Genomic DNA, 72089 nt, shown 5'->3' on the forward strand with positions numbered 1-72089 from the left:
TGGGAACCGTTGAACTAAGCCTCAACTTCAGTATGTTATTTGGAAAGTACATTAACCTAAAAAAAGGAAGGCTATTTTAAGCTTTCGTAGACCTAACCTCAGCCTTCGTCTGTGTGATACATGAGAGGCTGTGGGGGTCCTTTATGAACTGGGGGTGAACGATACCATCATACACTTTCTGAAACATACCTACCAGAATGCCAAGGACAGTGTATGTTAGGGTAAAAATGGAGAATGTACAGGTTCCTTTCCAATAAAAAAGGGGGTCAACCTTTATACAAATGGCTTAGAAAAAGCACTGATCAAAACAGGGCAAGATTTTCCACAAATTAATGGCCGTGCTATTCTGTCACTAATGTACGCAGATGATGCTGTTTTAATGTGTCGTACACTGTAGTACTAGAAAAATATACCATAGAGCTATACTTACCAATAGCCCATATATCTCATTTACCATACATAAATCAGTCGGCAATGGAAAAGGTTCAATCGTTTATTTTGCAAAGTGCCCTGTACAGGGGAGCCTCCCTCTGGTCACAGCTCGCAAAGGTGTGCATAGGTGACTGCTGGATCATAGTCAAAACAGTGCATATATACTTTCGACTACCTCATAGAAACCCCGTACATGGAAAGTACCAGTTCGAGAGAGGCCAACAGGAATACCCATATAAGGCACAAAAGATAGGCTTGAAACTCTGCTGAAGCTATTCCGGGGGTAGGTCAGTTAAGGTGCCGCACTTTCATTCTGGTGTATGGGAGTACAGGCATGGCATCTGCAAGAATGTGCTCATCCTACAAGAAATAGCAGATGTGACCTTGGATGTACGAAGTTAGAAGCAATGCTCTGTTCATAGCCTGGGCCGACCTTTCAGACTCTCCTCTCAGCAGCATGTCACAAGATGGCGTTTGCTCGATTCGGGCCTGATTGTTGATAGGTACATGAGTCGAGGATATTTACAAGAGGCTTCAGAAAATTGCAGATATACATTGGATATGTTATGACAACATTATATAGTATCGATTTTATATTCCTTCAGACCGCCCTTTTGGCATAACATAGCCAATATATATATAGGCTATCCTCCTAATCCAAAAATACACCCTCATCTCCAATTTGAGCAGTGCCATGGGCCATCACTACTACTGCATACACTAGGGCGTTAGGCAATAGCCATCTCTGTCTGTCCGTCAAATCAATCCAACAATCATTCTTGTCCAACCGCCCTATTTCCTGTTCCCATCTTAACAGTTCATCAGTCGTGGCCTCTTTCTGCAATTCCTTAACACTTTCAATAGTGTTATCAAATACTGTAGTCTCCGCCACCCATCGAGTTGCTACACTGGGGAACATTGTGGACGTTTTAGTTTGTGCTGTTTCTTTCGCTACTTGATCAGCAAAAGCATTTCCTTCTCCTGTAGCATCAATGATTTCCTTATGGGCACTACACTTGATGATCGCTACCTTTTCTGGTAAAGTTAATGCATATAACAGTCTTTCAATCAACTGGCCATGTTGTATTCTTTGACCATGGGAGGTAAGGAATCCCCGTTCCCTCCACACCCGCCCAAAACGATGGGCCACGCCAAAGGCGTATTGGCTGTCAGTAAAAATATTTACTCTTAACCCTTCACTCAGCTCACAGGCCCTCAATAATGCTATTAATTCAGCTGCTTGCGCTGAGTGCTGGGAAACCCGAGCGGTCTCTACTACTGTTCTAAGAGTAGTTATGGCATAAGCAGCTGTGGTCGTGCCATCTGAAAACTTGAAACATGAGTCATCCACATACAATTGTGGCCTTGGGGGTCAGATAAAGGGGAATCAGTGAAGTCTACACGTCCCTTCGTTTCTTCTTCCGTCTGAAATATACAATCATGGACATCGTTCTTTTGATCACTCGAAGGGAGGGGTAGTAACGTGGCTGGGTTCAGAGTGGCACATCTTTTAATTTTAATGTGGGGCGCAAATAAAGTTAACTCATAAGCAGTCAATCGCGCACTTGTGAGGTGCAGGGTTTTTGTTCTTTTTAATAGTATATCCACAGTGTGCGGTACCATCACTGTGAGGTCAGTATTCAAAACAATCCCTTCCGACTGTCGAATGGCCACCGCCACAGCAGCAGTAGCCCTTAGACAGCTTGGAAGGGCTCGGGAAACATTATCCAATACTGCAGAGAAATATGCACAGGGTCTTTGTTTTCCCCCAAAATCCTGGGTTAACACTGGAAGAGAACAACCGTCCACCTCATGCACGTAGAGTACAAAAGGTTTTCGGTAGTCAGGAGTACCCAGAATGGGTGCAGAGCAAAGGGCAGATTTTGAAGAATTAAAAGTATCTTGGCATTCATCCGTCCAGGGTAAGGGTTCATGCACATCTTTCGTAACCAAGTGCAACAGAGGTTTAATCAGAAGAGAAAAATTAGGAATCCATTGGCGACAGTAAAAGGTTATGCCTAGAAAAGCACGAACCTCACGTTCAGTACGTGGCACAGACATGTTAGTAATAACAGATATTTGTTAAGGAGTTAATCGTCTCCCCGCTTTCGACAGTAAGTGACCAAGGTAGGTCACTTCCTGTTGACAATACTGTAACTTGGACAGGGATACTTTATTACCATGAGTAGCCAGATGGTGCAACAATTTAACAGTGGCCTCCTTACAACCCTCCGCCGTATCAGATGCCACCAAAATATCATCCACATATTGAATGAGAACATTACCGGAAGGGAGGACTAATTCGTCCAAAACGGTTTTCAGAGCCTGGCTATAAATGCTAGGACTTTCAGTATAGCCTTGAGGTGCGCAAGAAAATCTAAAACTTCGGCCAGATAATGAGAATCCGAAGATATGACGGCTGTCGGGATGTATGGGGATACTGAAAAAAGCGTTCTTCAGATCGATCACCGAAAAATACTGTGCGGTAGGGGGAATCATAGTTAAGATGGCAGTGATATCAGGACCACAGGATATTTCAGAATCACTATTTTATTAACCTCTCTAAGGTCAATTACAAAATGATAAGTATCTTTATAATCAGGATCACCATCCAAAGGGGCCTTCTTCAAAATCGGTAAAATGGGACTATTACAAATATTTGATGCTGTTTCTTCTATGACTCCTTTTTTTATTCAAATCACGAATAACATGCAATAAAGCCTGTTCGCCTTCAGGCGAAATTCGATATTGAGGAATACGGGGTAAATGCACATTTGGTTTTAGGGTTATGGATACAGGTGGTATTTTCAACAATCCGACATCCGTGTCCCCCTTTGCCCATAGAGTGGGTGGTACATCCGAGAACTCAGGAGGGAGGAGTGCATTTTTCACTAAACATTGAGATGCACATTCAGTAGGAGGCCGCAATCTTAGGTACACACCATCAGGAGTACAATAAATACGAGCATGCAATCTTTTCAATATATCCAAACCTAGCAAATTCTCGCCGCAACTAGAGGTAAGCAGAAACTGTGATTCCACAGTAACGGGTCCAATGGTAAAGGGAAGTGGTTTTGAAACGGGGCTGACCATAGGGCCAAGGGCGTGTCTGTCTGTGCCCGTCAGTGACCGGAGGAGGCTGGGCTGGGCCACCCCTCTTGGTCCTGTTGTTCTTTCCCTTGGTCGTGAATTGGTTGTTCCGGTGAGTACCTGAAGTAGAATTTATGCACTTAACCCGAAAGTTCTATCGTGGCAGCTCTATGAGCACTTGACTCGCCCAATCCATAGTAACTCTTCTGGCAACTTTGTTACGTTTACACTGGTGAACTGTCGAAAGTACTGTTACACTACCTACTGCATTATACATCAAAATGGCGAAAAGAAAGGCAGAATCCGGCAAAGCACAACGGAAGCAGCCGGATCCAAAAACGGACTCGCAAAATCATTCCTCATTGCTGAGTTACCTGATAGGCACAGTGGGGGCAACAGAGAAGCAGATAAGCACTGTATAAAAGAGACTTTGAATGCAGAAGCTAGGGGTGAAATACCAATAGTAAGCACCCAAGGCATACATATACACAATATACACACAGCAAAATCAACCCCTAGAAACGGCTGTATACAGTTAATAACAGATCAAATGTGGGTTAGTGGAGATGATAATGAAGGATACCAACCTCCATCAAAACGTGTGAGAAACCCTGAGGGTGGAAATAGGTCCAAAAACGGAGATAACACACTAAGCTCAAGGCAATAGAAAAAGGTGCTAAAGCGAAAAAATCTAATAAATCAGCCCCAACTAGGACAAATAGGAAGAAAACCATCACAAAAGGAGTCAAATCCTAATAAGAGCGAGGCAAAAAAAATCCTACCCTGATAAAGGACCTAGAAACGAGGATAAAGGAAGTACTGTGTAAGATGGATGATAGGTTAAAAAACATTGAATCAATTCTAGGGAAGCTCCAAGAGAAAATTATGGTATGCAGTGAGCGGGAAACTAGCTAAAATGAGGCTTTGAGAAGATCAAGATCGCTTAAATTAATAACTAAGAGTTCGGTAGCAATACCAAGCACTTTAGAACATAAGAACACTGCAGATATGAGAGAAAGGGGTGACCAAGGATATGAAAGGCAGTATAATTCAACAGGTATTAAGGCCTCAGGAATTCCTTAAGGTCTAGACCTCTTACCACAACATAGTAAGAAACAAGGGGTAGTAAGGAATAATCCGCAGAGTTCCCAAATGAGCCAAAGCACTATATATTATCCCCATGTAAGCCAACCTTACCCACGTCCAATACAGATTAGAAAGGACCAAAATAGATCTCCCTCTGCAAGCAACCCTGTATATTATAATTTTAACAAACATGCCGCCGTTAACGGGACAAGAAAGTGAATCTTGGGAGACCCTGAGAAATAAATCCCTACATTTGCTAAATATTAGGATAGGCCTGGACAGAGCGCTGTTCTCCAAGTTTAAAATGGCTAGAAGATTGTGTAGTTTTAACCTTTGCCCCCACATACTTAGTACAAATAATATTGGAACGTCTTGGGAGCTCTTTGATGAACCCCCAATGTATAAATGTCGTCCCATTAGGGTATTTTTATAAACCACCAAATGAACGAGAAAATAGGAACTGGGCTTACCCGACAAAAATAAAATCGAATTACAACGTACAAACTGCAAATAGGTTTGAAAGTCTGTATAGCCTGGAAGAGCAGGATTGACTTGTAGAGAATATACCTTCAGAAATACAATTTACACAGGTTCCTTTCCCGATAACAATGGCAGAGGATTGTCCAGTGACTGATCTTACGACCATTCCTATCAACCCTGTGATAGAGGAAAGCACTCCAGAAGGAACATACAATGATGATAATAATCTGCTAATAAGCTGCTAAATGTGACTTTTTGGAATGTAGCAGGCCTACAAACTAAGAAATATAACCCAGAGTGGTGTACATTTGTAGAAGGGTACCAAATCATATGTTTGCAAGAAACCTGGCTAAAGTAGCCCGTACATTTGAGTGAATATCGTACATATCACATGCCCGCAGTTGGAGGAAACCATTGGAGGGCAAAGGGGTGGTTTAGCTATATGTGTTTCTAATAAGTTAAACATTGGGAAAATCACATTGAAATATGAGGATGTAAGTTACCAACTGATGGAGATGAGTTTGGGAAGTAAGCAAAGAGTGATATTGATAAATATTTATAATAACGCATCCCCGGATAAGATAGTTGGAATTCTTGTAAACCTATCACATGTTCTCGAAAGACTGTCAAGAGAAGATAGAGGGGATATGTATGTCATTTGGAGGGGGATATTTTAACCTTGCACTGTGCCCAAAAAACGGAACAAATGTTTGTGATATCATAAATGATGATAGCAAATGTGAAACGCATTTTACACATACGCAATATGATAATGTTCTAAATGAAATGGTATGTGAGCTTGATTTAGGCTATGCAAATGAAATAAGTAATCATCTAATGTCCTTTAAGAGTACTTTTAACGGGAGAGGGTGTTCTTCAAATATAGATTATATTTTAGTTTCCTTGAATCTAGCATCAAAGATGAACCATCTTGTAACACATGATATCACACTGAGAGATCATTTTCCGCTGAGTATATCATTGAATCTGTTGAACACCAATACTAACCATAATCATAAAACTGCCTATCCCCCCAAACTGTTGAAAATGAACAGAAAAAATGGCTATACCCTAAAATGGCAGATGGTAGACCCTCTAGACGTAAAAAAAAAAAGTAGTGGTAAAAAGTATGTTATCAATAGAAGCTATTTTAAAGGAAAACACAACACATGAAGAGATTACAAGAGTAATAAATGAAACACTATGGAAAAACAACAATAATCCGGTAAGAAAAGACCAAGGATGGTTTGATTCTAAATGCACCAAAGCATATTCCGCACTTAAAAAAGAGATCCATAATATTCCCACGAACCCTATTTCACTAAGGGAGTCAAGGAAGGCTTATACGAATGCAATAACAGAACGTAAGAGGGAGCTAAAAGAGGAACTATGGCAAACCCTACAAGAAGTGGCTAAGTCCAACGATGGGGTGGCTTTCTGGAGGGCTGTACGGGCACCCTTTTTAGACTCAGGGGATATCCCCAACACAGAAATAGCTATAACGGCTGATCAATGGGTAGAACATTTTACCACCATTTTTAGCAATGAAGAACCTACAAATCTGACAGAAATTTTAGACAAGGGAGATGAAAAAATTAACTCTTCACCACGAACACATGTAAATAACCTCCAAATTACCATAGAAGAGGGTAACAGGGCAATACTGGCAAGTAAGGGGGGTAAGGCCGACAGGATTCCCATAGATCTATATAAGGCAACTGTAGGCCTATGGGGCCCAATATTGACTGAAACAATAAAGGCTAGCTGCTCTTCCAAGTACTTGGACTGAATCCACTTTAGTCCCAATTTTTAAAAAGGGAAATAGACAAGACCCGAAATGTTAGCGACCGATATCTTTACTGGATTCTTCATCGGAAATTGTAGGGCACATTATACTAGAGAGATTAGAGGACTGGGGTGAGGAAAAACAAATTCTGTCAGATATCCAATACGGTTTCCGTAAAGATTTGGGAACCGTTGAACTAAGCCTCAACTTGAGTATGTTATTTGGAAAGTACATTAACCTAAAAAAAGGAAGGCTATTTTTAGCTTTCGTAGACCTAACCTCAGCCTTCGTCTGTGTGATACAGGAGAGGCTGTGGGGGTCCTTTATGAACTGGGGGTGAATGATACCATCATACACATTCTGAAACATACCTACCAGAATGCCAAGGACAGTGTATGTTATGGTAAAAATGGAGAATGTACAGGTTCCTTTCCAATAAAAAAGGGGGTCAACCTTTATACAAATGGCTTAGAAAAAGCACTGATCAAAACAGGGCAAGATTTTCCACAAATTAATGGCCGTGCTATTCTGTCACTAATGTACGCAGATGATGCTGTTTTAATGTGTCGTACACTGTAGTACTAGAAAAATATACCATAGAGCTATACTTACCAATAGCCCATATATCTCATTTACCATGCATAAATCAGTCGGCATTGGAAAAGGTTCAATCGTTTATTTTACAAAGCGCCCTGTACAGGGGAGCCTCCCTCTGGTCACAGCTCGCAAAGGTGTGCATAGGTGACTGCTGGATCATAGTTAAAACAGTGCATATATACTTTCGACATACCTCATAGAAACCCCGTACATGGAAAGTACCAGTTCGAGAGAGGCCAACAGGAACACCCATATAAGGCACAAAAGATAGGCTTGAAACTCTGCTAAAGCTATTCCGGGGGTAGGTCAGTTAAGGTGCCTCCCTTTCGTTCTGATGTATGGGAGTACAGGATGGCGTCTGCAAGAATGTGCTCATCCTACAAGAAAGAGCAGATGTGGCTTTGGATGTACGAAGTTAGAAGCAATGCTCTGTTCATAGCCTGGGCCGACCTTTCAGACTCTCCTCTCAGCAGCATGTCACGTGCTTTCCCTACTAACGAGAGAGAGATCGGAAAATGAAACCAAGATGGCGTTTGCTCGATTCGGGCCTGATTGTTGATAGGTACATGAGTCAAGCATATTTACAAGAGGCTTCAGAAAATTGCAGATATACATTGGCTATGTTATGACAACATTATATAGTATCGATTTTATATTCCTTCAGACCGCCCTTTTGGCATAACATAGCCAATATATATAAAGGCTATCCTCCTAATCCAAGAATACACCCTCATCTCCAATTTGAGCAGTGTATGGGCCATCACCACAACTGCATACACTAGGGCGTTAGGCAATAGCCATCTCTGTCTGTCTGTCAAATCAATCCAACAATCATTCTTGTCCTACCGCCCTATTTCCTGTTCCTATCTTAACAGTTCATCAGTCGTGGCCTCTTTCTGCAATTCCTTAACACTTTCAATAGTGTTATCAAATACTGTAGTCTCCGCCACCCATCGAGTTGCTACACTGGGGAACATTGTGGAAGTTTTAGTTTGTGCTGTTTCTTTCGCTACTTGATCAGCAAAAGCATTTCCTTCTCCTGTAGCATCAATGATTTTCTTATGGGCACTACACTTGATGATCGCTACCTTTTCCGGTAAGGTTAATGCATATAACAGTCTTTCAATCAACTGGCCATGTTGTATTCTTTGACCATGGGAGGTAAGGAATCCCCGTTCCCTCCACAGCCGCCCAAAATGATGGGCCATGCCAAAGGCGTATTGGCTGTCAGTAAAAATATTTACTCTTAACCCTTCACTCAGCTCACAGGCCCTCAATAATGCTATTAGTTCAGCTGCTTGCGCTGAGTGCTGGGAAACCCGAGCAGTCTCTACTACTGTTCTAAGAGTAGTTATGGCATAAGCAGCTGTGGTCGTGCCATCTGATAACTTGAAACATGAGCCATCTACATACAATTGTGGCCTTGTGGGTCAGATAAAGGGGAATCAGTGAGGTCTACACGTCCCTTCGTTTCTTCTTCCGTCCGAAATATACAATCATGCACATCGTTCTTTTGATCACTCGAAGGGAGGGGTAGTAACGTGGCTGGGTTCAGAGTGGCACATCTTTTAATTTTAATGTGGGGCGCAAATAAAGTTAACTCATAACCAGTCAATCGCGCACTTGTGAGGTGCTGGGTTTTTGTTCTGTTTAATAGTATATCCACAGTGTGCGGTACCATCACTGTGAGGTCAGTATTCAAAACAATCCCTTCCAACTGTCGAATGGCCACCGCCACAGCAGCAGTAGCCCTTAGACAGCTTGGAAGGGCTCGGGCAACATTATCCAATACTGCAGAGAAATATGCACAGGGTCTTTGTTTTCCCCCAAAATCCTGGGTTAACACTGGAAGAGAACAACCGTCCACCTCATGCACGTAGAGTACAAAAGATTTTTGGTAGTCAGGAGTACCCAGAACGGGTGCAGAGCAAAGGGCAGATTTTAAAGAATTAAAAGCATCTTGGCATTCATCCGTCCAGTGTAAGGGTTCATGCACATCTTTCGTAACCAAGTGCAACAGAGGTTTAATCAGAAGAGAAAAATTAGGAATCCATTGGCGACAGTAAAAGGTTATGCCTAGAAAAGCATGAACATCACGTTGAGTACGAGGCACAGACATGTTAGTAATAACAGATATTCGTTCAGGAGTTAATGGTCTCCCCGCTTTCGAAAGTAAGTGACCAAGGTAGGTCACTTCCAGTTGACAATACTGAAACTTGGACAGGGATACTTTATTACCATGAGTAGCCAGATGGTGCAACAATTTAACAGTGGCCTCCTTACAACCCTGCGCCGTATCAGATGCCACCAAAATATCATCCACATATTAATTGAGAACATTACCGGAAGGGAGGACTAATTCGTCCAATACGGTTTTCAGAGCCTGGCTATAAATGCTAGGACTTTCAGTATAGCCTTGAGGTGCGCGACGTAGGGGGAATCATAGTTAAGATGGCAGTGATATCAGGACCACAGGATATTGCAGAATCACTATTTTATTAACCTCTCTAAGGTCAATTACAAAACGATAAGTATCTTTATAATCAGGATCACCATCCAAAGGGGCCATCTTCAAAATCGGTAAAATGGGACTATTACAAATATTTGATGGTGTTTCTTCTACGACTCCTTTTTTAATCAAATCACGAATAACATGCAATAAAGCCTGTTTGCCTTCAAGCGAAATTCGATATTGAGGAATACGGGGTAAATGCACATTTGGTTTTAGGGTTATGGATACAGGTGGTATTTTCAACAATCCGACATCCGTGTCCCCCTTTGTCCATAGAGTGGGTGGTACATCCGAGAACTCAGGAGGGAGGGGTGCATTTTTCACTAAACATTGAGATGCACATTCAGTAGGATGCCGCAATGTTAGGTATACACGATCAGGAGTACAATAAATACGAGCATGCAATCTTTTCAATATATACAAACCTAGCAAATTCTCGCCGCAACTAGAGGTAAGCAGAAACGGTGATTCCACAGTAACGGGTCCAATGGTAAAGGGAAGTGGTTTTGAAACGGGGCTGACCACAGGGATTCCTGAATATCCCACTGATACCTTATTTTGCCCAGACAGAGCAGCCCCTGGGACCAATGTATGAGCTACAGAACTATTCATAGCTCCAGTATCCACTAAAAATTTCTCAGCTGTCCCCATCAAATTCCCCTGGACCTAAGGCCCCTGCTGGGCAACTGGTACTGATATATGGTCCTTGCTTTGTCCGTGGCTGTCTTATGCATAATTGTTTCCACAATAGGTGTCTTCCAGATAGTCTTCATTATAGTACTGCCTCCCTTGGAAATCATCAAAATAGTTTTTCCCCGACTCACCGCCTGACCGGTCACCACGTTTCATGCTGCTTCGGTCAGTACCTCCTCTTCCTTGTCCCCGGCTGAAACCACCCCACTCATACAGTAATGGACACTGGGCTCGCCAGAGTCCCTCCTGTCTGCAATTGGAACACTGATCGTATCTTAAAGGGGGTCCCTGACCTCTGCCTCCTCTCATCATTGCATCCCTAGGAAAAGGGCCCCTACTCGCTCTTCTTCCATTTTGCCCTCTGCTAACTTGCTGCAGCAGGACACGAGTTTTCAAGTCCTTAACCTTTTTTATCCGACTTATCCTTACTCTCATTTTCCCGATGTTCATAATACTGAGCCATACTCAGGATACCTAAAGGGGGTGACGTAGTCCAAGTGCTTTCAGCAACTTGCAAGCGTGTCTTTATTTCTGGCAACAAATTAGTAACAAATCTATTGACAAACAGTCTCATACCACCCTCAGTGGACAAATCCTGTCCACTGAAGTCAATAAATACTTTCTCAAATCGGGTAAAGAAATCTGACACATTCTCATCCTTCTTTTGGATGCAGGCTGTCAACTTATCCCAATCTACCTTCCTCGGGGGAATAAGGGTTTGCATAAATGTTTATTGCCAGGCTTTCGAACTTTGTCCCATGCCTTAATCTGATCCCAGGTCCCTCCAAGTTCAGCAGCATGATCTGATTCATACACTTGTCTCCATATATCCACAGGGACTAGAAGACCGAAAAATAACTCGATATCAGCTAGTGTCATGACGGCCGAATTAGCGGCTTCAGTTAATTCTTTATAATAAGCCGTAGGATTCTTCCGAGGGTCAGGGAGTTGAGCTTTCAAAGTGAGAACTTCACTCCGCTTCCAAGGGGTATAAACCCATTGGTCTTGGAAATGTGCCTCTACCCGTGCTCTAGTGACATTACCTCCTCCATCCAATACTTCAGGAACTTCGGGGTGGAAGATGGGGTCCACTTCTCTCTTAGGGTACTGTGTCCCCGCATCTGGGCATCTCTTAACCATTCGGTCCTGATAGTTTATTAAAGTTTCAACAATTTTGAATACCTCGTTAACCTGTAATTCAAATGTAAACTCTCGATCTCTGATGTCACACAATATTTGGGTGGCCAGGCTTCATGAAAACATTGTTCCCATAAAGAAATCAGTCTTATTGCTATGTGTTCTAATGCTAGTTGCTGAGTGACTGGTTCATAGTCTTTCATTGTACTCCAAATGTCTTGTAGAGTATAAATGGGATTCTGCATCTATTGGGACGCCTGAATCACTACAGTCCGTCTTCCTCACCTAAAGATGATCGAGTAAAAACCCGACGATCTTCCGTTCCCCCTATAGGGCATCGCGGGGTATCATCTGAAAAGGCAGCGGTCATTCCACTAGGGGTGACCGTCATTCCCCTAGTTGGGGGTGTTAAAAATACTGGGGAGAAGGCGTGGCCAAGATGGCGGGCTGAGAGGTTGCACTTGCCGAGAGCTCCCGTGCCCCTGAAGCCCTGCACCGCTCGTAACCGCTGATTCCCCCCCGGATCAAGCGGTGACTGCGCCTGGTGACCCCGGTGGTGGTGTGGAGTGGCCGTTGAGCCTTGACTTTCCCGCCGGAGGTGCGATTTTGTCTGAGATAGCCCGGGGCGGAGCCCGCTGGGCGGCTGGTGTGCGATCCGGAGGCCGCAAGGCTTCCAGGCTTGGGGTCTCGGCGGTGTGCTCTGCTGCCTGTGGTGTCCCGTTGGAGTGTCTGAGCTGCAGTGGCCGAGTGGGTGCCGGCGGAGGCTTCGCCGGCGGAGCGGAGCCGAACGGAGGAAATTGGAGAGAGCGGAGCCGAGCGGAGGAGATCGACGGTGGCGGAGCCGGCCCCCGGCCGCTACGCAAGACCGGGGCTTGGAGAGTCCTCGCCTCGTACGGCTGTTCCGGCCAAGCCCTGGTTGTGGAGAAGTGGTGTTGCGCCCCCGGAGCTGTTCTTCGACTAGGAGTGCCGACCCCGACTGCCTACGCCCCGAGAGCCTGCCCTCCGGCGGGGGTTTTTCGCTACTGGCCTCGCGACAGGGGTAGGCCTCACTCCCTGGGCGTTGGCCCATTGACTGTAACGGGCGGCCATTTTGTGAACCCCGGCCGGCTGCCCGGCCTTGCTTGGGACCTCTGGGTGACGGTGCTTTCTGGCCGGAGTATAGCTGCCTTGGCACTGGTCACCTCTTCGACGAGCGACGGCCATCGTTGCCTCCCGTACCGCCAGGATGTCGAACGCCAGGGGCCAAAGGAGGGGTGATCGGACTTTGCCGGACATGTTGGGACGCGGAGCCCTACGCAGCGGAGGGAGCCAAACCGCCACGACCTCCCCGGCCCCTTCCAGGGGCGCTGAGGGCGGTGAACCCCCGGTGACGCGGTCGTTCCTCGAGTCGCTGTTTAGCTCCTTGCGGGAGGATTTTCAGACTTTGAAGCAGGAGGTGGCCGGGGAGGTCCGCGAGATCCGGCGAGAGGTGAACTCCCTGGGAGAACGAGTCAACACCGTAGAGGAAGCTGGTCACTCCAGAGACGAGGAGATCACCCACCTGCAGCAAGAGGTCCTGCGGCTGCGAGAGCAACAGATCGAGCTGCAGGCCCACGCCGAGGATCTCGAAAATCGGTCCAGGCGGAACAACATCAGGGTCCGGGGCGTTCCGTCTGGCAAGGAGGGAGAGGACGTGACCGCATACCTGGAGGCCCTCTTCCGTTCAATTCTAGGGGAGTCAGAAGATTTTCAGGTTCGCATTGACAGGGCGCACAGAGTGGGCCGCCCCCGCAGGGCCACGGCGCCCCCCCCGGACATCTTGGCCTTCCTGCCGGACTTCCCCCTGAAGGAACGGATCCTTCGCGAAGCGCGGCGGCAGCAGCCTTTCCGATTCCGAGACCACCCGGTGGCCCTCTATCAGGATTTATCTACGGTCACACTGCAGAAAAGAAAATCCTTTAAAATCGCCACAGACTTCCTCCGGGAACAGGGGACACAGTACTCTTGGGGACACCCTTTCCGCCTGATTTTTCAGTGGAACGGAATATTGCACCAGCTCCGGTCCCTTCAGGATGTCTTCACAGTATTGGGCATAACAGCATCGGATACAGACACACCGGCGCCGCGCCGCAGACGCAGCACTCGGGACGGTTGGCAGCAGGCTGGTGAGAGGCGCTTCCCGCCACCGGAGCGACCGGACTCGCCCACGATTCGGGCGGACATGTCGGCCGCCATCCAGAAGGCCTCCAGAGCGACGGCGACCGGTGAAGTGGCCCTGACGGCCTGAACTTACTCCGGGGGGAGTCTGCATTAGCCTTTTCTTATTGCAGGTGCGGGGGTTCTGGGGGTGGGTGGTGCGGGATGGCGAGTGCAGGTGCTGGTGGCTGGACGTCCACTAAACTGACTTTCCACAGCCTTGTCCGTAAAGGATCGGACTGGGACAATGACTTCTTTCTTTGGTTTGAGAAGCGGGGAACGGGAATGGGAATTGCAGGGGGGTGTTCTGAGTTTGGGGGTCGGCGAGGGGGCTGGGAGTTGGGAGTGGTGTGGGGTTGGGTTTGTGATGTTCCAAGGGAAGGGGGGTTCCTTCAGTTGTGGGGTTGTGGGGTTCGGGGACTGTACTGTGCCGTAGGGATATCTATGTTTGCTGAGCGCTGGGGTTTCGTGAAGTGGCTTCTACGCTTGCTTGCTGGGCCTCGCCCACCTAGGTGCGTTTCAATGATTCCCCTCCTTGATGGCTCTTAAAGTTGTCACTCTAAATGTGAAAGGGCTGAACAATCCGGTTAAAAGGCGAGCGGTTCTGTCTCTGCTAGAGAACTCCCGGGCTGATGTCTGCCTGTTACAGGAGACCCATCTGCTGGCCAAAGACTGTCCCAGACTGCGTACCCCTAAGTTCCCCACGCAGCTTTTCTCCTCCAGCGCTTCCAAAACGGCAGGGGTGGCACTTCTGTTCTCCAGGGGGTTCCTGGGGGAGATCTTACAAAAAGTGGCGGAGCAGAAAGGGAGACTCTTGGCGTACAGGATTAGGGTGGGAGGTTTGGTGCTGACTGTAGGCTCCATCTACGGCCCCAATGACCGCCAGGAACAATTCTTGCAAAGGGCACTGGAAGACGTGGCGTCCACCTCTGATAGGCACATAGTATTGGGGGGGGATCTGAATCTGGTTTTTGATGCGGCTCTGGACAGGTCTGTGCAACGGCGCCACCAGTTGGGAGAGCTTTTGGGCTTGGTTTGCACCCGACTTGAGGAGCTGGACTTGCATGACATGTGGCGCCACCTCCACCCCACCACCCGCGCGTACTCTTACTTCTCACACGCACACAAGTCCTATGCACGACTGGACCATTTACTTGTGTCGGGACCGATGCTTGTTTTAGCCTCGAATGCTGACATGGGGGTCCTCTCTCTTTCCGATCATGCGCCGGTAGAGGGCACCTTCAATCTGCCCCCGGTAGCCCGGCCGAGAGGGGTCTGGCGACTCCGGGACACATTATTGCACAGGCGGTCGACGGTGGAACAGATTCGTGCGGCCATTGCGGAATTTCAGCGCGTAAATGATAATGACGACACTTCCCGTGCGACGCAATGGGCAGCCCTGAAGGCTGTGCTTCGGGGCGAGTTTATCGCTCTCTCCTCGGCGGAGAACAAGGACCGACAGCTCAAAAGGGACGAGCTTACCCGGCAGGTGCGGGAGCTGGAGCAGGTTCATCACAGAACCGGAGCCCCCAGGGTCTGGAGGCAGCTGAAAGCCGCCAGAAAACTCTTGTCTGCCCTGGACACGGACCGGGCGGAATACGCGATGCTTCGGCTGAAGCACAAGTATTATACAGGTGGCGACCGCTGCGGACGGCTCCTAGCCAGCAAGCTCAGGGTGCAACACCAACAGCACCGAGTGAAGGAGTTGGTTACCCCGGCCGGACGCTCGGTCACGGAGGACGAGCAAATAGCGGATGTTTTCCGTAATTTTTACGCAGATCTCTACACGGGTGAGGCCCCTTCTGCCCAGATGGAGACGGACTATCTGGAGTCGGTGCAGCTCCCTTCGTTGACGCCGGATCAGGCCCAGTACCTGGAACGGGAGATCCGTATCGAGGAGGTGGTCACGGCGATCTCCCGGCTCAAGCCGGGCAAGGCCCCGGGCCCGGATGGCTTCATCCCTCTGTTTTATAAAACTTTTTGTCAGGAGCTGGCGCCTCTGTTGACTCGCCTTTTCAACACGTTCGCGGAGCCGGGCGCCATTCCCCCCGAGTTTCTGCAAGCCACGGTCTCCGTGATCCCAAAACCGGGCAAGGACAGGACTGCCTATGGGTCCTATCGTCCTATCTCGTTGCTGAATACGGACCTGAAAGTATACACCAGCATATTGGCAGCACGCCTGGCACTTCTTCTCCCGGGCATGGTCGACCCGGATCAGGCGGGCTTTGTACCTGGTAGACAGACAGTAGACAACACAAAGAGGGTGACTCATATTCTTGAGAAGGCCTCCAGGATCCCCGGGGAAAGAATGCTCCTTTCCATAGATGCGGAGAAGGCGTTTGACAGGGTGCACTGGCCCTACGTGGAGAAGGTCTTGGGCAAGTTTGGGATAGGCGAGAAGTTTTGGCACTTGATCTTCAACTGCTACCGGTTCCCGTCCGCGGTGGTCCGAGTGAACGGGGGCAGTTCCCGGCCCTTCCCCATAGAGCGGGGCACGAGACAGGGATGCCCTCTGTCCCCTTTGCTCTTTGCTCTTTATATGGAGCCGTTTGCTCAAAGGGTTCGGCAGAACCCCGACATTGCCGGGGTCAAGATGGGCGAATTTCCCCACGCGATCAGTCTATATGCAGATGACGTCATTTTGACGTTCGATGACCCGCGGAGGTCGCTGCCGGCTTGCATTGCTGAATTGGACCTCTTCGCCGCGGTGGCGGGCTTTAAGGTGAACCTTGGGAAATCAGCGGCCCTTGACATCTCGCTCACCAGCGCCACCAGAGCGGAACTGCAGAGACTTTATCCTCTGAGCTGGTCCGGGGACCAGATTCCGTATTTAGGGATCCTGTTGGCGCCCTCCCTCCCGGCGATGGTCACGGCCAATTATGCGGCTTTGAGCTAAAAAATCAGAGAGGAATTGGGCCGGTGGGATAAGGGCACGTTGTCGCTGCTCGGTAGGGTGGCCGCAGTAAAGATGACCCTCCTGCCTCAGGTGCTATACCTGTTTAGGGCGTTGCCGCTCCAGCCCCCCACAGGGTGGCTTGCAGAGACTCAATCGGCCATTGCGCGGTTTGTGTGGCAGGGCCGTAGACCGCGGATTAAGAGGACCATTGCTACGCTGGCGCCCGAATCTGGGGGGCTAGGGATACCAGATTTATGGAAATACTTCCAGGCCGCCCAACTTCGCTACCTCGTGGAATGGAGCCGGTGGGAGTCGGACAAACACTGGCTGTTACAGGACCAGGCGGTAGCGGGCAGAACGCTACAGGAGGTGCCGTTCTTGAGGCGGTCACACCGGCCCCCTAACCTCTACGCATCTTTTGTGACACGTGTCCCACTCCGGGTGTGGGACTCGGTGGCCACTAAGCATGATTTTACTACCTTCCCCTCTCCCTTCACGTCGCTAATTGGCAATCCTGACTTCGGTCCGGGACTGGAGCCTGGTGCTTACGATCGCTGGCGGGCGGCCCGCTGTTGCACTTTGTATCACCTATATGGCCCCGAGGGTGTCATCCCCTTTCAGGACTTACGGCGGGACTACGGCTTCCCTGAGACGGAGCGCATGAGGTATATGCAGGCGCGCCACTGGGCACTGCAACCCCAAGTGCGCGAATCGGCGGATCAGGAGATCACGGTGTACGAGCGCTGGTTAATCACTCGCACGTCGGATGCTAAATTTATCTCCGATTTATACAAGATGCTGCAGCCCCCTCCCTTTTACATTCACAACCCCGGTAGGGAGCGCTGGGAACGGGAGCTCGGACGGGTGTTGAGCCACACAGAATGGGACCACATCTCCTACCGCTCACGCCACTCGGCCTATCACACGGGGCTCACGGAGACCTTCACTAAAATTTCGACATACTGATACCGCACTCCTGAGAAATTACATGAGATGGATAGATCACTGCCGGGGACGTGCTGGCGTAACTGTGGCCACACTGGCACGCTTACACACATACTGTGGGATTGTCCCCTCTTGGCATCTTATTGGGAGGAGGTTCTTGGTGAGGTGGACAAATGTTTTGAGATAGAGCTGCCACGGTTCCCTGCCTATGTCCTACTGGGGTTGCCGAATGGGTTGATATACCCCCTCAGGTCTAGAAGGGGCAGACAGATTGCGGTAGCCTTAGGGTCAGCGGTGCAAAACATTCTCATACACTGGCGCTCCACCACGCTTCCCACTGTTGTCGGCTGGCTGCATAGATTGTGGCATGTCCTTGGCATGGAAAAGATGTCCTTGGTGGCACTGGGGGATACAGATGCTTTTGAGGAGCTGTGGGCGCCTTTCCAAAGCTTGTTGTGTTCTGAGTTCAGGGAGATCACCTGCCCCAGGTATCTTAGGTTGCTACGACTGACACCGCCGCCGGATCCGCCTGTCTGACTGGTCGGAGTTGGCGTTGAGTAGCGGAGTCAACCGGAGGGTCGCTATGAGGGGAGAGCCGGAGGTCATTGGCACAGTACAGGGGGTGGGTTGGGGTGTGGTAGTTGGGGGTTTTGTAGGTTGGGTAGGTTGTGGAGCAGGGTTGTTTCCCCACCCTTTCCCCCCCCTCTTTTCCCCCTCCATTCCCCCCCTTCCCTCCTCTTCTTCCCCCCTCATACCCTCCCCCCCCTCCCCCCTTCCTTTTTCGTCCTTAACCACAGGCGCACAAGATGTGTATCCATGCCGGAAGGAGCCTATTGCCGGGACTGAACTGCTTTGATGTATCTCATGTGCTGTATGCATTTATTGTGGGGCACCTGTGGATTTTCTTTTCTTGCCCTGTTGTTTCCTTCTTTACCCTGCTTCAATAAAATACTTTAAACCTAAAAATACTGGGGAGGTAGGGGAAGTGACCGCCGTCCCGTGTAGCAAGGTGATTAATTCTGAGGTAGTGGAACGGAGGGTAGGAGGGACAGACGACGGAGCATGAGGGTGTACAGCTACTGGAGCAGTCGCAACCACTGCTCCCACCCCTCCCTTGCGTTCTACTGGAACTGCCGGGTACAAACCCTGAGGCGCATATGGGAGTGGAGGACGAGTCTCCAACAGTTCCTCTATTTCATCTTCCGCTTTGGTTCGGGTCACATAACTTTTATCGGTCTGCAATCTAAACTGTCTATTTAATTGTTCTATATTCTTCTCTACTTTTTCCTTTTCGTACGCTACTGCATTTTGGGTTACAGTTTGTCCTGCTTTCATTTTCTCTAATTTTTCTCCTCGTATTCGCCGTCGCTTCGCTTCCTTCACTCATGAGGTCAAAGAGTCAAACATACTTTGACGGCTCCTTCTTAAAAATAATTTGTTTTGTAAGTAATTTATATTCCTTTCATCAAATGACCCTGTTAAGGGCCACTGTAATTCTATATTGTCTTTAGTATATTTGTTCCACAATGTATTAAACAAAATAGGGTTGAGACCATGTTTCACATACATATCAAAACTAGGACTGCCTTCCGGAGGAGCAGGCTGTCTTTCTTCCAGCCGCCCACCTTTCCGTCGACAGCCCCCAAAACATAGTTTACTCAAACAAGACATTTTTGATAGTACTCAACAAATCATATAATTCCAACTGCAGTCACACTTATAGATGCGTCTATTCAGCATACACTCTCTCACGTTTTGTACTTACAACAAGTCCATATACATAACATACTTAAAGTGCATACATTTTGATCGAGAAAGAAAATACTCTGGTCATGACTTTACAATTCCTTATGACATGTCTCATACGCGAACAGAGCCCGTCGACTCCTGTTCGGGGAATCAATCACCCTGGATTCCAGACCACAAAAAGATTTCACAAAAGAGACAGTCCAGAGACTGCCCTGGGATCATCAGACAGGCGAACCACGGACCCTCTTACAGACTATCCCCCAGTTCTGTGCTGGTTGGGCCAGGCGTTATGGGCACCACCCCAGACCCTGCTTTTACCCAGTTGCTCCTGGGGACCTTTCCAAAGAGGATCCGGCCGAGTGAGCACCCACCGTGCAACACAAAGGCGTCCGACGTTCTCCCAATTATTCACCAAATAAGTCTGTGGAGCATCTGCCCGTGCAGTCACACCTCTGCCACGTCAGACCCCCAGATTCCCTTGTGGTTCACCAACCACCATACCATACGCAGTTAACTGTTCTTCTGAGCCACTTCTCAAAAGTGCTAATTTCATACCATACAATTCACTCACCTGGTGTACGCAGGTCTGATTGAACGTTCTCCACAGCCAACTTCCTTTATAGACAACACGGTCAGCTGTTCCCGGGTTAAGCCCGAAGGACTCCGGCGAAGGGTTATTAGCAGCAGGGAAGGTCTCTGGGTCGAAAAGTGGAATTTTCCTCTTCTACCACAAACTGGTTTTCTCAATTAGGATCCTTTTTTGATCCACCCCCTCGACCAGAACCCCTCCCCGTCTCTCGTCTCCCGTTTACGGGAGGGGACAACAACCCTATCGCGGAGTCCCAGCGGAGTCGCCAACTGTAGTACTAGAAAAATATACCATAGAGCTATACTTACCAATAGCCCATATATCTCATTTACCATACATAAATCAGCCAGCAATGGAAAAGGTTCAATCGTTTATTTTGCAAAGCGCCCTGTACAGGGGAGCCTCCCTCTGGTCACAGCTCGCAAAGGTGTGCAGAGGAGACTGCTGGATCATAGTCAAAACAGTACATATATACTTTTGACATACCTCATAGAAACCCTGTACATGGACAGTTCGAGAGAGGCCAACAGGAACACCCATATAAGGCACAATAGATAGGCTTGAAAATCTGCTAAAGCTATTCCGGGGGTAGGTCAGTAAAGGTGCCTCCCTTTCGTTCTGGTGTATGGGAGTAAAGAAAGACCAGATGTGACCTTGGATGTACGAAGTTAGAAGCAATGGTCTGTTCATAGCCTGGGCTGACCTTTCAGACTCTCCTCTCAGCAGCATGTCACGTGCTTTCCCTACTAACTAGAGAGAGATCGGAAAACGAAACCAAGATGGCGTTTGCTCGATTCGGGCCTGATTGTTGATAGGTACATGAGTCGAGCATATTTACAAGAGGCTTCAGAAAATTGCAGATATACATTGGATATGTTATGACAACATTATATGGTATCGATTTTATATTCCTTCAACTCAAGTGGGACTACAAAGATTATTGGATGGCTATATGGCATTCATGCGTGATCTGGGCTTAATGGTAAACATCACAAAAACTTATATCATGAGATGTGGCTTAGGGAGCAACAAATGAAGAGAAATCTTTATAGACAACCACAGAATAAACGTTGTTGATACTTTTAGTTATTTAGGCATACTATTCGACCACAAATCCACTTGGGTCCAGGCGGTGCAAATGAGAATACTTGCACATATAAGAACAACAGCGGCCCTATTTAATTTCTTCCAAAAATTGGGTACTAGGCCCCTGCAAATATTATTACAAATCTATAGGGCCAAATGTATTTCCACAGCAATGTACGGTTCAGGATTATGGGGACATTGTAATGTTCAACCACTCCAGTTGATAGAAAATCAATTTTTTTTTAAGTTCAAGAAAATCTTTATTTGATATCAAAAAGAGATAAGCAAGGTGTCAATACAAAGTACATTGGAAATGTAAAACATTTGAGAATTATAACAAATAAAGCAAGCATACAATTGTAAATAGTATCAGAGGGAAAAACCGGGCATTAAGATGAAAAAAAAAGGAAAAGCTTTTGAACAATAATCATAGGAGGTAGAAAATACCTAAAAGAAACAGAAAATAAAATTAGAAATAATGCAATGAGGAAAAGAGAAATGGAATGCAATGGGCATTTAAGGGGGTTTAAGGACTTCTTGTTGTGAGGGCAGTTGATGAAACGAACGTTTAGCACATGTGTCCAGGTAAAGCGTGATAGGGAGCCATAAGTCTAAACGCTTTGCAGCCATGAGAGCCGGAAAAACAAAAGCAGTATCAAGTCTGTGATTATGGCAGATATTAAACCACCACGCCTTAAAGGAGATGTTGGTGAAGTCCTTCCAATTTACCGTTATCTGCTGAAATGCAGCTGCCAGTAGCAAGTCAATAATCTGAGGCTTTAAAGCAACATTGTCCCAACAGGGGGATAGACTACCTAAGAAAATGTTAGTATGAGAAAAGGGGATGCTGGTGTGGAAGATCAAGTTAATTTGAGCCCAAACCTGCAGCCAAAAAGCATGTACAGATGTACACAAAAACAGCATATGAAACAAAGTAGCTTGTGGAGAGGAACAAGACCAGCATGTGTGAGAGGTGTTGGGGAAACGCTTATGGAGGTCAAATGGTGTGTAGAGAAGTCTATTATAAATAAAAAATAGGGACTGGGTTAGGGTGGCCGCTCTCGAAGATTTGCGTATTTTGACCCAAATTTTATCCCATAGTGAGATTGGCCAGGACGTGGGAAGGTCACGTTCCCAACCTTCTTCTACTTTGGATTTGGGCCTAGGAGAGTCAATGGTAAGAAGGTATTTGTATATGGAAGAGGCTTTTGGAACCTTACGCAAAAATGAGTGAAGTGAGGAAGTAGGATTAGGAAAGGCAGGGGTCGACTGTAATTGAGAGAGTTGATTGTAAGTCGTTAGTGCAGCCTCTCTAAGTAAGTGATAGTTACGAATGAAAGATGTGGGTAAGTCATAGAGAGAACGAAGAGCAGCGAAAGACAGAAAAGAGGATGAAGAAAAGAGTTGAGAAACCCACGTCAGCCCCCTTTGATGCCATGTTTTCCAGAAGAAGGATTTATTACGAATAAGTAGGGCGGTGTTATGCCAGATGGTAGAGGAAAGGAAGTCAGCAATGGTCTTGGGAGGTGAAAGGGATGAGGATAGGAGCAATTTAGTAGTAAATTTGTGGATGGGGGTGGAGATGGAAGGAGGTTTACGAGAAAAGGAAAGATATTCAGCATAGGAGAACGGAGAAAGAAGGAGACGCTCAAATTTAGCCCATAGAGGACAAGGGGTACAGGGATCTTGCAGCCAAAAAGAAGCTTGTCGCAGTAAGAACGCTTTATGGTAGGTAGGGAAGTTGGGAAAGTTAACTCCACCCTCCGTCTAAGGACGAGTAAGTCGGGCAAGGGACATTCTGGGTTTTTTCTTATTCCAAAGAAAGGACATGAGAATGGAGTTGATTTTTTTAAAAAATTTAGAAGGAATGGATACAGGGATATTGGAGATAGTGTAAAGGACTATGGGAGACAACATCATTTTAATAGTGTCAAGGCGACCCCACCAGGACAGGGAAAGAGGATGCCATTTGGACGTCAAGTCCACTAATTTCTGGGTGCATTTGGATAGACAGAGGGAAACAGTATCTGAAATGTTAGGAGTAATATGCAAACCAAGGTATTTGATATGGGAAGACTTCCACGTGAAGTTGGAGGCAGTAAAGTCAGGCTTAAATGTAAATTTCGTTAAAGGTAGGATCTCACATTTATCGTGATTGAGTTTATAGCCAGACATTCGGGAATATTCATGCACTTCAGCAAGGAAGGCGGGAATGGATTCAGTGGGGTTAGAAATAAAAAGAAGGATATCATCCGCATATGCGGCAAGCTTAATTTGAGAGTCTGATAAATGAAATCCTTGGATGGTAGGGTTTTGACGAAGTCTAGACAAAAAGGGTTCTAAGGCTAAATTAAAAAGAAAAGGAGATAAGGGACACCCTTGACGTACCCCTCTTCCCAAATCAAAAAAGGAGGAGACTAGTCCATTGGCACAGACAGCTGCACGCGGATTGGAGTAAAGTAATGAGATCAAAGAAATTAATTTGGGACCAAAACCGAAACAATGGAGGGTGTGAAAATGATAGGTCCACTCAACTCTGTCAAATGCCTTTTCAGCATCAAGGGCAATGGCTGCAAGGGAATGGGACAGGTGACTGGATTTAGATAAGACATTAAAAAGCAATCTAGTATTATCAGTGATATAGCGACCCTTGACAAAGCCTGACTGTTCTTCCCCCAAAAGATCCGGGAGAAGAAGGTCGAGACGTGCTGCGAGAGATTTCGCAAATATTTTATAATCAATGTTAACCAAGGAGATTGGCCTATAATTTTTGCAGTACTGGGCATCCTTTCCTTCCTTGGGTATGAGGCAGATATGTGCGTCTGAGAAAGAGCCAGAAGAAGAGCCTAAAGTGAGGAAAGCGTCAATGAGGGAGTGGAGTTTAGGGATGAGAAGTTTGGAGAAATGAAGAAAGAATTCAACAGTAAAGCCATCTGGCCCAGGAGCTTTATCTTTTCGGAGGTTTTGAAGTGCTGTGAGTAACTCTTGTTGAGAAATATCAGACTCTAAATGAGAGAGGTCAGGTGTGAAGTGAGCTGGTTTTTGGATGCTAGAAAAGAAGCAGTCTAAAGAATGAGAGGAGGGTTGGGTTTCGGAAGAGTATAGGGTATTGTAAAAGGCAGAAAATTCATCAAGAATATCTGTGTCTTTATGTTTAAGATTAGAATGTGCATCATAAATTGATTCAATATTTAATTTATTATGCTTTACCTTCAAATAGTTAGCAAGAATCTTTCCAGCCTTATTTTTACCCCCATAAAACTTTGCGCTTGATTTTAATAAATATAAAGATGCATCATCTGTGGATTGTTTGTTAAATTTCACTTTGGCATTAATCAGGGCTGTCAAGCTATCCTGCGAACGAGAGGTAAAGTAAGAATGCTCCAATTTCTTAATGTCCAGAAGAAGGGTAGCCGTAAAGTTACGAGCAGCCCTCCGTTTCTTTGCTACAAAGCTAATAATGAAATCCCTTGCTGCAGCTTTAAAGGCATCCCAGATGGTGTGCTTGGGAATGGAGGGAGTATCATTAAGTAGAAAAAATTCATCAGAGAATTCAATGAAAGATGCGGTGAATTTAGGATCCAGGAGAAGGGAATTATTAAAGCGCCATCGCTTGGGTCCAACTGATTTAGGGAGAATGTCAAGTTGAACTAAAGTGAGGGCATGATCTGACAGTAGTATAGGACCAATTTCTGCATGTGTAAGGGTTTGGGCAATGTTATGGGTAACAAAAATATAATCAATTCAGGACTGGGAATGGTGACAGGGAGAGTAAAAAGTGAATTCCCGTAAGTCAGGATTACATAATCGCCAGGCATCGGTAAGTTTATGTTGAGAGATAACTTGAGAGAAAAGTTTATGCGACTTATTGGGAATAAAATGAGCTTTGGAATTCCTATCCAAAAAAGGGTCAAGGGGCTGGTTACAGTCTCCTGCTAAGATAAAGTTATCATCAATAAATCTGGTAACGTGATGCGAGAAAGTATACCAGAAAGTGGGATCACCAGCAGTGGGGGCATAGACATTTAGGAGGGAAATTGGAACATTCTTAATGGAAAGTTTAACATATGTCCAGCGACCAGCATCATCTGATTCTTGATTAAGCAAAGTGTGAGAGAGATTTTTGTGGCATAAGATGGCTACTCCATTGCGCTTGCCATCCCCTGGAAAAAAATAGACATCACCCACCCAACTCCTCTTCAACTTGACGGACTCTTCAGCAGATAAATGGGTTTCTTGCAGAAAAGCAACATCAACATTTAAACGTGCAAGATGTGACAAAATTCTCTGTCGCTTGATAGGGGAATTGACGCCCTTAACATTCCATGTGACAATTTTTAGCGACATATCATGTAAATGAAAGATATATTATCTATAAAAAAAGAAGAGTAAGAAGTGCCCAGAGTAAGAAGATGAATAAACAGGAGAAAAAATCCAGAAAGAGATGCGGTAACGTGATGTTGGAAAATAGTAGAGAAGAAACACAGGTAAGTAAGCAGAAGAAATGCTAGGAAAACGAAGAAAAAGAAAAAAGACAAGGAAAGAGAGGGCAAAAAAAGGAGAAGAAAAGACGAAAGGAGAGAAGTAAGTAGAGGAAGGAGCAAAGTCAGGAGCAGATGAGGAACCATAAGAAAAGAATGAAAAAATAGGAGAAAAATGAAGAAAGAGAGAGAAAAATGGAAAGGGGGAGCAGATGTGGAGAATAAGAAAATAGTGGTGAAAATCAAATGAGCAAATAAAAAAGGTAGAAGACCCCAAATGCAGAGATGAGAAACATGAAAAAGGGAAGGACAAAGAAGTAAGTGAGAAATAGAAAGAGGAGACACCTTTGAACGGAGAAGAACTAGAAGAAAAAAAAGGATCAGAGACAACAAGGGTATGACGGCAAACAAGGGAAAAGGGGAAAACATACTTACGAGGGGTGAAATCGAGGTAGGGCGATCAAGGAGAAGGGAGGACTAGAAGAAGAACTGAACTGAGGGGGGAGCGCCCACTGGGGGAGGCGGCCCAACCAATGCAAGCGAACCGTCAGACCGAGGGAAATACATACTGTAATAAACAAAACCTGTGGAAGAAAACAAAAGACAAAATAATTGAGGAGAGGAAAACATCAGAAGGGGTATAGATATAAGCAAAATACCAAAGTAAATGGAAAAAAGAAAAAAAAAAGGCGAACATATTATGGAGCTAGAAAGGAACAAATATAAAGGAAGAGAGTTCAGAAAGAGAAGGGGTAGAGACAACACGGTAAGAACAAATATAAATATAGTCAACAGGAACTATGAAAACTAGCGGAAGAACCACAATAGTGAGTCATGAAAGTCATGGAGGGAAGGCCGACGAAGATCCGGAGAGGTCCATTTCAGATGCTTGGCAGGAATTAAGGAAGCTTCGAAGGCGAACAGGATCCTCGTAGGTCGTCGTTTTGTTGTTGTGAGTGACTCTAAAAAGGCAAGGGTGGAAAAGGCCATATCTGGCGCCAATGGATCGTAGCTCCGGTCGCATATCCAAGAAGGCTTTACGACGACTGGCTGTGGCTTTAGCGTAATCCTGCGCAAAGAAGAGGGTAGAACCTGACCATGTAAGACGAGGAGAGGCTCGGGCCGCTGACAAAACTTTAAGGAGATCGGTATATTCCAAAAAGTACATGATGACACCTCGTGGCCTAGGAGAGGCAGAGGAGGATGAAGAAATGCGACCAAGCCTATGCGCTCGTTGGATGTTGAGCGTGGTTCCCTCAGGCAAGTGGAGGAGCTTAGGCAGGAAAGATTTGAAAAAAGCGACGGGGTCACTCCCCTCGCAATACTCCGCCAGGCCGTAAATGCGATGGTTGTTGCATCGATTTCAATTTTCAAGTTCCTCGACCTGCTTCTGGAGAGAGGAAATCTGCGACTGCATGTACGTCACCTTAGTGGATGATTCCTGTAGAGAAGATATGGAGCGTTCCACGGTTGTCACCCTCGCATCCATCTGTGACCAATTGTCGGTTAAGACCTGCAGCTTAGAGTTGGTTTCTTCCATGAAAGGTCGGAGAGCGCGTAACTCCTCCAGCAGTAGTTCCATAGAGACAGCTGAAGTGGGTCCTGACGGTGATGGAGGGTCTTTTTTGAGACGCTTCGATGTAACTTTTCCTGGGGCGTGGACAGGGCGTTCTATGTTAGACTGCGACATTTGAGCAACAAGTTCTTGAGATGCTTCCAGATGCGCCAGTGCTGAAAAGACTTTGGAGTTTTTGATAAAAACACGTCGTGGAGTTTTGGAAATACGACCCCTTGCGCCTTTCTCCATAAGATATAAGCCGCTAACAGGAAGAAAGCAATGAGGAGGCAACAACTGAAGTAATGTTTGTCTGTTAGAGTCAATGGCGAAATGAAGGAGGACCAAGCAGCAGAAAACGTTGAAATGCAAGGAGACTCAGAAGCATCCCCTCACAACCATGCTGGAGTTCTAAAAATACAGATGAAGAGACAAAGCAGTGGTCAATTAAATGGGTGATGAAACTGTCCTGCTAGAAATGAGTGCGCAAAAAGTCCCAAAAACTGAAAAGTGAGGTATTGGCAGCAGAAGAGGGAATCCAACATGAGAATTGCAGCGGCGCAACAAATGAGGACAGTTTGGACAGTTTGCTCAGTCAAAGGGAGGCACTGGCAGTATATATAAGAAGAATGACAAGCATTTTGGTGAAAGCAGGCGAAAAAAGCAGAATGACCACTGAAATCACGATATGCATGGATGCTGCTTAATAAGATAAAGCAGGTAAAATAGTGGCAGCAGCACTGCAAAATTTGAAAGAATAAGCTCACCATGAGCCTTTGCAGGGGTCCGGAGCAACATGAGGCAGAGGCATTGTCCGTTTGTAGTAGCGCGTCAGGCACGCGAGAAAGAGATAAGATGGCGGTCGCGGCTGACAGGAAGCCGCGGCCGCTCGCAAATGTCAGAAGAAAGCTTACGGGAGGCTGTTGAAAGCTGCCGCCGGGTTTGTAAAGCTCGTCCTACATTCCGACGAGGAAAGCTTCTGTTTTTATGCGGCTGTCACAGGTAGGAAGGGGTGAATCCCTCGGCGAGAACGGAGCGCTCACACTCGAGCCGCCATCCGCATCGGGCGCTTAGCCACGCCCCCCAGAAAATCAATTTTTAAGATACATCTTGGCCCTTCCTAGATGTACATCAGCATATATCTGCCATGAAGAACTGGCCGTCCATTTTTTAACAGATTTAATAAAAACAGAACCAATCATACTCTGGCCTAGGCTGTGGACAAATGAGGAAACGCATGTAAACCAGGAGGTATGTAAGGATGTCATGGGAATGGCAAATATGATGAATCTGAAGTGGCTAAGATATGTTCGGGATTTTTTGAATGACATAGGCTACCCTAATTATTATAATGAACCGAGTACAAAGAGAATGATATCTAGGAAAGAGCTGAAAGGAAAATGTATGGCACTACTAGAATCAAGTCGTTTATCTAAAGAACTAGCTAAGCCCACTGTAGTGCACCATCAAATGATAATGACAACCGGTAGCATTCAACTTTACCTCATACTTGTACCCAGACAATATGAAAGACTGCTGTTAGCAAGATTTAGACTCAATATTTTCCATCACATTACCAGTTTTCTAAAAATGAGTAACTGGATGCGAGTGATGCAATTATGCCCCTGTGACAATATTTCAGAGCAGACTACAAGCCATACTGTATTTTTTTGTACATTTTATAGTTTGCAAATGAAAAAATGGCTCATACCGATTTTAAAGAAATTTGATTTTAAAAGATGCCGACCAGCGTTTTTAGCATTGCAACTTTAAATAATTAATTTGTTATATGGTGTCTGATACATTTTCTGAAAAATGTGGTAAACTGCAGGAAATCAATAATAATATAAGTGGGCATGATTTGATATTGCTGTGAAAAAATTGAATCTTCTAATTTTTTTAAAACAAATTGTGTATATTAATGTATTATTTCGTAGGTGCTTTTATGATTCTCATTTGTAGAAATAGAATAAAGCTTTTCTACCTACCTACCACTATATAATTTGTCATGATAATACATGCTCTTATCCATTTATTCTAAATCTGTAGTAGTAGTTCTCTTAGTAACCACATTCATTCTTTCACTAGTATTTGTGTTATTTTGATTATTAGTCATCATTAATACAGGTATCACAACTGTTAGCAATAACCACATCAACATTAGTATTATAATACTACATACACATCATTTAACATATCTCCGTTTTAAGCTAGATGTCTGATGTTCAGTCACTTTTACTTCTGCCATTTTAGTATCTAAAATTTATTTCTAAAAGGTATTTTCTCTTTAATATTTTTTTTGGTAAAAAAGTAAAATCTTTGTGTGATCCTACACTTCAAAGGCTTTCAGCTTTTCATCAGTTCCTACTCCTTTTTGATCTTTTCTTCTTTTTGCTTGTTAATTTCTCAATAAATCTTCCCTTTGTACAAAATTCTTTTCTTTAATTTGGTCTCAATTCTCTTTCATATATATAATCATCATGAGAGAGAGGGATGCAGGGTCATTCTTGGATACCCTATCAATAAACTGAATCAAACAACAGAAGAGTGAGGCCAAAATACAAAGAAAAAAACATAGCGAGATCAATCAATCAATCAGTGACATTTATAGAGCGCACTACTTACCCGTTGGGTCTCAAGTCGCTTAGGGGGGGGGGGTGCCGTTACTGCTCGAACAGCCAGGTCTTGAGCTTCTTCCTGAAGGAGAGGTGGTCTTGGGTCAGGCGCAGGTCGGCCGGGAGGGAGTTCCAGGTCTTGGCGGCCAGGTAGGAGAAGGACCTTCCTCCTGTTGTCGCTCTACGGATGCGTGGGACGGTGGCGAGAGCGCGGCTGGCTGAGCGGAGGTGGCGATTGGGAGCGTAGAAGTTGATCCGTTTGTTGAGGTAGCTCGGGCCTTGATCGTGTAGGGCTTTGTGTGCGTGGGTGAGGAGACGGAAGGTGATTCTTTTGTTGACGGGGAGCCAATGCAGGTCTCTCAGGTGTCCGGAGATGTGGCTGTTTCGTGGGATGTCGAGGATGAGTCTGGCTGAGGCGTTCTGGATCCGCTGGAGTCTCTTCTGGAGCTTGGCGGTGGTTCCGGCGTAGAGGGCGTTGCCGTAGTCCAGTCGGCTGGTGACGAGTGCCTGGGTGACGGTCTTCCTGGTCTCCATGGGGATCCACCAGAAGATCTTCCGTAGCATGCGCAGGATGTTGAAGCACGCTGAGGAGACGGCGTTGACTTGCCTGGTCACGGAGAGGGAGGAGTCCAGGATGAAGCCCAGGTTGCGTGCGTGGTTTGTCGGTTTGGGTGCGGTGCCCAGGGCGGGGGGCCACCAGGAGTCATCCCAGGCGGTGGGTGTGGAGCCCAGGATGAGGACCTCCGTCTTGTCTGAGTTCAGTTTCAGGCGGCTGGTCGTCATCCACTCGGCTACCTCCTTCATCCCTTCGTGCAGGTTGGCTCTGGCGGCGGCGGGGTCGTTGGTCAGGGAGAGGATCAGCTGGGTGTCGTCGGCGTAGGAGATTATGTTGAGGTTGTGTTGGCGTGCGATGGCCGCGAGGGGGCTCATGTAGACGTTGAAGAGGGTAGGGCTCAGCGAGGACCCTTGAGGGACGCCGCAGATGACTTCGGTGGCCTCTGACTTGTACGGTGGCAGGCGGACTCTCTGTGTTCTTCCGTCGAGGAAGGAGACGATCCACTCCAGTGCCTTTTCCTGGACTCCGACGTTGCTGAGGCGCTGCACTAGGGTGCGGTGGCAGACGGTGTCGAAGGCCGCGGAGAGGTCTAGGAGGATGAGGGCCACTGTTTCTCCGTTGTCCATCAGGGCTCGGATGTCGTCGGTGGCGGCGATGAGGGCAGTCTCGGTGCTGTGGTTGGCTCGGAAGCCGGACTGCGAGGGGTCGAGGGATCCGTTCGTCTCGAGGAAGGCGGCCAGCTGTTTGTTGACGGTCTTCTCGATGACTTTGGCTGGAAACGGGAGTAGCGAGATGGGGCGGTAGTTCTTGAGTTCGGTGGGGTCTGCTGTAGGTTTCTTGAGTAGAGCACTGAGTTCGGCGTGCTTCCAGCTCTCGGGGAAAGTGGCGGTGTCGAAGGAGGAGTTGATAATGTCCCGCAGGTTGGGTGCGATGACAGCGTCGGCCTTGTTGAAGACGTGGTGAGGGCAGGGGTCAGTCGGAGATCCGGAGTGGACGGAGTTCATCATGCGGACGGTGTCATCGGTGCTGATCGGAGTCCAGGCTCGGATGGTGGTGGTGGGCGGCGTTGCTGTGGTTGTGGCGTGCGTCGGATGGGTGCTGAAGCTGTTGTGTATGTCCGCGATCTTGTTGTGGAAGTAGGAGGCGAGGGAGTTGCAGAGGTCTTGCGAAGGGGTGATGTCGTTGTTTCCGGCGTTGGGGTTGGAGAGCTCTTTCACGATGTTGAAGAGTTCCTTGCAGTTGTGTGCGTTGTTGTCCAGCCGGTCCTTGAATGCAGTTTTCTTGGCGGTGCGGATCAGTTGGTGGTGCTTCCGGGTGGCGAGTTTGAGGGCGGTCATGTTGTCCGGTGTAGGTTCCTTTCTCCAGACTTTCTCGAGGGCTCGGCAGTTCTTCTTGGAGCTCTTGAGTTCGTCGGTGAACCATGGGGCTTTCTTGCTGCCGGGTCTGCTGGGCGGGGTCCTCAGAGGGGCGAGTTCGTCCGCGCAGTTGCTGATCCACTTCGTGAGGTTGTCGGCGGCCTGGCTGGGGTTCGCTGAGCTGGCAGGAGGGTGCTGGCTCAGGGAAGCGGCGAGCTGGTCGGCTGTGATCTTGTTCCAGTTTCTTCGGGCAACCTGTTGCTGGTGGTGGTGGATCGTCGTTCTTCTGAAGGTGAAGTGGACGCAGCTGTGGTCTGTCCAGTGGAGTTCCGTGGCGTGGCTGAAGGCGATGTCTTTGCTGGATGAGAAGACGGCGTCGAGTGTGTGTCCGGCGAGGTGGGTGGGGGTGTTTACCAGTTGCTTGAGTCCAAGGTTGGCGAGGTTGTTGAGCAGGGTGCTGGTGTTGCGGTCGTTGTTGTTCTCCAGGTGGAAGTTGAGGTCCCCTAGGAGGATGTAGTCAGCGGAGAGGAGGGCATGCGGGCTGACGAAGTCGGCGATGTCCTCGCTGAATTGAGTGCGTGGTCCCGGGGGTCGGTAGATCAGGGTGCCTCTGAGGGTGGTCTTCGGGTCGGTGTGGATCTGGAAGTGCAGGTGTTCGGCGGTGGTGAGGGTGTTGTCGGTGCTAGTCGTGATTCGGATGGTGTTCCTGTGGATGATGGCGATGCCTCCTCCCAGCTGGTTGGCGGTGCGGTCCCTCCGCGTGTTCTTGTAGTACTCTGGGATGGCGATGGCGATGTCGGGCGCTGAAGAGGCGTTCATCCAGGTCTCCGTGATGAAGGCAACGTCAGGGGCTGTGGCGTCTAGGAGGTTCCAGAGTTCGATGGCGTGTCTGTGGACGGAGCGGGTGTTGAGCAGGATGCACTTCAGGTGGTTGCTGCAGGTGTTCGGCTTGGCAGGTGCTGGGGCCGGGCAGGTCCGGATGCAGGTGAACTTGCAGGCGTGGCAGCTGAAGGGTCCGTGGGTGCGTCTCGGGGTGGCTCGGTAGCATCCCGGGGTTCGGCCGGTGTTGAGTGCGATGAGTGTTGCGGCGTCGTAGGTCCGGCGAGTCGTCTTGCTTCGGCGGGGGCCAGGGGTCCTGGCACTGGGCGCGGTCCAGGCGCGGACGGGCGTAGACGGGCTTACCTTTGGCGCGCCTTCGGCGCACAATCGGCGCGCCCGCTGCGCGTTCGCACGGTCGCCATATATGGCGAAGTGCGCGGGGGCGAAGCAGCTGGGAGGCGGGAGCGGGGAGGGTACAGATGGCAAAAAGGGGCGGGGTTGGCGGTAGTGGCGGGAAGCGGGGAGGGAGGGCGAACGGCAGCAAAAAAAGCGGCAAACAGGAAGGAAAATACAAAAAACTACTAAACAGGCAATACAAATAGACAACAACAGTATAACACGGCAAAAAACCACAGGGGCAGGTCAGGCGAGCAGGGACCACGCCGCTCGGGGGTAGGGGGCGTGGTCACGCGGCGGTAGCGAGGCAGTCAGGCAGGGAAAGCACATGCAGCAGCTGGTGGCCGTACGGCGTGGGGGTGTCCTAGAACTAGGACTAGAGGATCACTCTAGTGGATTAAAAGAACCCTCACTCACCAACCTAGTTGGTGACATGCTTCATCATTGGGTACCCACCAGAGAGGCTGAATGCCTCCCTGTGTGCTACGACACATGGTTACAGTGGAGCAGGTTATAGTGTAATCCAAATGTGATTAAGTGAAATGTGATTTTAAAAGTGACCAGTTCAACCAAAACAAACTTTATTTGCAGTAAACTGTGCACTACTAAAAACAGTGTAGTGAGTGATGCACAGACTGGCTACATTGACCAGACACATAAATAGTGGACAGGAAAAAAGGTGGTCAACATGTTTCTGCCTCTGATCGCTAATTGTGAGGCTTTCTTCAGGACCAAAGAATCAAAAAAAGGCACCACTGTGGTATGCGGTCGCTAAGGCGCACCCTAACCAGTGGCGTCTGGAACCAGTATCACTTATGGTTCGTAGTCAGGGCTTCAACATCTGCGGGGTCCTGTGAAAGGAATTATGCAGGTTGACTGGGGGCGCTGAACTTTGGCGTAAGTGTGACTACAAGTTTGCGCCCCCACCAGGACCCTAGGGGCATTTTATCGGAAACTTTAAAGATAAGTGGCTTTCAAAAATGTCGCGCCAGTATCCACTAAAAAAGTGATATCATTTCCTTCAACCTTTCCATCAACAAAAGGACCTGACTGCTGTACTGTCAAGGATGCGCCAAGCACACACTCCTCCTCCCCCCTCAGGCACCGTCATTGGGACATCCCTGAATCACTCGCATTACCTTGCATCCAATATTGTTGAACAATCGGTGTCTTCTTACCACCTTCTCCAAGAAATACTGTTTTCACACTGTATCTCTGCACCTGAGCATTCACATTGTTGGGCAGAGGGGCTTGTGGCACCTGCAGCTGAGGAGTAACTACCTGCTGCTGTTGTTTCTGGTTCACAGTAAAACACAAACAATTGAAGAAGGGTCTGAGGGAAATTTAAAGACCTGCCCAGTTCGTATCCCATAACTGTAATCCTAACAACAAAAGAACCGGGGGTCTATAACGCACTGCACTCGATCCCATCTTCATCATTTGTTCATGGGTACCTTAGCGATTGATGGTGCGACCCAATTGAGTAAGGGCGATGGATGGGTCTCATTGATCAAGAGACATACCACCCCATTTTTGGATGACCAAATGAGAACACTTGATCTACATACCTATTTGATGGGAATCCAACACATCTCTGTACGGGTCTTACCAACAATCACAGTAGGTCCTTCGACAGGTTTGTCCTGGCACACATTCTGATATAGAGACTTATATAGCTCTAGTAGCGCCTAACTCACTTATGTAGGAGTTTTGCAGCAGCTCGGAGTACTTGAAGCTCCGTTATAGACCCCCGGTTCTTTTGTTGTTAGGTTTCTGGTTCACAACCACCTCATTCTGCATCTGTGGATTAAAAATTTGAGTTACCCCATTATTCTGTTGAATATTTCTACACTCATTCTTCCAATGTCCAAGCTTTTCCGCATCCATGACAAGGATATTTCTTTTTCGCTTCATCTCTACTCATTTGTACTCCCTTATTTCTATTCGATACCTGACTATTCTGATTCTGCACATTCATCTGGTTGTCATTTTGAGAACCAGAAGCTGCATCTTGGTGTTTTGCCAACTTCACTGGTGCCCACATCATTTTCTCTTTCAACTTTCACTACAGTACTTTGCGTACTTTAGAATGTCATTGATTGACTTGCTTTGCCAGCAAAGCATATGCAGTTGAATCATCTGACTAATTTCTGATCTTAGCCCATACACAAACCAATATACAAAATGTCCCATATCTTTATCACCAATGTTCTCAAATCCACTATACTGCTTGAGCACCAGTATGCATGCACTTACTCCTTAGGTTCTTGAGTTGTTCTGTCTATTTTAACCCCATCTGTTTCTTTAGGGGGAATTTTCCCTTTCAGAAAGGTAATCACTTGATTATATTTCTTCATTACTTCCTCTGAAGGTGCACCTGTCTTTGCGTCTCTAGGATACTCTTCAGTAGGCCATTCAACTGTTATTTTTACATTCCGTCCACAAATCCGTGGGTACTACTATTTCGAACAAGCCATCCAAATCCTTTAACAAAACCTTTGAAACCTTAACAAATCTCTCTACCTGTGATGGAGCAAGGACTCGTAGCAAAGAGTCTTGCTCGGAAGCAATCCACTCCTTTAACTTACAAGTTATAAAAATTGGTATTTGTAAAACGGTATACAGTCAAAATATTGAGTCAAAAATATAGAATTGCAGTAATATCAAATTAAAAATATTGAATGGACACAATATCGAATGGACAGAATATAGTCACCAAAAATATCGATTTGAATTGCGGTAATATCGAATTCAAAATATAGAATGGGCAAAATATCGAATGGACAGAATATAGTCAACAAAAATATCGAATTTGATGTAAGTAAGTTAATATCGATTTTTTAATAATATGGAATTTTTTTAAGTGTTTTTTATGTTAGTATATGTGTGAAAAGTGTATATTTCTTTTATAATTTATTTTAAGTAATTCATTTTATGGTATTTAATTTTTGCGTAATATAATTCTGTAGCGGGTTGTGGGCTTATAGGGGAATAGGGTGGGAAGTAATTTAATTATAATTAATTAAATATTTTAATTTATTTATTGGTATTTATTTTGAATTAATTGTTAATTAATTTTTAATTGGTAATTAATTAAGATATAATTGGTAATTCATTTTTATTAATTGATAATTATGTTAATTTTATTAATTTATTTTCTGTAGCGGGTTGTGGGTTTCTAGGGGAATAGGGTGGGAAGTAATTTAATTATAATTCATTAAATGTTTTAATTTATTTATTGGTATTTATCTTGAATTAATTGGTAATTAATTTTTAATTGGTAATTATTTTAATTATAATTGGTAATACATTTTTATTAATTGATTAATTGATAATTATGTTAATTTTATTTATTTATTTTCTGTAGTGGGTTGTGGGTTTATGGGGGAATAGGGTGGGAAGTAATTTAATTATAATCAATTAAATGTTTTATTTTTTTATTGGTATTTATTTTGAATTAATTGTTAATTCTTTTTTAATTAGTAATTAATTTAATTATAATTGGTAATTCATTTTTATTAATTGATTAATGTATAAATATGTTAATTTTATTAATTTATTTTCTGTAGTGGGTTGTGGGTTTATAGGGGATTAGGGTGGGAATTAATTTAATTGTAATTAATTACATTTTTTAATTTATTTATTGGTATTTTGAATTAATTGTTAATTATTTTTCAATTGTTAATTAATTATTTGTTAATCGTTAATTATTTTGTACTAATAGGTAATTAATTTTATTGGTTAATTTTTATTTGTATTTTTAATTGATTAATCATTATATTATATTAAATTGGTAATTACTTTTAATTAATTTGTAATTGGTATTAATATTTAATTTATTTTTATTCATATATGAAGTATTTAGTTTCCCTACTGTGGCACTCACTGGAGTGGGAATAGTAATTTATACCCCTATGCTATCCAACGCTTTCCCTACTGTTGCACTCTCTGGAGTGTGAACAGTCATTTTTACTCCTACGCTATCCAACGCTTTCCCTACTGTCGCATTCTCTGGAGTGGGATAAGTAATTTTTGCCCCTACGCTATCCAACACTTTCCCTACTGTTGCACTCACTGAAGTGGGAATAGTAATTTTTGCCCCTACACTATCCAACGCTTTCCCTACTGTTTCACTCTATGGAGTGGAATAGTAATTTTTACCCCTATGCTATCCAACGCTTTCCCTACTGTTGCACTCACTGGAGTGGGAATAGTAATTTTTACCTCTACGCTATCCAACGCTTTCCCTAGTGTTGCACTCTCTGGAGTGGGAATAGTAATTTTTACCCCTACGCTATCCAACGCTTTCCCTACTGTAGTTTTTGTTGGACTTTAAATAGTAGTTTTATTTATTTATGTATTTAATGTTTTTTGTATTTTTTTAGATAATGTTGTATTTAATAACTTTAAAAATATTGAAAGTATATTTAATTTTTTAATTTATTAAATATAATTATGTATTTTTATTTATGTTTTATTTTATGTGTGTAGATGTAGTTGTAATTTATAGTCATTAAAATAATTATTAAAAATAATTATTAAATAGATATATATTATATATTGTATGTATATTTTTAATTAAAGTGTTATTATTAAATATGTATTATTTATTAAGTTTAAACATTATTAAATATGTTTAAATATGTTTATTTTATTTATAAGTATTATTTACTTTAATTTACTTTTTTTTTTACAGAAAAAAAAAGATATTTTTAATTACGATATTTTTAACATCGATATTTTTTGTTGTTGATATTTTTGTAATTACAATGTTGTAGATAGGGTGTCGATATACTTGCCTTCGATATTCCAGCGTCGCTATTTGTGTAGGTCGATATTCTGTCCATTGATGTTCTTTCAGTGAACCGTGTAAAACTAGTTCACACCACATGAATATACGCGTTAGTGAAGCTTGCTTATGTGTTTATTAACGAGAATAACATGAACGAAGGACTAATACCGCTCTATACGGGGAAATCTTTACTGCACATGCGTCAACTGCATCTACGCAGTATGACAAGCTATTGCTTGGAGGGGAATTCTTGCGCATGAGCAGAAGACACTAAAATGGAGTCTTGAAGACTCGCGTGTATGGCATCTGCTTGTTTGAACTAAATCGAGGGGGTTTTCCTAAAGCTAACGTGGGGATAAGTCTAACATATAAACTGGGATAGAGTAGAGGTGGGTGGTTTACAGTGCAACCATTTTATTTGTGAAAGTAACATCTGTCTTTTGACTTTATCACTAGTGCGTATTTGAGCCTCTCATGTCTAACTGAAGTAAGCAGAGTAAAAGGGAGACTGTGCATGACCACTGGAAGTTAAACCGGAATGATGACTTAGATGTTGAACGGGAGCCAAGGTCGCAAAGTGTTATACCCTGGGAACGGATGGTGAAAGTTCAACGATGTTGACTTGTATTCAGACTATCAAAATAATTTTGCAAATAAAATGTGAATGCGGGTGTGAAATAAAATTATGAATAAAAATTAAGGGGATGGGTTTGTGAACAATAGTCGAACTGATTTAGATGACATGTAAGCATGGTGTGATGATCTTCCCCCACTTACCTGAACAATCAGATTTAGTACTTTAACGATATGAAAAACATTAATGGGTGGAACATGAAGAATGAAAGTTATAATTAAGATAGCTTTAGTTAGTTAGTTAGATGGGGTCTTGCCGAATGGAAAGCTGCGGCGGGAGGTGCTGTTGCAGCGAGAGATGCTATGAGATGCAGATGAAGAGCCGAATGCAGAACCTTCTATCCTAATTTAATTGGGTTAGATAAGAAGATCGCAGAAGAATCTCGAAGAGGAAGCGAGGGGTGCGACGCAATCATCAATATTCTAGAGAGGTCATCTATCCTGTCCTGATTCCTGTCCTGAAGTCTTTGTCGCCTGATCTATCCCGGGGGACCCTCACCAGCCCTTTGGCCAGGGGGTTGGTCTCCACACCATTCTTGGTAATTATATTTTCACGCTATTTGCAAATGTTCTTTTCGCTTTGTCCTCTCCTTTTCTTAACATTGATCATTGCATGAGTCCAAAGTATGTGTTTTGATGATTAATTATTTGAATTTTCTCTCCTGAGAATGATGTTGACTGCACTGTGTATTTGAGATGGTTCACATGTAATTGAAATTTGAATTAAGATTTAAAACATTCCAGAGTCTGTGGTTATTTACACTGAATAAAGAATAGCTATGTTTTTATGGTATTTTCACCATCAACTAGTTCAACTAATGGCCCATAGGCCAAAGGGTAGAACTTTTTGATCAGTGAAAGGTTAGTTAGGAGTATAAATAACTAATCTTGTAAATTGTGGAAATTATAAACTTTGACTCAAGCGGTTTACTCAACTGTGTGTGTGGGCCCAGGTGAGTATATGGTAGTTGAGTATCTGTTGTTGTTGGTACCCCGCTGGATCTCCTGCTTGTATCATTCAATTGGTTTCTCTCTCAATCTAGGGCAGTCATTCGTAAAAGACAAAATATCCTGTCTACTCCAGGGAATATGAACATATCCACAACCAGGAACTTCTCTCATCAGACAGATCCTTTCAAACTTTTCTACCTCCCTCAACGGAAATGTAGATATTTGCTTTGTAGCTGCTTCATCTCTTTTCTTTGTCCATCTACTTCTCCATCGATCTACATCTCCCCATTTCTTCAAAATGTGCATTAATTCCTTTATTTGCAAACTCCTTCCTGACACATTCAAACTTTCGAAGTCCTTAAAATCCTAAATTCTGATCTATTGGGGCTTTGTAGAATTTTCGACTTTTCTATATCTATTCCAAATTTTAAAGCTGCTTCCACTATCTTCTCATGAAGATTATTTGTCCTCCAGGTTATACTTTTGCACAGAAACAACAACTCAGGACTTGTCGTACCAATAATCATTTCTTCTAACCTGCTTACATCTATAGTTTTTGGTTGCGGTTTCTGCTTTTCTAATCCTTTTGCCCATTCCTCTAGGTCTTTAGGTAAAAATCCAGTGGAACTTCCTGTCACTGGAGGGACAGTTGGTACTTTCCTTCTTGCATCTATGGGTGAAATTCTTTTTGGGGTTTCAGTCACAGTCTCAATATTTGGGAGATCTAATAATGAAACATTCAAATCACTCTTACTAGTTTGATCTTCTAGCATTACTATCTCCTTTCTAGCACTATTCTGTGAGACTGCCACATTTTATGAGTTTGGTGTACCTCGAAATGTCAGCAATTCACATTCTCCAAAGATCGGGAACCTTGTATTACCATGCCTACTCTACGCTGATGACCTGGTATTGATCAGCCAAACAAAGGTGGGTCTACAGCGTCTTCTTGATATCACGTTTGAATATTCTGAGGCCAACGACTTAAATATTAACCTGGAAAAAACAAAACCATGACAATTAAAAAGAACCTTAAGAAAATACCTGTATGGTTTTGATATAAGACTCGAATTGACTCATTTACAGAGCACAAGCATTTGGGTGTGATCATTGACAAAGGCGGGCACTTTGTAACCCAAAGAGATACAATTAAAAGGAAGGGCATAGACCTAGCCGCCTCAAATTGAGAAACCTCAATTCCAAACTGACGGGCCCCTCACTTGCCCCACTAGTTGAAGTTATACGAGCACAACTCCTACCCACAATAACTTACGGGAGTGAGGCACAGAGGGGAAGGGACTCGAAGATCTTGGATGTTGTGGTCTCAAAAGTGTACAGAATAATCTTTGGTTTACCAACACGAGTCTCTCCAGCACAAATCAGGCACAAGTTTGGTGTTCAGAAACAGACCACTGCAAGAAAAGGTGCAATAGTTATCTTCTGGGACAAAGCAAGGAAATCTAAACCAGGTACCCTAAATTGGAACTTGTGTGCTGAGTTACAACAGAAAGAAGGGCCAACAGCAGCAAAATATCTAGTAACTAGCGTGTCCACTCTGTGTGTTACCGAACTTTGGGCAACTCCAATAAGTCATAGCCTCCTTAAAAAATCAACAAAGAAAATAGTAAAGAACCAATCTTGGATTGAAGATAAGGCAGCCCTAACGAGGAGGTCTTGAGCTCCTATTCCTCCCTAGCTGCACAAAAGTATCTAGCTTCGGGTTTTGCCGAACATATAAAAATTAAATTTTTAATATTCAGATTAGGCCTATTGCCTTGCACAAAGCACTTTGGATATTGGCTGAAAAACCAATCTAATCCCAATTGTTGTTTATGTGGTACATCGCAAAAAGATATGCTGCATCTCCTCTGCACATGCAAAGAACTAACAAAGGAAAGAAGACAGCTTTTAAACCCACTTTTTAACCAGAGAGGTATTCGCACACGGGGACAGGCTGTGCTGGCATGTTTTGCCCCCGAGGACACGCAGTTTAACTGCCATTTTTTAAAATTCTTAAGACAAGTGGAGAAAAAAATGCCCAGTCAGAACAGCAATATAGCTGACATGGAAAAGTTGGACGCTGCTAAATAACTGCTCATTCTTTTAATGTACTGTACACACCATTTGGTTATAATGTTTTTTAACTGGCTTTTAATATTTTTAATAACTGAGGATACTTAATGAAATATTTTGTAGCAATGGTTTTAAGTAACTCTGCTGAATAAAATAAACTTGAAACTGGTGTACCTCGTTTATCACCATACAATGGAAAAACAGGATCAATAGTTACTGGTACTGTCAATGCTTCAGCATTTGAACCTAACTGATATATTTTCTGAATTATCTCCACTTTCATTTTGTTCAGTGCACCCCTTTCCTTTTCTTGTGATGCTTGAATTACTGTTAGATCATATAGAACTTGTGGAACCAATGGAATTCCGATCGTAGGGGCACTTGGATTTGTATCTCTAGCACTTTCTTGATAAGGCGGAAGTCTTTTTTTAGAAAATCTTCCAACAACTCATCATCAGATTCATCACACCCTATTCTTGTCGCACCCATGTGTTTTGTTTTTTCCTTTCTGTCGCTCCCCTCTTGATCTTCAGCCATTAACAATGGATACAAACCCTCTGATTCTACAGCCCTTCTCCATCTTTTCATCTGATCTACTCGAGTGTCAAATGGGTATCTGTGTATAAATCCGCTATTGATTCTTCTACCCCCTCTGTACTTCTCCCGTTCACATGCCTCAACTTCCCATTCTTCCAAAGCCTCATACTGTGTAAACCTAGATTTTCGTTCTAATAAATTCATCATGTTTCTCAAACTCTGAAGTATCCTCACAATAAATGTACCATGTTCCGGAAAAGCTAAAAACATCATCACCTTTTGTATACTCCACCCATTTCTCTAACCATACACACATATGATATCCACTTTCCCTCATCATAAAGGAAGCAGGCGTGTTAGGAGGTGGCATAATAACTCCCTCCCTAGTTATTATATGCTTGTCCTTCTTAAAGAAATTTTTGATCTTAATAATCAGCTTCATTCTTCCGATTCTTTAACTAATTCAATTGGTTAAATCCCAAAAACTCTTCCATATTTTCATAGACTCTGTTAGTTAACACTCGTCCTATACCAGCGTGACTCACACCAACAGTCCAATCAGGACTTACTACGTATCCTCTCTTTCACCAACAGCAGCACAATACTTGCCTACTGACCAATCAGAGCCAGACATCAGTATTGCTCCTGACCCTCCCTTTACAATCTGCAGCTTTCTCCCGCTTTTTCATGCTTCAACCAATACCAGCGCGGCTCTCTGTGACGTCAGTATAGCTCCCGCTACTGATCCGCCTTTTGCAAGGTAATACGACAATGTCTTTTCTAACTTTTCTTTAATACATTTCTTGTTAGTAACACTTTTTACCCTTCACTTAAGCTCGGGGAGGGCCTGTTACTCCTCTAGGAATACTCCTCCTTTGGGTAAGGCCAAGGTTTCACAGGCAGGCCCTCTGCTATCACTCACACTCTACTCTCATACGGGTGATAAAGAGAAAATCAGCCCTCTGGCCAAATGACTGATGGAGGTCCCCTGATTAAGAATCAGGAGACAAAGACTATACGACAAGATCAGGACAGGGCAACACTTACCAAGCTTCTCTATAGACCGGACGCACCTGGAGGCATCCCTCTCTTCCATTCTCTCCCTCCTTCGATATTCAATCTAATCAGGTTGTCATTCAGGTGTAAATCTTCCCAGTCTGTTCTCTTCTTTCCTCAGCAGCAGCTCTCACATCTCTCTCTCCCTCTCTCTCAGCATCGATCTTCAATAATCATTCTCTGCTACTCTTTTGTCACTCTAGTTATACTCTTTATTTCTGCATGTCCCACCCTCAAAAGTTGCAAATATCAGTGGATCACGGACTGTGATTGGGCAGGGGAGTTTTCATCACCACACGCTGCCATATTCGCTTCTTTAATAAACCTTATTGTCTAACAAACCCTTCCCCTTTAGCTCGTTCATTATTTTCTTTTATTTCATTTTCACATCCATTCGGTGTTTCAATTCAAAATGCATTTGAATACAGTTCTACAGTCAAGAAGATGGTTCACACAGCGGCTTGTTCTTGGCTCTTGGCAGCCTGTCAGCAATACGGTCAGAGGGTCACATCATTATCACACGGCACATGTTCTAGCTTGCATCCATCTTCACCGTCATCTTTTCCATTGACCTACCACATTAGGCCCAAATGTACACTATTATTAAAAGAATCATAAACAAATGTTACTTTCTCAAATATGTGATTGTCACTGTTCACCACCCACTTCTACTCTATCCCATGTTAAATGCTCTTTCTTCAAGCAAAAGCATTAGCAGCAACATCTCTTCTTAAGTTTGGGCAAGCATATGCCAGACATGCGGTGCCTCAAGACCTAAAGTTAGTAACTCTTACGCATGCGTGAGAGTTTTCCCTCTAAAACTGGGTTAGTCACGTGGTTATCTACGTAGTTCTGGTTTGCACATGCGCAAAAATAGTTTTCCGTTTCAAGCGGGATTTGGTCGCGCTGCAAATTATTCTTTGTTATTTAAGCATGCATAAAGCTCTTTTCCCCATACGTGAATGTCGTGCACATGTTATTTTTCTCTTCTTTATCATTTCTAGTACATAGTACTTGTTAATGAGAGATTGATCCAAGCAAGTTTTGTTTTCTTGAATCCTTGTTCCATCATGCAGAATAATTCTTATGTGAAGTACAGCTTATAGAGTTTAAAAGGGAGCCTATCACTTCTTTAAAATTACCTATCAGTTGCGCAGAAGTTAAACATGCCATAAAGGAATTGCCAGGGTCCGAAGTCCTATGAGAAGATGGTTAGGGGGCAGACTTTTATACAGTTTTTTTATTCCCTACTAGCAATCCCTCTAACAGAGCTGTTTAATTCTATTTTTCTTGGTGGACCCATTCCAACCTATTTCAGACAAGGAGTATAAATAAACTTTTTTTTAAATTAATTTGAACTGTCGTCTAAAGACCTATAACCCTTTTTAATATGGGTTCTAAGTTGAAAAATTGTAACTAATATCATCATCAGCAGTATGAACAATTTGATCCACCCTGATCAAAATTGTTTTATTAAGGGCTGAATTCCGAGGGTTTGCACATATTATCTGGATGAGTTTATTGATCTTTTCATGTCAGATAACATCCCAGTGGGCACTGTGTTGTTGGACACTGAAAAAGCTTTTGACCTTGTGAACTGGGATTTTTTATTTAAGATATTGAGGAAATATTATGCAATCTCCTTTTATTGCCAGCTCACACCAGCAACAATTAAAAAGAATTTAGAACTTTTAAAACATTCTAATCATCTATAAGGTACAGCAAAAAGCAGCCATCTTCCCTCTTTTGTTGCTGCTGCTCACAAGATAAGTATCCTTTATGTTACTTCTCTGAAATTACTTGTTTAGTTATTATTACTGCGATCTACGGGTTGATTGTATTTCTATTATACTTTAAATTACTGTTTGAACATCTGTAGCCCTTTTTCAGCCCACAGATGTAAATTGTTAAACGTTATCGTCTTAGTACCTTTGCCGTTCATTACCTAATGAATTTATTTAAGCTGTTTTTCCCTTCGTGTTGTTTTTATAATTTCTTTATCCATTGTCCTTGTCTTTGATTTTAAGCCCGATTCCGAAGGTCTCTCTTAGACCGCAAAATTCATTTTTAGATCACCGCCAATGGGCCAAAGGGGCCAACAGGCCCGAATTCAAATAAATCACCGGGGCCTCACCCTCACTAACGCGCATGCTATCAGCAGCTTCCACAATGAGGCTCATGCGACCGGCATCAACCCTGCCGGCCGAGTGAGCCTCACTGCTGTGGTATTCCATGACTTGATGTCATTTGGAATTAATTCATGTCATTTAGAATTGGTCCATGTCATCTAGAATGTTTATGCTTGATTTTCCTGTGCTGTTACTGAGAGGTCTATCTTGGGAGAACATCATCTCCAACTTGTGGTTGTTAAGCTGTTCTTCTCTATAATAAATCTACCTGGAACCTACTTCTTGTGTGGTTGGATTTACTACACATTTACTGGCGACGATTGGGAGGACTAGATTTAAGAAGACGGCGTTCACACGTGTTTAAACAAAGCTCAGCCTGCATTTCTGACCAACTAAAGAAAAGCTCATCTGCGGTAATATTTTGAGACTTTGTTAAAAGAACTGGTCCGATATGACTCTACAAACGTAAGTTTGTTTTTCTTCCTTATCAATGACTTTGGATTTATATTAAAACTCCACCTGCACGTTGTTTGAACTGTTTCCACAGTTTTAACGACCGCACTCTTCGAGCGGTGTTTACTGCTATTAAATCGGATTCTTCTGAATTCTATTATTATTTCGCTGGATTTATCAATTGAATACAGATGCAAGCGCTGTCCTAAGCTATTTACTTTTAAAACTTAAAGAAGCTTACCTCGAGCCCCTGTGTTCTCTCTCCGGAATTCGTTTACTGCTCGAGCTTCATGCAGTGCATTCTGGTATACCGACGTCATCGCGCACAACTAGACGCTCACGGCGGCCATCTTTCTTAAGTCTGAAGCATTCCTCCAGTCTGGATGTGAAAACTTCTCGTGTATTGGAAATTCAGCGAGGGAAGAAACATTTTTGTTTGAATCTAAACAGCGCTTTTGTTATTCTTTAACACACTCCGCTGCAAATATCCACGGTGATTTGCACACCTCTTTCAAGATCTTGAATAAAAAAAAATTGTAAAAAATTTGACGTTAGCAAATCTACAACTACGGTGATTTGCACACCAATACTGTTATTATTTTTTTTTAATTTATTCTAGCTTTATTTATTCATCTATGGAAGTTCCGTGCTGAATATTGTTGGAATCTAAGTGACTGGTTTGTGTGATCCTGGGCACTGCGACGTGTTACCATGGTTGTGCTGACAGGGAATCCCGGCCGTGCTGTCCCCGGAGCTGCTCTTTGCCTTGGCCGGGATGGGCACGGCGATGAGATCGTTCTTGCAGATGCAAATTTTCCAGCTGTCTCTGTCAGTCGCTGCGGACCAGTCCTCATCCGAGCCGATGGCTTGGCCATCCCTCAGCTATTGGAAGCCATTTTGAAGCTCCTCCCGCTGGATACCTACGTTAAGTGTCCGGCTGCAGTGATGGAGCTGGTTGAAGACGATAAGATACGAGGCCTCGAAACTCCAGGGTGGGTTGAGTATAAGCGCCTGCTCTCCAAGGCTGGGTCAGAGGGTGATCTGGAAAAAGTCAAAAGATTTGCTTTTTATGAACGTGCCAAGAAGGCTTTTGCAGTGGTAGCCACAGGAGAAACTGCGCTGTACGGGAACCTCATTCTTAAGAAAGGTGTTCTATCCCCAGAGGAGCAGACGTAATGTCGAGGGACTTTACTTTCAAGCACAAAAGTACTACCATCGCTTTCCTGTGGCATACCTGGAGATTTTCACTTGACTTCAAGTTCCAAACGAGAGGCGTCTGGACAACTAATTAGACTACTTTAGCACTTTGGCTTTGGCGGTGTGGAGGAGGTTGTTCAAAGGTACAGCTGTATAGAGTGCTGCTAAAATAGTCTTATTTTCGCAGGTTTTCTAAAGCTTACCTAAACAGGTTGAGGCTGTGAACAAAGGCCTCCAGAGCAGCTTTTATGTTTTTGTCCAACCTATACTTTAATCAGTCTTTTCAAAATGTGAAATTAAAATCTCCATTAAACAAGATGCACCTATTTGCAATAAATGCATTGAATATTTAAACTGAATAATATGTTTGCTGGTTAACTTAGTGTTTACATCTGCTGTAAACATAATTGTGAAATCTGGCTATCATCATGTCAGATCCAAGCTGGGCAGATTCCACTTCTGAACCCCCAGGACTATCAGAATGTGTGTTAATGGGTATTAACACTGTGATAACACTATTGTTTGTAAAGCGACAATGCACTTTTGTACTGTTCTATATACAAGGTTCATTTTATTAAAGAAGGATTAGAGAGAATTGGCATCTTTCTTTTATTATTGCTTTGTGCTTAACCCAGTTGGACCATACTGCGAACCAGTGTGGTAATGTCAGCAGCTAACTAGCTGCCTTTCAGAATCCAGAAGGGAGATTGATGCACAGATGAATCGAAAGCTGCAAAACTATTTGTACAGACAAATTACTATTTCTCTTGGACGAATATTAAGTCGCCAAATCAAATGTTGCTTGGAACATTGTCAATTCATTAGAGAATTAATGACTTATCCGATATGATCTGTTATATGATATATTATGATGCATGGACATAACTTGTAAAGTAGTTTTGACTTGTGATCCTACTGAGTACGTTAAGTCAGCGACTATCTTGTTTTGATTATATATGCTTGTAGTGTATTTATATTCCAAAAATATTCCAGATCCGTTTTCACTAGGTTAAGAAACAGTTTTGAGCTGAGTAGTGTTAAGGTCAGGTGATGTGATATGTGATAACCTTTTTATTTGCACTGCTTTCGGAAGGTAGAAAAGGCGGGAATGCAGACACTAGTACCCCACTGAAGGCGAGTCTGCTTTTCCTGCCTCTGTTTTTACTGGCTGAAATGTCAGATGTGCTCTCATTCTTTTCCCGCCCCAATACTTTGTTGATGGTTTGATCTACAGCGTTATTCCTGTGCTTCAGAAACAAAAGGCCCTCAAGAGTCCCAGTTCTTAAGAAGACCCCCTGTTAGTACCGTCAGACAGGGGCCGAACAACACAGAAGGGGAACACAAAGATGAACTCTAAATGTATTTATGTTTAGCACAGAATACAGCAAGCCCTCTCAGGCATAATGTCTCCACAAAGAAAAACCGATGTCTCCAAGTGCTAGATACCTCCAAAAACTTTTTTCGAGTTTTCATTAAAAAATGATATCCTTATTATCAAATGTGTATTCATATACAGTTGTTGATTGCTTATTTAGAAACAATCGTGTTGTAAGTTGGAAAAAGTTGATGGCCTTCCAGAACTTTGAATACAATATGTTGGGTCGCACTGAAACTAATGCAGTGTTGTAAATACTACATAGGTGTTTCATTACACAGATGTTTGAATAAAATCAATAAGTTGCTTTGGCTTAAAAAAAATATATTTATTCATCTATTTCTTTTCATTATTATTTTTTATTTACAATATGTCAAATATTGCTGCACCTCCTCATTTTCTTCAAGTCGCAGGTGATCCTAACATAGAATGGGATCTTTGGTACCCTATGTTTATTGCATATGTAGAAGTATTAGAAAAAGATGGTTGTTCTGCAAAAAGAAAACTGGCTCTTTTGAGACATTGTCTTGGGGGTGCTGGGATTAAAAAATTTGATAATTTACCACCTTTAGAAGATACTGGTGACATGGATGTGTTTGATAAAGCTGCAAAGCAAATGAAAATTCGCTTTGGTAGAAGAATAAATACTGTAATGGAAAGGTTCAAATTTTATTCTCGTGAGCAGAAAGCGGATGAAACAATTGAAGATTATGTTGCAGAATTACGTTCACTTGCTTGTTCTTGTTCTTTTGAAACTATATCTTATGAACAAGTTCTTAGGGATCAAATTATGATGAAGACTAAAAGCAAAAAGATCCGAGAAAGACTTTGGTTAGGAACAGAAACTACATTAGCTGCAGTAGTGAATATAGCAAAAGGTATTGAAAATTTTGAATTATTTGTGTCAGAAATTAGAGGGAAAAATCTTAAGACACATGTTCTTGATATAGAAGTAGCTATTGTTAAAAGTCAACCTACTTCGAGTGTTTCCAGTAGTAAAACCAATTTCAAGAAAGAATATGTAAGAAATGCTAATGATAATAGAAATTTTGTGAAGAGGGGTACAATACTTTGCCATAGATGCGGAAGTTCTAGCCATGTGGGTAATTACAGAGGTTGTCCTGCTTGGGACTAAATCTGCGTAAAGTGCAAGAAAAAAGGGCATTTTGGTAATGTATGCAAGTCAGGACAGAAAATTAATTACATATCACCTGAAGAAGAAGAGGTTCTTAATAGTTTGAACTGTATACTTTCTGTGGATGAGTGTGTTCAAAAGAATTTTCCTTCTTGTACAATTTTGATGGATGATAAACCCGTTGAAATTTTTGTTGATTCTTGTGCGTGGTACACCATTATTAGCAAGAACATTTTTGAACAATTGTGGTGCCAAAGAGAATTATTAAGTCCAGACATATATCCTGGTGGGTACACGGGACAAAAGATTGCTCTAGAGGGATTTTTCTGGGCGAAGCTAACTTTCAAGAATTGGGACATCAGGGCAAAAGTTTATGTTGCTACTAAAGGTGTATCTATTCTCGGTTGGCCTCACCAATGTGGTTTAGGAATTAAATTGGATCCAAATGCAGATCCTCCGGTCTATGTTGATGAGCCTCGTTTTGAAAAGTCAATAATTGACTCTATGGTGAATTTAACCCTAGATGCATCTAACAGTGTTAGTTTCACTAAGAAGGTATTGGAAAAGTTTCCTGAAATCTTTAACGAGAAATTAGGAAAATACATTGATTTTAAACACAAAATCATTTTGAATGATAACGCTGTCCCTGTTAGGCATAGAGTGAGAAATGTTCCTTTAGCTTATAGGCCAAAATTAAAGGAAATGTTAGATGATTTGGTCAAAAGGAACATAATTAAGCCAATCGAATCATCCCCTTGGGTTTCGCCCATTGTGATATCACTTAAGAGCTCAGGCGAACTTCGCTTATGTGCGGATCTTCGCAGTCTTAACAAAGAAATTTGGATAAATAAACATCCCTTACCAAACATACATGAGTTAATTGCTGCATTATCTGGGGCTACTGTCTTTTCTTCCATTGATCTGGCTAGTGCCTACCACCAAGTGGAGTTACATGAGGACTCCAGAAAATTAACTGCATTTGTCACTCCAGAAGGGATGTTCCAATATTTGCGTATGCCTTTTGGTTTGGCGAGTGCAGCTTCTGTTTTTCAGCGTCTAATGAAAGAGTTGTTGATGGAATGTAAAGGGGCTATAGCCTTCCAGGATAACATATTGATTTTTAGGAAAGATAGCAATGAACATGATGAGAATTTAGTTTCTGTTCTGGAAAAAGTAAGGTCTAAGGGTCTTACTTTGAAACTTACTAAATGCAAGTTTAGGCAAGATAAAGTTGAGTATTTAGGCCACGAAATTTCGAGGGACGGTATTAAACCCAAGGTTAACCATGTTCAAAGTATTGTTAATGCTTCTTCACCCAAATCAAAAGAACAATTACTTTCTTTTCTAGGTTTGACTGAATTTTATGGTAAATTTGTAAAAATTTATTCAGACATTGTACATCTATTGAGAATTTTACTAAAAAAGAATGCTAAATTTGAGTGGGGCAAGGAACAACAGGAATCTTTTGAAATTTTGAAACGCAAAATTGTTGAGGCTCCATTTTTGAAGCCATACTCTGTGGGTAAGGAGTGCATTGTCTATGTTGATCCCAGCAGCGTTGGTTTAGGCGCTGTATTAATGCAAAAAGATAGGTTGGGTGAGTTTGTTGTGTCGTATGCTTCTAGAGCCTTACGTGACGCTGAAAAGAATTACTCAACTATTGAGAGAGGGTTACTTGCCTGTACCTGGGCATCTCAACACTTTAGACAATTTTTGTGGGGAACTAAGTTTTCCTTGAGGACTGATCACAAACCTTTAATCACTATGTTATCTGCGGGTGGTGGAAGAGTACTCACTGCTCGTTTAGCAAGGTTGGCAGCCAAATTACAAGAATACCGTTGTGAGGTTGTGTATGTTCCAGGACATTTGAATGTCCATGCGGATTGTATGTCACATTTTCCTGCGAGTGTAACCGTTGGTAAAAGTGTTGAATGTGATGTTGCATACTCCTTTGCAGATGTGAATGTGATTTTAAGTCAAGAGGGTCCTCTAGTCTTGTCCGAGAAAGATTGGTTAGAAGCTATGAAAAATGATGAAGTTTTGAACCTGGTTAAGCAGTTCTTGACTAAGGGTTGGCCTGAAGAAAGGAAACTTTCCGGTGAATTAGCGTCATTTTACAAAGTCAGGGATGAATTAATGTTGAGTCAGGACATTATTGTCCGATCTGATAAAATTATTCCTCCATTGAAGCTAAGGGAAACCATTTGTAAATTAGCACATGAAGGACACATGGGTATGTCTACAACTAAAAGGAGGATTAGGGAACATTACTGGTGGCCTGGTGTTGATGCTATGGTGGACAATTGGGTCAGGAATTGTTGTCCTTGCTTGTGGAGTGACAAGTCTGTGAAGAGTGTTACTGTAGACATGACTCCCATTGAATATGCTAATGGTCCTTGGCGGAGATGGCTATTGACATTATTGGACCTTTCAATTATCAATCTGGAAAAGAGTTGTTTGCTTTGGTCCTAATCGACTACTTTTCAAAATGGCCGGAGTTGAAATTGTTGAAAGAACTTCTTCTGAGCATGTGATTGAATTTCTTGTTGAAATATTTGCAAGGGAAGGTTTACCGGAGGAACTTATTTCGGACAATGGTCCACAGTTCATCAGTAAAGAATTTGAAGATTTTCTTAGTAAATGTGGAATTGTACATAAAAGAACTTCGAATTACTTTCCACAAGCTAACGGCCAGGTTGAGAGGTTTAACAGGGTCATCAAGGAATCTTGCCAGTTAGCTGTGAAGAGTGGTTTGAAGTGGAAGAAAGCTCTTCAAGTGACCTTGTTGACCTATCGCTTGTCTCCTAACTCTGTGACTGGTTTGTCTCCGTTTGAATTGTTACGTGGCAGGAAACCAGGTTCTCGACTTTTACCTTGGTGGTTAAAAGGTAATTCTTCTTATGAGGTGGATTTTAAAGAGTTGAAGGATAGAATTGGAAAATACCAGGAAAGGATGGTTCAACATACTTCCAAGAAGAAGTATAATATTTGCAGAATAAAAATTGGTGATCTTGTACGTGTAAAATTGGGCGGATTATTACACAGGAAGGTATCTAAATGGTCTGATCCTGTCAAGGTCATTGAGGTTTTTAGCAAAGCTGTCAGAGTGGAAGGAGGGAAAATATGGAATTTGAGAAGGATCTCCTTATGCATGACTACTGTTGTTCCTTTCACTCAAAAGATCACTTTGCCAAAAAAGTTTGTTTCAGACCATAATTCTGATGGCTTTTCTGGCACACATGAGGTATATGACAATCTAGAAAATAAGTCTGTAAATAACTCTGATGTTTTGATCAATTCTGATGTTAGATCTGATTCTTGTGTTGAAGTCGACAACCATTCATCCAATGTAGATTGCGAAGAAGTTTTCTTAAGACGTAGCGAGCGCGTAAAATGCGTTCCTTCAAAGTTTAAAGACTATGTTAGAACTTAACTACTTACTATTTGTTTGCTTGTTTTTCTTTTCTTTTGGGGTTTTGTTTTTTTGTGGTTTTTTTTTTAAAGGGGGGAGGTGTGTGGTATTCCATGACTTGATGTCATTTGGAATTAATTCATGTCATTTAGAATTGGTCCATGTCATCTAGAATGTTTATGCTTGATTTTCCTGTGCTGTTACTGAGAGGTCTATCTTGGGAGAACATCATCTCCAACTTGTGGTTGTTAAGCTGTTCTTCTCTATAATAAATCTACCTGGAACCTTCTTCTTGTGTGGTTGGATTTACTACAACTGGATTCAAAGAAACACTTCCCGCGGCACCGGAGGCTCATCTGCACACCTCCTTGACTCCTTCACTCTGGAAGGGAGGGCACCATGCTTCTGATCTCTATCCCGTTGCGGCTGCAATTGTAAACGTGACCGCACCAGGAAATCTTCATGTCAACGAGGAAGTGAAACCTCATTACCTATCATTAGAGGAAAGTCCCTTTCAATTTACTTGGTACACCTTAAATACATTGTTTTTTTCAATAAAATGTCAGTTACCAAGCCTTTTCTAGACGAAGGATCACCGAGACTGCCCCCTGCTACCCTAATTCTTACTTAAGTCCTAGAATTACCTAATTTACACACTCATTTCTACTTTTAACCCATTCTTCTACTATACTATTAATAATTCATTTAAAAAAACAACAACAAAATGTCTGAAGAGCAGTTAGGCTCTGTAGTTGAGGGAAAATTAGAGGAGATAGTGAACAGGGCTTTAAGGAAATTGTTGGGGTCATTGGATGACACCATCAATAGGAAATTAGAAAGCCTTTCACAAAACAAATAAAAAGATCAACCTGGGTGTTCTTCTTGATCAAACAAACCCCAGAGAAAAAGATCATCAGGTGACGACCCTCACAAAAAAAGTAGAAAATCAAAAGGAATAAATGAGGGTTTACCGGAGGAAGTCGGTGATGGAATCAGTGTGTACAACACTGTGGATGGGCATGAAAGATGCCTGGTTGTCCCCATATCTTCTCAGTCTGACAATGACGAATCATTTGAGCCAGACCTGGAATTATTCTGCTCTTCAGAGTTTGACTCTGACTACGAAGACTCTTCCATTAACAAAAAAGGGACATCTGATGAGGCATCTAAGGCCTCTGGGTCTACAATGGGGATTCTAGACCCACTAGGGGATATAATGTTTGATCCCCTCCTTATAAAGCATCCCCTGTCACCTGAATGGACCCCTTCTCAGGATGTTGCTGAATATATCACCTTCTAGCTAAGAAGGGAAATTCCTAAAGAAGCGAGGTCTCGCTCACGATCCAAATGCCCCCTTCCATCCCTCCCTGATAAAATAACCGTTACACCTGAATTAGACCCAAAGGTTGTTACCTTCATTAACAAAGGGAGAAAAGACCCTGGAAGAGGCCTAGATAGAGGTTTAACGTCCTGCCAGGACCATCTGCTAGACTTCATTGGCCCTCTTACCAAGAGCTTTGAGATGGCCGAGACCACTTACCTGAACAAAAGACAGGTGGATCCGAAGGAATTTCGCAAATGGGCACAGAGAGCAGTTTGCCTTTTTGGGAACGCAAAAACAGCTCTTTCAAATGAAAGAAGGAAAAGCATCCTCCTGAAGCACGATCCCAAAGCTTGCCAATAAGGAAGGAGGGCCATCCTCCCAGGGCCAACTTTTTGGCAACTTTTTTATAAAAGAGATGGCAAAGTATGTGGGCATTTTTAGTTCAATCCAAAAATCTCAAAAAGAGATACGGAAGGTTTTCCATGACAGAGTTTTTGGAAGGGCTAGGCGAACAAGGGGTGGGTTCCCCGGCTGAGGTATACCTTCCTCAAGACCCTTCATGGCACGAGGCAACAGATTTTTCCAACCAACCTATGGTTCATACTGAAACTCATACTCAAACTTTTACCCCCAAAGACAAAGAGGTTGTTTCATAAGCACCAGAGGTGACAGAGACCAAAAAACGTCTCATCAAGTAGGTCATATAAAGACCTTTTAGATTCCCCACTTAAGGTGGGAAGGAGACTAGCTCAGTTCTGTGGGAACTGGAACTTAGTAATACAAGACCCTTGGATGTTACAAATGGCCAGGGGATACAAAATAGAATTCATAGACACACCTAGTCAAACAAAAATTCCAAGGGAAATTACCTTTAGGCAAGAACAATCAAAGTTAGTAACAAAAGAAGTAGAGGACATACAAGCCAAAGGCGCCATCAGGGAGGCAAGATGAGACCGGTCGTAAACCTCAAGGACTAAAACGAATGGGTAGTCTACGATTTGCCAGGATAATCTTCAGGCTACTAAGGATATCAACATAAAATGGCTGCTACATACAAGGATCGAGATTAACAGGGACACTTGGTTGAGATAATATGACTATGAGTTGTCATTCCTGAGAGAGGCAAATTTCCATAAAATTGTGTTTTTGAATGGTAGGATGTTTTATAACAAACCAGAGAGTCTTAATAACATGTTTAGAACTATGAACAAAAATGCCCTAGATGCACTAGATTAGGAGATTGGGAGCATACATTTTGGTCGTGCAAGGCAGTTTCTGAATATTGGGTACAATTTCTCTAAGAGTAGGATGTACAGTCAAGCCCTCATCTTCCATAGCCTTGCTATGTCTCACCTTTATGCCACAGTTTGGGAAAAGGAGCTGACAATTTAGTTATATTTCTGAAATGGTGTTTCATTTAAATTGATACTTGTATAGCGCACTACTCACCCGCAAGGGTCTCAAGGCGCTTGTACAAATACCGCTGTGGAACCCATCCTGGCTTTCCCTGTGAGGCATCCACTCCTGGGCACCCCCAAGGTGGAGGCCAGGCATCCTTAGCGTTGTGGGGGCCGTTGTGGAGATTATTCAGAAAAGGGGGTGGTGATGAACAGAGTGTCTGAATTAAGCAGACCACTCTTACCCAGTCCAAGGATCAGGGCTTGATCCATCACCATTTTTTAGCTCACTGCATCATCCCAGCTCAGAACTTGGCTATATGCAAATTAGTCTGACCCTGGCCCAGTGCATCATAGGAACAGGGCAGACTAATTTATTTTAAGATATTTATTCAGTTTATGATTCTCAAACCCCTCCTACAGTGCAAGCCTGAAAGATGTAGCCAGAGAGGATCCACGAGGCCACGCACATTTACATTGAGGTCCTGCTGAACTAGTTTTCTGTGCATAAAAAGCTCTGACCAGGACACACCTCATTTTCTTACCCACTTTAACTGCTACCTCCCCAGGCAAGCATCAGCACCTTGTTCTGGTACCCCATAGTTAAAAAAAATTACATAGTCTCTCTTTTTTCCAACCGCTGGGAAAGTACTTTCTGGCCAATCATATGCCCCCAGGTCATCTGGTCAGGCTTTTAGACAATAGAGGCAGATTTACAAGCCCCTTGCATCATTTTTGCGTCATTGTAGCATCACAAAACGACGCGGCGGTGGCGTAAAAGTTGCGGCCCATTTACAACGTGACGCATCTAGGGAGATGAGTAATGTTGTAAAGCCCTGCGCGACATTATACCTGCATCAGGTATAATGTATGCAGGGTAGGCGTTCCCATGCAGGAAAGCCTAGTAAAAGTGACAACGTGAAATCTACAAGCTTTCACTGTGTGACTTTTAGGAAGCCACTGCGTCAAAACCTTATGTATGCTTGAAGCAGGCGTAAGGAGTGATGCAGTGTATTGGGAATAGACCGCAACACGCATTGCTGGAGTTGCGTCGTGCTTGCACCAAGACTCCAGCAATGCATGACTTTTCCGTCAACAAATGCGTCAGAATTTTCTGACGGATCTGTCAATCCTTGTAAATACAGCGCATCCATGGTGACGCAAGGGTTTTGCATGGTGGGGCAGGGAAAGTGACGCATCTCTACAGATGTGTCACCTGTTTGTAAATCTGCCCGTAGATCTCTTTCCAACCAGAACTCTAGTCCATTTCTCTCAGCTGGGACCTCTCAGAGTCAGGTGCCTTTCTGCTTTTTGAACCCTGAGACAGTACAAATAGGAGGTCAACCGCTTCAAATTTGGAGAGCAGTTCCAGTCCCGGGGTACCAGCAGGATTGATGGTTCCTTAAGTCCTGAGGCCACCTATACCATTAGAAAAGTTTTCTATACCCAGTCATGTCCAATTCCTTGCATTATGAACACCTAATTTTGCAGCACTTTCTTTTTGCTTTACTATGAAGTTACCCAGAAGCCACTTTTTCAAAATGGCAGAACCATTCTGCCACCAGGCAGGACTCTCTTCAGCTCCCTAGTCATGCCCCTGTTTAGATGAGTGCTCCTCCCACCTGACAGGTTCAAAACGGGTTCTCCTCCTATTTTAGCTAAAGGCTGGCTTAAAAGGATTGGCCTGGAAATGAATAGGAGAAGTCACCTGTGTCACCTTCAACTGAAAAAAAGACATGTTAAGGCTGCCTTTCATCTTACCAGCTGCCTTAAAATGCTCCTAAGTAGGTAATTTCTCCTCACTGACAGTAGTTAACACCAACATGTTCATCCTGGTCTCTAAGGCAGGCTACTGTCTTCTGGGCTAGGATCTGTAACTTTGCCAACCAAGGATGTTTTTTTCTCTAGCTCTGGAGATGTAATGGGTGACAGAATTGGCTTTAAGTTCATTCTGGCGCAGGTAGACTATAGTATATTTTAATGATGTTATATTCTACCAAAACTATCACAAAACATTATTAATTTATATTTAGAAAACTGAATGCAAAATAACTTTGATTTATTTCTCTATACTTTCCGAGGCAAATATGTAGAATATAGGCTTTAATCACTCCTGGACCCATACCATAGGCTCTGCAGTGAAATTAGCTTCTGAGTTTTATTTTTATGTGAGGCAATAATAAAGACAAAATATAGTTTACCATATTTTTATATATTCGCACTGCGCTCTGTGGGTTCACAAAGCACAATTTAGAGGAAAGAATGCATAAAAATAAGCCTATCTGCATGGCAAAGGCATGTGTTACTGCAGTGCATTTAACCTGCAGCCCAGCCAGAGGATAGTGGTGCTCCTTTGCATTTGTTAACATTGGGCTATCATTAATAAACCTCACCACAGAACTGTGATATGCTCCTATAAAATACTAAAAGAACTGTTGATGGACAGAATGCAGATCAATGTCATACATTCACCCCAGTACAGAGATCTGGGCCTAAATCAATAGTTTATTTGCTCGCCATTCCAGTTTGAACCCAGCCATATGCAAATCAGTCTTAACCCTGTGCCTCATAGGAACAGTCCAGCTTGAACTGCCAAGCCACGTCCTCCCTGGTTTGGAAACAAGCATCCTAGGACCGGTTTGGGGGTTTCACCCCTCATCAGCCAGGATAGCTTGACTCCGGTGGCATGGAGAACATGGGACCCACGTCTGGGCATACCTGTCCCACTAGGGGTGACAAAAGCAAAAAGACAGTTGATGAACAGAAAGCAGAACAAGGTTATACATTCACCCCAGTACAGAGATCTGGGCCTAAATCCATCGTTTTTTCGCTCACCATGTCATTCCAGTTTGAACACAGCCATATGGAAATCAGTCTTGACCCTGTGCCTCATGGGGACAGTCCAGCTCGAACTGCCAAGCCAAGTCCTCCCTGGACTGGAAATAAGCATCCTAGGACCGGTTTTGGGTTTCATCCCTCATCAGCCAGGATAGCTTGACTCCAGTGGCATGTGTCTCCTTTTGTTTGCCTTATAAAATACTAGGCAGGATTTGGGACGCCACAGTGAAAAGACACAAACCCCACAATTTCTTTCTTTTAGCAGGGAATGCCATAGGGATACTGATATGATTTAATTTTAATTGAGTTTAGGAAAGCACTCAATCTGAACTGTCTAATCTGAGAATTGTATCACGATTGTTAACCACTAATCAGAAAATGTCAAACACTATGTTATGCCCCAACATTTTCAGCTGATAATTAACATATATGCCCTTGACAGCCATTGTTTTATTAATTTTAGAAGAATTTACCTGAAATAGCCAATGGACGCTCTACTTTACCCAGTTGAAATGGTTTGACAGTCAACTACAAAAGCTGCATCCTTGTAAATTTCTTAGAAACTGTTAGATTAAAATGTGGATAGGAAAATGATATTACAGAAGTTCAACACTTCAGTTTTCCGTTTTCAGTAAAAAAACAACTGACATAAAGGCCGTTGCTAAAATGATTCATCATGTATTTACAACTCAAAGTGAATTTGGTGATACAGTTCTCATTGGAAGTTAGAACATCGAGCATAATATATATGTCTCACATTATTATTGATGTAGTAAAACCATATATGCAAGGAAAATTATAATGTTTTGCTTTCAAAGCATACTTTCATGAATGTATTCAATTTTTGGATACATGAAGCACAATTGGCCTTATTAGCCCTCGGCGTGCCTCTGCCACTTCAGCCGGTGTGATAAAACTGCATATATATTTGGTCAATGTTTCTGCTGCCATTTTCCCAAAAGCAGATCACATGCCCATGGTAGGAACTGCTTTGTAAAAAATAAAACAAAGTGGCAGCAGCTCAGCCATGCCTTTGCAGTTGGAGGACCTGTCAGCACATGCTTTTTTCTGAAGACAGGCCCACAAAGATGGTGTTTGTCTCTGGAAAAAAAACTGCTAGGAGTTGATTCCCACTGTGTGATTCACATTTATGAACCTATCCTGTTCAGAACAGCCATGTTTATGTGGAAGACCCATACAAGAAAAATTCTGCTGGAAATTAAGTTGTAGGATCTGACCTAATGAGGGCAGCATGTTTGATGCATTTAATGCATTTTTGTTCTCTTCCCTGAGAGGATTTTCCAGATAGCACAGATAGCAATTTAACCATCATCAGGAAAACCATCCATCACACTCTAAATGGTTTGAGGGTGAAAGAGGTGGGAAGCTGCGACAGAGAATGCATGTTTTCCAGCTTTCACCATAACAAGTGTGCGTTGATTGGTCATGTTTTTTTATTTTGTGCAAATACTTAATAGAAGATTTAGCATCATAAAGTCACATTTTAGTGAGCTTGTCTGGTTTATATTATATTTGAGCAACAGTGTACAGTCTGCTCTATAGTACTCCAATACTTATTATACAGCAAAAAACCTACCACCACGGTTAAAGAAAAGTATTTATTCAATTTCATTCAAATTTCATTGGTTATGCTCATATTGTTACAATACATGATTCAAAAATGAGTAAAAACAGATAGGTTGCCACAAAGGGAGCGTGCAAAGAAAAGGTGTGTTCAGAGATTTGAAACAAGAAAAGGAAAGGAAATACACAGAAGTGGGCAAAAAATTATTCACGTTATTTTACAAGCAATATCGGACATATAATTCACCGTATTGAAAACCTGACCAAATTTTAGTTTGTATTATTGCAATCACAACATTGTAATACATAGACCTATTTGCACTATCAACAATGGTGTTGCACGGGTCCGTCCAAGGTAAAGTAAAGAAAGTGTTGACGTTTCTACTCGACTTAACCCAACGGTGATTTAAACCTGGGGATTGCGAGTCTTCATCAGGACTGTAGGAACAAACAGGGACAACCAAGGGATTTTTAATTACCCCTTCAGAATAGAGCAAGCGATGGAAGGAGATCCAAATCAACACTTCCCAATAGATATCCTTGAGCCCATGTCCTCATCCATGTAGAGAAGGCGATACTTCATTCGCAATTCAATGGCGAAATGATACCTTGATATAAGTGTCTGGAGTTCTCATTGATGATTTCTTGTGATACTCTGCACCACAAATTGGGAGGGTCCTAATTTCCGGACTCCTACTCCTGGATTCCCATAACTCTGATTCTAATCTACTAATTCACAGGTAAGCCAGTGGTTCAAAACAGAATCCCAATTGTTATCCGATAGTCAATAAACGGACTGTTCACATATGTGAGCCTCAAAGGTATGGATGAATTTAATGCCATCAAAAGCTCAAAAATCAAGGAAATGTGATTTAATATATGGAAACTCTATGAGCAAGTCTAAAATGTCATCCCTACAGAGAACCTTACATGTGTTAGTTTATGTATACTAGTTTGTGAACCAGTGCCATAGGACTCCTGAGTATCCTCATACTTTATATGTACACCTGATAGTTTGACAAGAAACTCAAGCTTGTCCCCAAAGACGTGTCACCCATGAGTTTTTATTCCATCAGGAGGTAGTAGAGTGTCCTTCAAATGTAATACATTTTTGTACAAATTAATGAAATAGCCAGCAGTGAAGCTTTTCTAGATATTGGCGATCACCAGATGCTGAAAAAGAACCTCTGCAATACTGAGGCCCTCATTATGGCTAGCCAGAATTTGCTGTGGGGATATGGGAAAGGGGGTGGAATCCCCAATTTTGGCCTGTATCCTCACCCCACGTTCTGGTTAATCTGATTTCTGTCTTCTCAATGGTCAATACCTACAATGACCTTGGATACCAAGGGGGTCATTAGTATGGCGGGTGGACTTTGTCCGCCCGCCATAACCCCGGGAAACGGGACCGCCTGCTGAGGATGCGGCGGTCCTGCACTCCCAATTAGGATGCGCCCGCCACACTGGCAGGCGCATGGAACATTTGCAACATTGCGGCGGGTGGTGCTGAAAGCACGGCCCGTCGCAATGCCACAAAGGCAGGTTGTGACTTTCAATGCACAACGTGACAGGCACCGCGCAGTGCCTGCCACGTTGCTCATTGAAATCCCCCAATGTGCACCCCCCACCCCCCAGAGTCACTGGAGGCCCGCAACGTGCCCCCGCAAGCAGACTCCACATGCCTTTCCGGCAAGGCATGTTCTTGCCAACATGGTAATATGGCTGGTGGTGTCTAACAGACACCGCCACCATATTGAACCCTTTTCCGCCCGGTCGACTTGATGACAAGGTGGAAAAGTGTCGGACGGTCATTCTGTCTGCTGCAAACCCCCCAGCCATTGTAATATGGCGGGTGGTCTTTGCTGCATGGATGGCGGGCGGATTGCCCCGCCAGGCCGGCGGGGACTACCGCCGGCCTGGCGGGGGCGTTCCGCCCGCCATCCTAATGGGGCACCAAGTCTTTTGACGTGTGTTTTCTATGAGCCCGAAAATAAATCGGCTGCAATTTTTGACCTGCTCAGAGCAGAGCTAGTAGGGATCCCTGTGGGTATCAGGGGTTTAGGGGAGGGTAGGAACAGTCTGAGGGAAGCATTGCATAGTTCATATGGGCTCACTCAGTCCTAGGCTTTGCTGTTGGCATGGGGCAGACCTTCTCTTGGGGGAGGTAGGAGAAGGGTAGAAGAGGGATTCAGTGCCTGCTTAATGGGAGTCTTTTCTACTCCCCCATTGCATTTCGGTTGCTCGGGGAGCAGGCTGTGCTCCTGCACAAAGCCCTGCCCCTCTTGCATTTCACTGGGTGTGCGCCCAGCAAAACCAGGCCCAGTCTTTCCAGGAGCAGAATTATCAGTTCTGGAGTTTGCTGATTCAGGCTTACCAGACTAGGAGACACCCGGTCACTTAGAATGGTTCAAAACCGAATTTCACCTGGCATTACCACACCACGTGGAATACCCCGACTTGTAATAAAGGCCAGAGTGCACCCAGGGACCTTCTAGCACTACCTCTGTGTTGCTGTATTGGGCCCACATAACAGATTGGCTCTACATAATATTAGGCACAGTTTTGTAGGATGAATTTGCACTGTGGAAGAAGTACATTGCAGTGCATAAAAGACAAGAGTTCAGAGTTTGAAAGGTATTCTTTTCTCCACACCTGCACAGAGCAGTACCAGCAGCACTTGACAACCAGTGACATCACATTTTAAACAGCATCAACCTTATCCCTCCAACCATCATCAGTTGGCACAGCAGCACAGGAACAAGACAATCTCTATTTATACAGCCAACATTGGCCCCTTTCAATTGATCAATTCCTCTACATTCAAATGCCCAAACATTATTGTAACCAACGTTGTAACCAATATGGACTCTCAGCTTCAAAAGAGTGGGCAAATACCATCAATAATATCAGCAGAGAAAAGTATACATAGATACTAACATGAAAATGTACTGTTAGCTCTGGGTTATGACCCATGGATCTATTGGCATACAAAGAGAGACGTGGCCTTGATGAGCAGTATTTTCAGGCAATTTTGGCTTACACGATGTGCTGGCAAAGTAAGAAATAAGAAAACATTTCCCTAAACTATATTGCAATATTAACTCCCCTTAAACCAAGCAAATGTATCAATGCTTGCAAATATAATCTAAAAGCTGTTATTTAGGTGCTAGCAATGTGAACGGAACATTTTGCATTTCACTATCACTCCAAAAAGAGAACTTGAGGGAGCCAGCCTGCTTCTGCCACGTTCAAATGTTGACTATGAACTAAACATCGTCTTTGAAAACGCAAGAAAGAACACAGAAAAGTGATTCAACGCCTCGTCGGGGGTAAAAACGCTATCTCAATAACATTTTCAATTACAAGAAAAACATCGAATTCTTTTAGCAGAACATGAAATATCAGATATTGAAGGAGTCAATTCGATGTGAATGAGGGCTTGATGATAGTATGGAAAGTGTGTCAAAGATTAAAGGCAAAAAGGTAATTTAATTTGACTCTGTGTTGTGTAACATACAAAGATCAGTGCTGATCTCCAAAAACTAGTGCTCCAGTCCTAAAGATAAAGAAAACCTTCAACTTTCTACAAATGATAAATTAAATCTAAACTATTAATTAAGAGTTCTCAAAATATACTTCCTTTGTTCTCCGTGGGTGGTCCCTTTTCACGATATGACTGACCTTAGGTCTGGTTATGTTCGGGTACATTTCTTCAGTTTTCAACAGATACTTGTTACCGAAGAACTGAAAGTCCAGAACATGATTGCAATAGGAGTCTGTAAAACACTGCTAAAGTCTTTTGCTTTTTTTTAATACATTTAGTTTACAGTTTGATATCATGCCAAACAAGGGAATGCAAACAGTTCGTAAACATACGCAACACAAAATAAACATGCCACTTAAGAAAAAACTCCAGGCAACCTAAAAAACATATATTTTACACTAAAAAGTCAATTACTTTCAAGCTCTTCCCACCCCAATAAAAAAGATATTTATGATCTAAAAATGCTACGTTTTACCTACTGTCTGGACAATATTTAAAACACTAAAATCTAGCCTGCTTCCTGACCAAGCTGGAACGCTCTACCTTACATCCATGTTCGCAAAGATATGTCATTAGTCATATTTCTAAACGAGGTAAACATTATCACTGTGCAAAATGCAATTCGTTTTGTGTAAAATAGAGCAACAGTATTGCAAACTACAGTTATTTTTATACAGTACACGACTGGTCAAGATAGGCATTGGAATTGTACATACAGGGCAATCAATTACCATTGTGCAAAATACAATTCCTTTTAAGGAAAATAGAACAGAGGTAGTGCAAACCACAGCTATAGTTATACAGAGTGCCATTGGGCATGGAAGGTATTAGCTATATAAAAAATACCCTTTATTTTATATGGGGAAAACTGTGAAAAAGCAACATACAATAATAGTATTTGTGCAAAAAAGTATTTATAACTAGCGGGCCTCAGTGTTCCCCTTCCATATCACTAATGCGGTGGACCACTCTGCTCAGTTAACTGTTCGTAAACAATGGTCAGGAGTTTAACAAATAAATATGCCATCTCAATATCTGGCAAAAGTGTTGAGTAATCAAAAGAGGGAGCACCAGAAGACCAGAAGAAATTGTCTGTAAACCTTACAAACTGGAAGTAACAAAAAAACAAATATTACCTATAACACGTCCCACCACTTCGAAGGCTAGGGCCACCCTTCCCACAAACAGCCCTCAAACACTCCATGGGGATATCAACAAGGGCCTTGTCTCCGCTTTTTTCGGCTTTAAAAGCCAAAAAAGCGGAGATAAAACTATTGCCTATTTACAAGTGGGCACTAACATGCATTAGCACATGTTAGCACCCGTTTTCCCGACACCTTGCTTTGCATCGCTAATGAGATGCAAAGTGGGTGTCACTGGACAGTACTGCTTGTAAATTATCGCTGATGTGCACATCCCGATATTTACAAGGAGGCCCACGCATTTTAGCAGATGTTAGTATTTGGCAAAAACCGCAGTTTTCTCCAAAAAACTAACGTCTGCTAAAATGCTGACTTACCTATATTTTACATTGGGGTGGATTATGCTGATACGACCCCAGGGTCGTATCAGCAAGGTTATCGCCGTTTTCCATGGAATATCGCTGGAAAACCAGCGATGTTCCTTGGAAAACACCGCTATCGCTGGAATAATTATCGCCATTGCACTATGCGTTGTTAATACAGCGTTAGCATGGCGATAATTTCCAGCAATAGCAGGCAATAAAAAATCTCACGCTAAGCGCGGCCAGCGATAATTATCGCTGCCGCTTGATAATATGGCCCCATATTGTCAAGCTTCAGCCTGGTTTTCTGCAGCTCTTTATCAAGTCTGATTTTCTTTTTGTTTTGCTTGTGGAAGAAGGAGTGAACATCTTAAATAAGTTGGTTATGTTTTCCATCAGCAGAGCAGAATCAGGGTTGCTCCTCTGCACTGCTGGTAAGTCCAATACAGTTGTGTTTTGGAGCACTTTGTAGGACCGGGCAATGTCCTTACCTTAATGAAAATTGCAGTGAGGTAAATACATTACTTAGAGTGCTGGGAGTGCTCTTGAAAGCAACTTTCCTAGCACTGAAACCTGCCTGTAGTGCCTACCTACAGGGTACTATTGTTACCATAGCAGGCAGGAACCATGCAAAGGCTCTCCTACTGAGAAGCTGCTTTTATGCACTGACTATGTCATACCTTTTAACACAACACAAAAAGATGCCATGGTGATGGGTGTAGTGTCAGCATTCAGTTTTCCTAATGTATGCCAATTTACAAATATATTTGTTGAGGAAGCCTCACTTACACTTTTGTGGCATGCATCATCATCAGCCACTTCAACACACTAAGTTTATAATGTTCCTCATGACAGCCAACCGTAACGTTCTAACCAACAACAACAGCTTTACCATCTCAAACACTCCTAATGTGACTCGGCATGTGATGTGGCTGCCTATGTGGCTGGGAGCACATGCAGCGTCAACTTCTGGGGAGGTTGAAAAATGTAGTTATGCGGGTACCTGATCGCACAAAAGATCGTGGGAGTCACTGAAACAAGATTAACCGTGCTTTTTGTCAGTAACACGTGACATCATATTTAAATAAAACATTTTTGGAAAAGTTAATCAGAAGTTGTAATAATAAGATGCATTCCACCCAATTACGTTCTTAGATTTGGTGCAGCATTCTCATTGAGGAATCCGCATTCCTGGTGCAGGAATTTATCAAAACATTTTTGTATTCCAATGCTCAGAAGTTACCAAGTTGTTTGTTATAAAGGATTTTTATTCATCCCATGAGACATATAATGCATATAGTGAGGTGTTTGGAAAAAAGAGTTTATTTCAGGGCCCTATGAAGTGCCACCAAAAATTGGAGCAAGGACTCCTCCTGCCCCCATCTATGCTCCCCTACCGGCCCCAGAAAGGCGCAGTATGAACGGAACGCCCCTTCATAAGCTTTCCTCGTCCTGGGCGCTAAACTGGCTGCCACGAGGTTTTGTAGTCCGGGGCACCAATCTGCCACAGTGCTTCGGGGAAAGGTGCCGCCACTAGCTCTGCTGAGGGTAGACAATCCCTGAAAGCCTGCATTTTGGAACGAGAGAGCGCATCAGCCGCATTATTTAGTACACCCGGCACATGTTTTGCCCTGAACTGTACGTTCAATCTCATGCATCACAATACAATCTCTTTCAACAGTCATAAAATCCATTTGCAGCGTGCTGCCTGCTGGTTAATGCACTCAACCACTGTCATGTTATCTGACCAAAACACCACCGAGCGGTCCCTAAAGTCTTCCGGCCATGCCACCAGAGCCACCCAGATGGGGAGTAGTTCCAGGAAACCAATGTTATTCGTCAGGCCGCTTGTTCGCCACCACGCCGGCCATGTTTGTGCCAACCACCGGTTTCCGAAGATTGCACCAAACCCCACGCTGCCCGCCGAGTCGGTCCATAAACCGAGTTCCGCCGACGAGGCTGGGGGTTTGCTCCATACCACTCGGCCGTTGAAGTCCGCCAGGAATGCCAGCCAAATGAGCATGTCCTGGCGAACCTCTGCCGACAGTCTTGTGCGGTTGTGCCCTTCCCTAAGGCCCACCATGGATTGCGCAATGGATCGAGAGAAAGGGCGAGCCATCGGTATCACTCTCAATGCAAAGTTAAGCTGACCCACTGTCTGTTGTAACTGGTGCAGGGTCACCTTCTCCGTCCGGAGACACTGTGACAGGGAAGCCCTAAACTTGGCAACCTTCTCCATCTGCAATCGGAAGCACCCCTCCTCCGAGTCTAGTTCTATACCCAAGAACTCGAAGGAGGTAGTCGGCCCTACTGTCTTACCTGGCACCAATGGAACCCCGAAACCCCGCATGAGCACGCAGAAGTCCTGCAATGCCCGCGCGTAGTCCCGAGTGCCCGCTGGGCCAAGAAAGAGGAAATCATCCAGATAATGCATCACATGTTTGTGCCCTGTGGCCTTCGTGAACACCCATTCCAAAAACGAGCTAAACATTTCAAAATAGGCACACGAAATCGAACAACCCATTGGCATGCACATATCCATGTAGTATTTCCCCTGAAACGTGAAACCCAGCAGGCGCTGGTCTTGAGGGTGTACTGGGAGCAACCTGAATGCAGATTCAATGTCTGATTTAGCTAACAATGCACCGGGGCCCAGGCGATTCAACAGTACTACTGCGTCATCGAACGATGCATACTTTACTGAACATACCTCGGGGTCAATCTCCTCGTTTACTGAAGCCCCCCTCGGGGCTGACAGATTGTGAATGAGTCTATACTCCCCGGGTCCTTCTTCGGAACCACTCCTAATGGGGAACACACAAAATCAACCACTGGTAGGTCGCCAAATGGTCCTGCCACTCGCCCCAAGCTAACCTCTTTTGCTATCTTTTTGGCGGCAACTGTTGGGTTGTGTTGAATAGACAACTGTTTTTTACAGGAAGTGTTCCCATGAAAATTGCCCACCGGGATCCTGAAGCCATATGAGAAGCCATCCCTCAGAGTCCCGGCGGACGCATGATCAGGGTATTCGTTTAACCAAGGGGTCAAAGCCAAGATATCTACGGGCGAAGATGTTTGCTTCAGAGGCACCGTATCAATCCTGCTTGGGACCCCCCTTCCCTCCTGTGCCATTGGCCTTAGATCGGCAGCTGGTTTCCGGGTGTGAGGAGTTTCCACACCCCGAGCACGCGTGCCGGAGCCTACACGTTCCTTGGGGCCTGTTACATGTTCCTTTATTGAAGCCCCAACACACCTCTCGCTTGATTCCGTTCCCGCCCGACCTAGGCTGGGACTCCCCCCCCGGAGTTCGCATGAAAGGGCTGTGACTGCCTCCGGGGGAATACCCCGGAGCCGTTCGTGCTCGACCCTGAACCACTCGCTGATCCTAGCAAGAGCTGTGCATGCCATGATACTGTATCCAGACAATCCCATGTCAAGGCCTCGTTAAACTCCTTCCCTTTTCTAAAGGCCATATCATAGCCTTTCCATTCATCACCCCCATACTTTGCATGGAAGTTCGTGATCCTGCACTGATAACATGCCAAGTCACTCAACACATCTGGTGTACGTTCTGCGATAATCGCCACAAAGATAGAAAAGGCCCTGATCCAGTTCATCATTGTCTCATCGACCCTGAATTCCGCCATCTTGGCCCGCCATACACTGGGGTGCCATAAATCTTTCTGGGTCTTTCCATACTCTAACTCTCGATGATCAGTCAACAGTGAAAACATGTTAATGTACTTGTTGGCCCACACCATCTCTTTCGTAACCATGGGAACATGTTGGGCCAAACTTTCCCGCCTTGAGGGTACCGCGCCCTCCCCCACCATCGGTAACAATCTCTTACCGGCTTCCGACACGCTTCCAGCCGCGTCTGTTGTTTTCTCCTGGTTGTCAGCCGTGACCACCTTCGCCACCTGTGGGGAAATAGAATGCACATTCGCTGGCCCGGCCTCCCTTGCCTGCCGCAACTGCTCGATAATTATTCTGGCCTCTTCGGCCGGGTCTCCCGCAGCCGCAGATCCCCCCGCTCCCTTTTTTAGCCACGGTAATACTGCCGCTAACTGAAGCACTAATTCCGGGGGCATATGGTCATCCACCAGTGGCGTGATAACCACGGGGACCGGTACCGGTACCGGGCTGGTCGCAGGCGCTACTGGAATTGGTGGAGTCTCTACCGGAACTGGGGCCTCGCTGGGACCCGTTTTCCCCTTCCTCTTCTTACCCTTATCCCCTGGGGTGACGTTCGGCAAAGCCGGTCCTATGACCCTCTTAGGTCGTCCTGAGGGGGCATTCTGGGTCTCCACCTGTTTCCTGAGGGCCGCCAAGCCGCGATCTAGCCGGTCTACTTTACCGAATTTTCGGTCCATCACCGCCACTTGGTTCACCAACGTGCGCAGCATCCTTTCCATCTCAGAGCTCTTTCCGGGCTTCTTGCCAGGCATGTCTGTGTTCGATCCGCACAACCTGTCCTACGGAAGCGACTCGATTTCCAGCTACGCCTTGATGACTGAAAGAGAAAAACAAAGATTACAAGTTCTCAAAAAAGTGCAGCTTGTTCCCTTGAGGGCTCACGAGCGACGAGTGGTGCAGCCTTCAGAGCGCAGGAACAAGAGGAAGCTTCGTTGTATTCCCGCACCTTTTATCCAGCTGTGGGAGGGCGGGGACCCGCCTCAAGCACGCCCATCAGTGCACGGACTTCCGGGCGGGTGTTTAGGACAACCTCTTTTGGGCGGGAGGAGCGTGTTCCGGCCACGCCGCTTCGGGCATACCAGCCGGGACACAATGGTTTCCCAGAGGATCGGGGCACCCATCCATACGTTCGGGGGGACCGAGTGGTCTCCCCTTTCCATTCATCCCATGAGACATATAATGCATATAGTGAGGTGTTTGGAAAAAAGAGTTCATTTCAGGGCCTTCCAGAGATACTGCTAAAATAAAATGTTCTTACTTGGTTGTTGCAACAACTATTGAGCTCAGCCCAAGCAATCTCATCATTTAGTCCTCTTATGTCTGTCCGTGGTCTGTTCGGTGACCAACAGCAATGGTGTCATATTTTTATTCAGAGGATAACACTTTTCTATTATGTGCGATTTCAAGTCTTTTTCAGTGTGTTTATATTCCAGGAAATGCTTTCTCAACTTAATAATGACCTTTTTGCATCTTTGCATTGATGTTCGTTGATCCTGATGTGTACCTTTCTAGATGTTTTTTTTTTACTTTAGATTGCAAGGACACATAATTACGTAAATTATTCTGTTTGAGTTACAGCTAGTGAACTTTGTCAGTCTCCATAGGATCATCTGTTCACTACTCACTTTAATTTGTTTGGATCTGGAATGGACCAAGATATCTTTCAAGCTACGTCCTTTCCTAAATTAGAACATTTGTTTCTCAAAGGAGATGTTTCCAGAGGTTAAAATGCACTATTGTTTGCTTACTAGTGTTTTCACTCTATTGGAATTCACACTAAAAGTAGTCACATGGATGAGCTTGTACGTTTCCTTTTTTTCATGGGCAAGTAGTTGTTGATCCTTGCTGTTGTTCAAACCCTTTTTTACTTGCCTTGTTAATGATGTGTCTCGGTTAGTTAATCTATTCTAGATTTTCAGTCTCAATTTTGCATGTTTATTGTAATTACTCAAGTCTGCACAATTACATCTTAACCCTTTCGATGCTAGTGACGGAACGGTTCCGTCACGAGCGCCGGTAGGGCTGTGCTTATGACGGAACCGTTCCGTCACGACCACACCCGTTATTGATAACCTTCAGCACAGCGCGAAAATTCGCGCCGCGCTGAAGGTGTTAAATGTATGAATTGGTCATAATGAAGATTTTTCCTCAAGGAACGCAGGTGGAAGCTTTCAAATCTAAACAGGTTTATTGTGGCTTGTCGGTTTATAAAATACCTCTGTTTTCAAAAGACCACCTCTTTCCTTGGTACTCATGGCTATGGTGAACTTTAGAAAGAAATCATAGGAATTGGGCCATTCTGCAAATATTCCTGCTTAATTGTAAGTGCCTTTCTAAATTATGAGAATGTCATCAATGTATCTTTTCCAAATACAGATATGTCCCATGAATCAATTAATGGTATCATAGATGATTCTGAACTCACATTATTGAATGTACAAAAATGCCAGACTGGAAGCAAAAGTGATCCCTATAGATGTTTCATGTATTTGTAAAAGGAAATTACCTTCTAATTCAAAGTAGTTATGACTCAGGGTCAAATGGGTGCAGTCCAATTTAAAATCACAAGGTGTTAATAAGTCCCAATCTAATGTTCTAAGGAGACTTTGAATAACTTCAAGAATCTCTTCCTGTGGGATACTTGTGCAGAGGGACTCTAGATGCATACTGATTAAAAGCCTCTTGTTAGTATCAAACGGGACATCCTTAAATATATTCAAAATATCCTTGGTGTCCTTAAGAAATTATGGCATATCTTCTACCAGGGGTCTCAGAAACCAATCACAAAATTGTGAGATGGTTCTAAAGCAAAGCCTATGCCACGGACAATAGGTTGCCCTGGTGCCCTGTGTTTGTTCTTATGTACCTTCAGCAAGATAAAAAATTATGGAATGTGAGGATATTTCTGCACCAAAAATTCGGCTTCAAGTTTAGCGGCCCACATGTTAGCAAACTCTCTGCCTATCATGAAGGTAATTTCCTCCACTATTTCTGAGGTAGGGTCTTTCGTAAGTCATTTTTTGATTTGTTGACATCATTTAGCAATTTCAAGCATTCCTCCCTGTACATGAGTAGGAGGACTATGACATTGCCCTTATCAATTCTTTCTTCTTTGTGATGCTCTGAAATCAGGGTCTTCTATTGGTGTTGAGTGTGTCAATGTCCAAATGAATTGTCTGATCAAACACAAAGACCTCTGGGGCATTTCCTGGAGGGGTGGATACATATTTAGGTCTATGGCCTGATTCCTTTCAAATGTAGGATGCATCTCAGTGATAGCAAAAAAGGCCCTCTGTCTGAGCTTTTTGAGAAACTCCCCTAGTTGAAGGTCAAGTATGAATATGTTGTCAATTGGGGGTGGCACAAATCCTAGTCCTTCATTGAGTTCTCTGTTCTGTGCTTCTATTAGCACTTTGTCATTAAGTTAGA

At 43.9% G+C, this 72089-nt stretch overlaps 1 pseudogene; it reads left to right on the top strand.

Moving 5' to 3' along the window:
- The first annotated feature begins 28184 nt into the window (after positions 1 to 28184).
- Positions 28185 to 47446, top strand: LOC147709133 (fucose mutarotase pseudogene; annotated as a pseudogene).
- Positions 47447 to 72089: the final 24643 nt, after the last annotated feature.

Source organism: Lissotriton vulgaris, chromosome 6, assembly GCF_964263255.1.
Source record: "Lissotriton vulgaris chromosome 6, aLisVul1.2, whole genome shotgun sequence".
NCBI lineage: Eukaryota > Metazoa > Chordata > Amphibia > Caudata > Salamandridae > Lissotriton > Lissotriton vulgaris.